A 67,040-nucleotide genomic window follows, 5' to 3' on the forward strand; every position below is an offset into this window, starting at 1 on the left:
ACTCTCTCCCCTTCCTGCCGATTTGAGCTCCGTTCTGTGCTCCCTGAGCAGTGCTACCCTGTGTAAGCAACACACTGCAAATCACAGCTCCCTTCAGCCAAGGCACGCTGTGGCAAATGGAGCAGCAGCTGGAGGGGGCTGTGCAGGCAGTTTGCTGCCTGTGAGCCAGCAGTTGAGAACTGCTACTCTAGGCTTTCCTCTGTCTTGTTAGATAGATACTATGGCTTCATGGGAAGACCCTGAGTCTGATGCGAGTAGTTCACTAGCCAGGCTCACCCAGCTCTCCCCTAGAAAGCAAAGTAACCCATACCTGTTTCAGCTCTGCCCCTCTCAGCACATCCAGATGGGAGTCACTGTCCTTACAGAACTAGAAGCTGGCTTGACAATCATGCCCTGCTTTTACATGAAGGTAAGAGGTATGAGACTGATCCTGCCTCAAACTGCACAGCTGTTTTCCTGTTTAAAGAAAACAAACAAAAAAAAACCCTTCAGTGCAACCAACAGAAAAGCTTAAAACGTGGGCAAACCAAGTTGTGCCAACACTGTTTTTAAAAAGCTAAAACTGAGCAGTAGTCTGGAGCTGTTTAATTGCAAAGGAAAAGCTCATCACAGACAAATACTGTGCTGCAAGTAACCTCTACTTCTAAGCTTAAATGTTGGGGTCTTAACCTCATTTCTATCTCCACACACTTATGCATGGGAATGAATTATGTGGAATATGGGATAAACAGTGACTATTTCCTCTTGATAAATGGGAGGGGGATGCAATTTTTTTCATCTTTCTTCCATTGTTTAGCTGAATTATTTAGGGATTGTTTTATAAGACCAAATGAAGGAGGAAGTGCAACCCAGTCATTTGGCACGTCAAATCTTTCTGCAGGAACTCCAAGCCTTCTGCACTCAAAAGCTTGTCTATTCTTTCTGCAGAAGGCCCTCCCTTCCTACTGACTGTATCTGTGTTATCAGTCCAACCATAGATGCACTGTTTACCAAGTTTCCTTCTTGAAGGAACTAATAAAGAACTTCTGCAAAAATAATTATAAATGCTGACAAAGGGCACAATCACAATACAAGAAGTATCACAACAATCACTAAACAGATAATTTTGAGGAATGTCGAGGCAACCATGGTTGGCCAAAGGAAGGCACTAAGTCTTTTAGCATAAGGTTTTTGGGAAGATTGTCTACAGCTTCAAAAACCAAAGGAATGTTTCCAAAGTTAAAATAACTAACCTGAGGAGCTCATACTATTGCAGCAACAACGTGCTTTCAATTTCAATTTAACTGCTCATTTATGAACAGGAACTGACTTAGTCCTGGTTGCCCGCCCTGCTCCAGCAAATTAAGACTAATTTTGTCACAGCTGGCAGTAAAGCTTAAAGAACAACTACAGAAATCCAGAACTCCTCTTTTTCCACCAGAGCTAGCTGAAGCAAAAACCTGATCACTTTCTCTAAGTCCCAAACCCCTCTGCAGTATCATTTAGTTCCCCCATTCTTAAATGATAGTGGTCTACGCATGTGACTAACTCTAAGAGAGCCAGAGTGCTGTGACTACACAGGAATACTAATTCAAGAAAGCAAACCTCAGAAGTTTCAGAGCAGCAGCACAAGTGTCCTGGTTCTTAAAAATAGAAACAGTACTATGTGACAGTTTTGACATCTAGAGAGAGACTAAAGCTTTCACTGCTCATCATTTCCATTAAAGATGGCATCATCTCCATGTCAGTTTTCAGTTACTCAACCATTTCTTATTTTAGCTTAAGGGTAACATGATATGTTCTTTTCTGTGAAACATAATAGAAATCAGCTATTTTTGCACTGTTTTGCCTCATAATGAGGCATACATACATTCTACCCTATTTGCACTGTGCTCCTCCATCACACTGATGTCAAATATGACATCAAGTACCAGTCACCAGCTAGGTTCGGTTAGGTTTGAATCTATTGTATTTCTGCAACCAAATATTAACCTGTCTTACAAAAGACAACCCTACTCACTAACAGGCTTTTTCTTAATGCTTTGCATGATCCTTCCAAGTCTGAAAAACATCTCTGCTGTATATGCTCCTTGAAGTCAAAGATGTCCATGAACACTTGCATATGCTCAAGAGCTCAACACCTGCTCAGATCATGAGAAGCTTATTGTTCAGTTCAACAGCAGGGAAGACTGAAGCTGGGCTCAAATGCTGCAGTGTTTGTTTCAGCTGTCAAAGCAAATGACACTAATGAACAGGAGAGCACAAAATAACCAAAGCAAAACACAGATCTTATTTAAGTTCTAAAATATTTTATCCTGCTCTCTCAGGAATTATAATGCAGACTATCTTTTAATCACAAGTTACTACTGCACTACAAGCAGTAAAGGTATTACTGAAATTAAAAGTACATTTCAATGTTCAAGAGAGGGCCAATCGCATCGACTATGTAGGATATTTTATTTCTAGCTGAAAGGTAAGAACTATATCATGAGTACTGTTGAGGAATTCCCCTTCAATATTGTGTTTTTGGAGGGGGATGGGTAGATATTGTATTAATGTGAAATGCGTTGCACAAGACTGGCAGATCCTTCTTATTTCATTCTCTAAGAAACCAAATAATGACAAAGAAAATATCTACACAGGCTTTGTGGGTTTTTTGGTGGTTACTCCAGCAGCATGACCATGAGACAACAGACTATCTCAGTTCCACTACAAGTGCTGCTCTACGAAGACATCAAATAAAGAGGGATTTATTCCTGAATGCCGTATTGTAAAGCAGAATCCAGAACTGCATTCAAAGATTGTAGTATTTGAGACCTATCTTATCCTCTCTTCTACTTTCCAGGTCCCTAGCATTGAAAAACACAAAAAACAGCTCCAAAGTAGAAAAAGGCTTAAGTCAGGATACACGACCAAGGTAGCACATCTCATGGAATTTCTACAGGGTGGCCACGCCTCAAACACTGACTGTTTTATGCTCTCAGCCATTCACAAAAGCAAGGTCTAAAAGCAGTTAGTCAGGATAGGTCAAGTCTGCAAACACTAGTGCACAGATGCACAGTGCTGTAACTAAGGACATTTTACTGAAGAGCTTCCCACAATCTTATTTTGCAAATTTTACCAGTGTAAGTGGCTTTTCTAACAGATTCTGGTGTGCCTCTTGAACGCTCCAGAACGTTCACACAGCAAGAAGTGATGTACTACAAATGAACTAGAAGACCTCTCAAAGTTATTTGGACATAAGCTTACTTTAGTGCTAAAAGATGACACAACAGTAGTGGTAGGAAGACTAAGTTTCAAAATTCCAAGCCAGTTCTTCAGTTTTAATACAGTTTTAATGAACATCAGTCCAAGAGACCACTTGATGGTATGAGGTACATTCCTTGACCACAACGGCTGTGCTTAAGGAAAAGGACAAACATATACTTAAATTAAATAGTGTAATTTAATTTAGTAGCTGCTTAATTATCATTAAGTTAAAAAAAAAAGTTATAATTAACTATTAACGTTAATGACTCAAAACCTTTCAGAAAGCATGAATCCAAAAGGAAAACATTCAGCAGGTGATCACAGACTTGTAGTTCTTCCACCAACAATGCAACCTGTGTCAGTCATTAAGGACTATTTGTTCAACGAAGAAATTGGTCTACAGTCAGTAACAGCAGTCTTGGCTCTGCTACTTCGCACGGTCTTCTAACAGATACACAATTAACTCGTAAGTGGACAACACAATGGCTGTGTTTGGTATCTGCCGGATGAGCTGGGCAAAAAGTCCTCTATAGAAGGCGAGGTAGCCTTCCTCACGTGCTACCAGCCGTGCTGTCTGAATGAACGCCTTGTACTTAGTGCCTTCTTCTCGCAGCCGTGTCCGTATGACCTCTGCAGAAAAGTAAAACAAGAGCCCATGGTTAACAAGACTTACACCTTCCCAGAAACACGCCAAGATAAAAAAAAAAAAAGTATGCAAGGCCCAGGGATGTTAAAACTTCCCTGCACCTATTGCCTGCTAGCCAGGGCTTTCAGACACAAAATCCTGCATGCTTTGTCCCTTAGACAAGAAGGAATGTTAAAGAGGGGTGCCCTTCCATGTAGAAAAAAAATGGATTATTTGCTTGGTCAAGCTGCTACAAAATGAAGATACTCACGTAGCTAATACTGCTCTATAAAACCACAATGACATTCACTCATTTCTCCAGAAACACCACTCTTCACCCACTGAGTGGTTCCCACCACTCGATTTGCATGCATGCACTCTCTTCTGAGTTTGTATTACTTCATCAGATAATCAGATGATCAGAAAACAAACCTTCACCTATTTATTCACCTATTTATTCTTCTAAATACTTAATTACTTCCAAATACCACACAGTGCTATTATTCAGTCTGCATATGAACTAAATGTTTAAAAGCTCCCAACAGCAGTTGGGACTCATATAGATGAGGCTACTAGTGAGAATGGATGCAATAGGCACTCAACTTTTTTTGGAGTGGCTTTGAAATGAGGAAATGCTAGTCTCTAACTGCGTAGCTAGGCAGGAATAATAAGAACAGTACTAAAAATCTCAGTGCATATGCACATGCCACAGGCCATTTAAACAGACAGGAATTTTACCACCATAAAAACTCATCATCAGTTTGCCTTGCATTAGAGGCAACAGCTGTTCTGCAGTCACAAATGGAAAAGTTAACATACCGTGTGGATAAGCAATACAAGAGGCACAGCCCTTGGAAACAGCAGCAGCAAACATCAGTCCAAAGAAGTTTGTGGAGCTCCTTTCAGTTCCGTTAGAAGAAGAAGAGGGCAGCTGGACTTCCTTTAAGTGCTTTTTTAAACTTTCATAAATAGCAAAGCAGATAATGGTCTCAGAAATCCCAGCATAGGAGGCAGTCAATCCTCTATAAAAACCACGGATACCTTCCATCTGGTAAACATATCTAGCACACTGCAGAGCATTCATTGGTTTTGAACCTCTGACTCTAAAAACAACAACAAAACAAAACAGAAAATATAATGAGCCCAGAATGAGAATAGAAGTTAAAACAAACAAACAAATAAAAAAGAACCCAAAAACTGATGGCTTTCAATACTTTTCAAAACTTCTATTGGTTCTCTAACAAGTTTTACTTCAAAAATATTCTAAGAAAGCTGAATGGAGAAGGACTATTATGCTGAGAATGCACACTTGGCTCTGCAAATTCATACACACATGTAATAATTCTTACAGCTCCAGCTCTAACTAGTCTGTGACAGTTCACATCAATGCTTTAAAAGACAGTAAGTATTGAAGAGACACTGCTTTATATTAAACTACTAATTCCACTTAAAGCTATCTTCAGCAGGCCAAGATACTTAAGCCTCCTACATGAGAAACAATCTTTCATTTTAATAAGGCAGCATTCTGTTCAAAGGTGACACCCTGTGAAGTGCTGGAATTGAGGCTTATAAATTATTTATAAGTGATGGTGTCTTAAAGGATCTTGCTTATTTCACATAAGACATCCTTGCAGGAAAGAATTTCCATTCTAACGAGCCACATTATTACCTGAATCCCTCATTGCTTCAATATCCACCAGTGACCACGAATCACCCAACTGGAAGATATTACTGCCTAATTCCCCCTCTGGCTTCAGGAGGTATGGTTAACTGTGATACAATGCTGAAGGAATATGAGAACATAAAACAACAGATTCTTGCTGTCTCTGGAACATTTTATGAAATTAAACAAATCCTGCTTCATTAGAATTTAAAAAACATCACTCTTTCTGTTTATAGCTACTTAACTGTGTACCAGCAACCTCAGTGTGTTGCTGTAATACATGTATCTGTATGGTCTAGGGCCAGCGCAAGGGATGTTGCCAAGTGGGACAAGGACTGTGAGCCACGTTTGGCTTCCCACGTGAGCTCCCCTGACCTTTCCATAGCCTCTATTACTGCTCTATCAGAGCACTTCAGTCACTGATGTATTTAGCCTCAACATCAACCCCTGAGGTTCAGAAGACTTTTTAAAGCGGGATCTGAGGGCAAATTAATGCTATGCCTAAATTTACTGGAATTTTACAGTGGAACCAAAACCTGAATCTAACTCAGGCTGGAGGCAGATTCCACATCCCTCTATAGAAGCTGTGAATCAGATTAAACCAACACCCAAAACCTAAACATCCAGCATGACCTGGACGGTTGCTTCAAAGATGAAAGTGAGAACTGGGGAAATAGGGCAAGATCTACCAAAGTCTAAATAGCTATCAGAAAAAATTGTCTAATTTTTCACAGTTTTCCAGAGGCTGCCTTAGCCATTTAGCAGCACCCCATTGCCTTCAGTTACTTACTTCCGTTCCAGTTGCATTCTGGTTTTCACCATCCATATGGGATTCATCAGGGAATTTGTGATAAAGGCTGAAAAAGCAAAAAGAAAAACAGAAGTATAGCAGAATTCAGGCCAGTCTACTGACATTGTTCAAGCAAGTCTGAACTACATACACTGTGCAGTGACAGTTCTAGTTACCAGCTGCAGAAGTTTCAAGCAACATACAGGGGTGTAGCTTCTATCCTGTCTCCAGCCAGAGAACTATCTTATATTAAGAAAGCTCCAGAAAGCATCAACCAATGGCCTTAAGGGCTCTTTTCTTTCTGCACTTATGTACTTCATGTTTCTAAACACTACTGTAGGCAAGACAGCTTACTTACTTGACTGGGTTTTAGAAAAAATAGATAGGGAAAACATGCATTTACTAGTCTCTTGCTTTCCCCAAGGCTCTAGGTGGTGCCATTGAGCTATCTCATTAACTGAATCCACCCATAACTATGGGGTTAGTTTGGCAAACATTTTTAATGATCACTCTGCTGACTGATATTTGAATTAGTGAAGCTGTTCTGCAGTATTCTTCCAATAAGAACAAGCTATTTTCTTATCCTGGGAGGAAAAAATACAACAAACCAAAATAATTTGGCTAAAACAGTATCAAAGGTTTGCTGATGTCTATTAACTTTTGCTTTAAACTGTTCAGAAATATTTTTATAGCATTTCAATTGGAATAAAAGTTTATCCTCACTTGTGAACAAGAATTCAGAAACATTATGAAGCATCGAACAGTAAAACAGCTCCTCTGCAAGTAAGGTAAGCTAAAAGCTAGTAAACTCCTGGGACCGAGCTCTGCGAAGTCTATCGTTGGCTTTCTCCAAAAGCTGATGTCAGAATATTTCACTATTTCACTGGAAGGGTCCCCATCCTTTACAAGTGAGCATCAGGTCATGCCACTATTCAGAGTTCTGTAGCTGTAACACTTGGCATATGGTTTTACAATATTCTTACTGAAAGTCTTCAGTTAGAAAGACATTCAAGCATGTGTTTCTATCAGTTTCATTTGCTTCAGCAATTCCTAAAACCCTTCCTCAATGCTCAACGTGGCCAAAGCACAGAAGTTTAAATAAATAACACTGCCATAACTTATTCACAAGGGTACTGTTGAGCCTATAGAAAGCACTGTGCCAGAGTATGACTGCACTGTCAATTGGTATGTTGGCACAAACCCCTGCAACAACTTTGCTACAAACTTTAGATTGCAGAGATAGGTGGTTATTCAAACAAGATGCTAACAAGAGCAAATTTACCCCTTTTTAGTAATGTTATGAAACACCAGTTTAAACTCTTCAGAGTGTGTTCCTTAACAGTCTCCAGAGCAATCCTGCCAAGTACTCCTGTCTCTTTGTGAGAGAACAAGATGTTTCCAGACTCACAGATTTTATTTATAGTCTCTGAACTTTGGCTCATTAAGAACACCTTATACATACTGTTGTTTCATAATCTCAGTTACATCTCCTGATCTCACCCTTTTATGGAGATGATTGCTGGATATATTTCCTAGAAAGTAGATCCTCTATACCAATGTTTTCTGGATCTGTAAGCTTGTACTTGTACAGATGTCACAATTATTCACAGACCACAGTCAGGAATTATCTATTAACCTGTACTGACAGACTAAAAGTCCAGTCCCTGTCTTATGGTAACTTCCATTCATTTTCTAGCTACTGAGAACGAGTCTTGTATTGGTAACAGCTTGGAATACAAACTTCAAAAAATTAAGGTGCATCTCAGAGCCTTGCAGATACCAATACAAGCATGGCAGGTATAGCTAAGTGGCCAGATGCTGGAGTATTGCTGCAGACCATATGGAAAGTGAACTGCAAACACATACCTGCAGAACCTGCAGAACAGACATGCACAATGTTGCTGTTGGGTACAAAAATGCCATTAAATCGCTCTTTGGCTTTGGAATAGCATGCAAAATAGACAGCTCTGTGGAAAAACAAACAAAAAACAGAAGAAAAGCAATATAATACACATGACATCAAGTTAGGTACATTACAGTATTACCTCCTCTAGAAAGAACAAGACTCTAAAAAGGGGCCTCTGTATGAATTTTCCATCTGCAAGAATACAAGCTTTTTTCTTCTAAGGTGCCACTATCTGACTTGACACCCACAGGGCAGAAATATCTTACTTTCATACCAAGTCTGCAATGTGAAGCAACATGGTCTTGTTAAAGCAAGTTAGACTGGATACTAATGGCAACCCTGGCATTTAATACATTTTGTACCCTTGGGACTGTAACATCCCACTCTGAGCCTATGTTTTCCCTACATTTGGTGAGAGCTATAGTTGCCTTGGAAGCATTTAACCCTGGACTGAAACTAAAAGCAGTTTTACACACTTGTATTAATACATTAAAAATATTCCCCCCTCCTAATTATTTTTTTGAGGATAGCATCATAAACAAAGTTCCACTGCTAACAGAAAGCACAGATCACAACAAGCAGCTAAGACACACACACACAAGTTTACAGAAGCCAAAAAATGACAAATCTGTCAGATTGAGGTTTCACTGTTAGAAAAAACAGTACTGACTTTCAAAGTATTCCATCCTTTTAAGAAGAGAATATGAATATTGAACTAGAAACAGGTACTAAATGCATTAGTTACTGATACGTGTAAGTGAAAGTCAGTGCTATACAAGTGTAAGGATGATTTTTAGAATTATTTGTTGACACAAAAAAGCTGTGCAGTCTGACGCTTTGCAAAGCACAGTTTATGGGTGGGACAATTTTATGCCTATTCTTCTACACTGCAAATGGGCTGCAACATTTGGGTTGATGCTTTAAATGTGTCTTTTAGCAATAGCTTAACTATTTACCTTGATGGTGCAACTCCAACCAAGTTTGGACCCAGACCTCGGAAGAGTGACCTTGGTCCTTCTTTTTCCAGAATTGACCTAAAAATAAAAGCAAACAGAGGAAAAAAAGAATAGTATTTAGGTTAAAAGTTACGCTTCTTATTCTGCCAGACAGACAGTCAAAAGAACTGTGCTAAAGAAATCAATGTTAATTGTGAACTTCCTTGTTTTCAAACTGCACAAAAGAAAATTAGCAGAATTATACACTACTGAATAAAGACCACTGTGCTATAAGACTTCAGTGCGCTACAGGTGAATGTGTGTCATATGACAGAAGGTTATAATTCCCATTTTTGAAAGCTGAAAGGAATTGAACTTGATAGTTTCACAGAGAATCCAATACTAGTTGACTGAAGAACAAAGAATACTTTTGTCAATCTCTGTATCCAAGAAATTTAAGCAGTTTAGGAGTCTGTTGCCTGAATAGAGGCACAAAAAATTTAAAACCACCAGCACTCTTTCCCCTTTCACAATTAGTCACTTTTTTTTTTTTTCCAGAGTGGAAATTGAATGCTGCACCCTTCTAAAAGCTGTTCCCCCAGGCAGTTCAGAGTAACTGTTCTGGTTTTGAGGGCACTCAAAAGAGTTCATAGCAACACTCCAAAGGATGCTACAAACTACTTTTGTACGTCACCAGATTTTATGACCAGGTGTAAAGCAGGATAACAATCAAATAATGTTTTCCTGTAGTTCTGCAATTGCTACAGCCCAAGTTTCCAAAGCCATTTTCATCCATTTTTCCCCACATCTTGGAAGGCATGTTCAGCTTCTATGATAGTCCAGCTGTCAAACTCTATGCTTGCTCAGGTGAAAAAGACTTTTACACAATTATTTGCCTTATTAACAGAAGAAATATTCAAAAGGATTGAATTAACACCCAAACACTGGTAAACAGCCAAGTATTCACCAGTGAGAGCCAGATACGGTCCAGTAATCACTGGGGCTTAGTGCAGTCTGCTGCAATAGACCTCAGCTGAAATAAAGGCTCATCACGTGAAAACCATGCAATAAAATCCAGATAACACCAGGTCCCAGGGGAAGTTCACGTGCATCTGTTTGTACTGTCCAATTCTCAGTTTGCTTTCTAGGTCATTAGCACTGTTGGGAATGTTCCCTGCGGATTCCAAAAACAAGCTCATTAGGCACAAGAAGATACATAGGAGCTCCTGAAATGTTTTGTGTTTTTTTTTTTTTTCCTGCAGTGGAGTAGAACTTTCTGTGTAAACTCCAGAGCTGAGTGTCTCCAAGGAGACAGATCCACCAGCTACTCCTTCTTTGTCATTTAACAGTCACGACTGCAGCTTCCAGCTGGGGTGACTCATGAGAATCTTAAACGGATTAGACAAAAACAGCCCGTCCTTCTGGAGTGCTTTCTATACAGCAGCAGGCTTAACCTGCCCTCCTGAGTACCTACTTTTTTTCTATTTACAGCAGTTAAGGAGCTTTCATATTCAGCATCTTTGAGTCTTCTAGAACAGTTTTATATGTAGGGCTCTAAAAGGCTGCTTCCTCAGCCATACAATTTTCCTACTAAAACAGAGGATCCAAGTCACATCCAGTTCAGCCATGTATGTATGGTCAGAATTGAGAAAGGGGTGTAAGAGTATAGGAGATCTAACTTTACTCCTCTTTCTTCATACATTTGTGTTTCATCACAAAGATCACAATCAGTAGCATTATCTGTGCTTCACAGACACTGTCAGCAAGGGAATGACAGATCGCATGATTATTTCATTCTCACTTCTTAATCCTCTGGACTAAATAGGTCAAAAACGTGGTGAGACATGCAGCTGAGCAATTCCTCAAGTAAAATGAAATCAAGATCATAGTCACCACAGAAATTCTGAGGTGAAATGAAATCAAGATTCGTCAACCAAATTTAATGAGCTTAATAAATACATTAAAAGGTTGACCTAATTTTAACCCATTTCTTCTTCCCCTAAAAGGGAGATCTTAGAGAAAGATGGGAAAAGGAAATAAATTAACAGCCTCATATGTTTAAGTTATTACTTCCTTTAGTAGCAGCTGTCTTTAGTCCAGTGCTGCAAGGTGAAAAAGTAGAAAGGGAGAGAAGAAAATCAAAGGCAATTGGCACTGAGTTCTACTTTTGGTCACGAATTGCTGTAGATTCACCTCTGAATACAAAGTGTTTGGCATGAGAAAGAAGCTCTGTTTATAACAGAAACTCAAGTCCCAGAATGACTCTAGGCATCTGTAGTTCTGCAGAGAATTTGAGTTAGCACTGTACTGTTACATAACTGTGCAGCTTCTCCTCAGGCAACCTGCCAAGTGTGTTGGCCTTACATAAATCATTCAACTTGTTTTGCTAGTCAGTATTTTCTTTGGCATTTCTATTACCTGATCTAAGCAGGACCTTCTGCATTACCCTGTGATGTGCTCAATGATCCAAATAAACTCGATGCATTGCATGATATGTGAACCATAACTTTGGGTTGTGATCAATGGCTCTGGGTCCAGGTGGAGGCTGGTGGCAAGTGCTGTCCCCCAGGGGTCTGTCTTTGGACTGGTACTTTTAAACATCTTTATCAGGTGTAGATGATGCAATTGAGTGTGCCCTCAGCAGGTTTGTGGATGACACCAGGCTGAGAGGTACAGCTGATACAGAAAGCAGGCATTCCATCTAAAGGGACCTGAACAAGCTCGAAAGGTGAATCAGTGTGATCTTAATGAGGTTCAAGGAAGCCAAGTGCAAGGTGCTGCACTTGAGTCGGGGCAATTCCACATATGCATACACACTAGGAGAACTCTCTGAGCAGCCCTGCTAAGGACTTGAGGATCCTGATAGATGAAAAACTTAACATGAGCCAGCAATGTGCACTGTGGCACAGAAGGCCAACTGTAATATGCAGCCAACTCCTGGGCTGCATCAAAAGAGGGGTGCCCAATAGGTCAAGGGAGATGGTTGTCCCTCTCTACCCTTGTGAGGCCCTACTTGAAGTACTGCGTCTGGGTCTGTGGCCCCCTGAACAAAAGAGATGTGCAAAATCTTTTGGAGCAGGTCCAGAGGAGGGCTGGAGCACCTCTGCTACAAAGACAGGCTGGGCTTGTTCAGCCTGAAGAGAGAAGGCTCCAGAGAAACCACACTGTGGCCTTCCAATACTGTATGTACAGACAGGGCTGCCTCTTATTATGTGCTGAATTCAGCACTCACTTTTTAAACTTCCTGTGGTTGGTGATTGCCCAGCTCTCTGATTTGTCCACATCTTTCAGCAAGGCCTCCCCACTCTCAATGGAGTCAACAGCTCCTCCCAATAATACAAGGGATCAGAGAATTCTGGGGGTCATCTAGTTCAAATTAGCACTCGGGTAGGATGAGTTTTGAAGATGGATCAGTGAGTGACATGCATCGCAAAACACAGAGAATCAGAAACCTCATTACAACACTGGCCCATTAAGGAGGAGGAAAGGCTACAGACTCTCACCTTTAAATGAAGCTCCAAAGAGAGAGAAATCAAAACCTTACTTCATCAACCTGTTAAATAGCATGGGCAGCAATAGTAAAAGTATCATTCCAGCTACTCAGAGAAGACTGGGAATGGCTCCAGGAAAGACAGAGTGCATAGTTCATTCAGTCCTTCAACCACTGTGCCAAGAATTGGCCTCAGCTAGAAAGGATTACCTGTTCTGTTGCTCAAAGTCTTCCTGTTATTGAAAAAAAAAGAAAAAGGAAAAAAAAGGCCTTTTTCTCCAGAATATTTTCTGATAGTTCCTGCAAGCTAAAGCATATTAAACACAAAGCTTGGAGTACACAGTGTGTATTGACTCCTAGAATATAATAACTACAAAAAACTCAAAAGTAGATTAAAAATAACACTCCCAGACACTTACCCAAATCAATGTGCTTCAGAAAGCTTCTGAGTGCTAGCAATAAAGTTCTGTGGAAGCTTAAAGGAACACTCAGGAACTTTATGTATTTTTAAAAGAATAATTTAATCTTTCTATTGCTGAATCCAAAAGCCTAACTGACATGTATCCCTGTAGTTCAAGTCTGGAGCAAAATTTGAACCAAGGAATCGAAACTCAGATCACTGGTGTCAATTAATATTGAAGGACCAGAGGAACAGTACTCACTTAAGAACGCTAAAGAGTCCAGGTGAAACAGATGTTGGCCTGACCATTCCTTCACCACTGATGGTCCCCAGCTGGACTTGCGGGTAATACACAGTCCGAAAAGCTAGTTTTGAAGATTGGAGCCTAGTCTTTATTACTTCTAAGGGACAAGTAAAGATGGCACCAACCGTTCCTCCACATCTGTAAAACACAATTTAAATAGAAGACAGTCAGTAAAATGTAGCTGCACGGATATAGCAAGTCACAAGAGCACAGAGCATATATAAGAAACTGAATAACTGACTCCAATTGCTCCACACTGTGGATAAATTAATAGGAAGCAGAACTGTTTCCACATTAGGCAAGGGAGACTGTCCCTAAGCCCTGTGGGAGGGGAGAGAAGGCTGAGAAACACTTATGATGATCCCATGTAGTGATGAGGTTGGAAGGGTGAAACACAAAAACAATATCCAACTCTACTAAAAATCCATGACTGATCATCTGCTGGAATCCTGCCTGTAAAAACTTCAAAGGCACCCATGTTTCAGAGATTGTTGTCCTAATACTGACATATCCTTGGATGGATTTTTCCTATGGGAAGAAGGAAGCTGGCAGATGAGAACAAGCAACTGGGGATTAAGAAACTGTACGCAGCAAACACAGCAATATAATCCTTCACCATTTCAATAATTATGATTACAACAGCTCTCTACTGTAAGTTAGGTTCTCTTAAAAACAATAGCTATCAATTTTTCTGGTGTGGGGAAGCTGCAAGGATGCGAGGAAGGCTGGGAACAGGGGAGGCTGCTGTTCTTCAGGCTACTAAAGATAATTAATTAGAATTCCCACGGCCTGATAACAGAAGCACAGAAATATTACACATGTACACTGATTACAGAATCATAAAATTATTAAGATTGAAAAAGACCATCCAATCCAACTGCCACCTACCACCAATACTGCTCACTGTATCAGGTCCCTGAGGGCCAAATCTACCCTTTCCTTAAACACCTCCAGGGATGGTGACCCCACCACCTGTCTGGGCAGCCTGTTCCAGCTCCTCCCCATCCTTTCTGAGACATCCAAGCTGAGAAACTGAGTGAGAAACTAGGATGTCTCTGGGCACAGAGATGGAAAGGCAGACGAGATGGCTCAGGCTGCACTCTAAGCAGCAGCCAGACATTTTCCAAAGCAACTTCTGAAAGGAAGGTTAAATTTCTCCAAGATAAGGAGAGTGTCAGTGATCTGGAGTGCATCACACCCACCTTGCCCAGCCTGCTCTATGATAACAGCTGTTGTGTTGGAAACTTAATGCTGATGAGTTACAATGGTTGATGGGCAGTATCAGTGACACACCTCTGAACTGAGCATACTCCTGGAGACTGCAGACTGCTGTGACTCAGTGAATGGAGGCCACTTCAAGGGAGATTTTCCTTAAACAGAGGGGGTCAGGGAGCCACCGTGTTACATCCACATTATTTTATATATATATAAAAGAAAAGAAAAAAATCCCACCTGGCATAAAGTCATCTTACTTAAAAGGTATCCACCTGAAAATAAACTCAGTAGATGGTAGAAACAATTCAAACTATGGTTATAGGCATTTCTTTGGAAATGTGGGCAAACCAAGTTAATAGTTTCATGTGTTAAAGTTTTTTAACTGTTGTTATCCTGCTCTTATCACTGTCTCACTCCATGTTTTTCTTGTTCTAGGGCTTTTTCAACATCTTTCTTTAACCCACGATTTCTTTCTATAACCAGAGAATACAGAAACTGCTGGTGGCTGGAAGCTTGGTTTTCAATCTGTTGCTACAAACTCACCTAGTTCACACTCCTGACATAGAACTCTATCATAAAAAATAGATTTCAAGGCATATTAGAAAATAAACAAACCTGAATCAGGGTTGAGGATTTCCAGACACACTCTTTCTATATTACCCAGGGCTGACTACTTTTTATGTAGAGTTTCACACAATGGATTCAATATTCTGTACTACACTGCACAAAAAAGAAGGTTCCAAACCCTCCCTTGTTACACCTTTCCCAGGAAGGCAGGCTAATGTTGTCAGTGAGAATCACACATCAGCTTCTTACTGAGATTGGGATGATATCTGAATGTTCCAGTCCAGTGATGGAAAACCACCAGCAGCCATTACTTCTATCACCGGTGCAAAAAAGAGCTACAGAAATCCTCAATATGAAACTAGTCCTGAATATAATTGCTGGTCATCACTATTGCCACACAATAAGAAACAGGGGAGCAAAAATTGGAAATTCCCCAAGCTGGCAAACAGGCTGAATGAAAGAGTTCTAAGGTTGTTACACCAAAACAACACACTGAGCTTCGTATCACAGAATGGCCAGGGTTGGAAGGGACCTCAAGGATCATGAATCTCCAACCCCCCTGCCACATGCAGGGCCACCAACCTCCACATTTAATGCTAGACCAGGCTGCCCAGGGCCCCATCCAACCTGGCCTTGAACACCTCCAGGGATGGACGGGGCATCCACAGCCTCTCTGGGCAGCTGTTCCAGCACCTCACCACTCTCTCTGTAAAGAATTTCCCCCTGACATCCAACCTAAATCTCCCCTCCCTCAACTTAAAACCATTTCCCCTCGTCCTGCAGTTATCAACCCTTTCAAAGAGTTGATTCCCCTCCCCTCTGTAGGCTCCCTTTAGGTACTGAAATGCTGCATTATTAATTATGCTACAACAGCCTGGGGAGCCACGTTAGAGCTTCCTGTTCTGCTGCAGAGGCTGTGCTCATCTTAATGCAGTGGCTCACAAAAAGCACACTGGGCCAAGAACACACAAGTGCACAACACCCAACTCTCATCAGCGGCCCTGGGCAAACATCTCGCGCTCTGTCACTGCTCCTCAATCATATTTGAATGTCTCTTCTCTGAAACCTGACAACTAAGAATAATTCTGAGGATGACTAAAAAGAACACTGTATCTTAGTTTTATTAAACTAACACGTTTTGATTTAGGAAGATTTAAGAGGTTTTTATTGTTTTGGTTTTTTTTTTTTTCTTTTCCAAAGGCATTTCCTACAGCTGAACAGATTGACAAGGAAATGTTTTCTTTGTTTGTACAAGTATCTAAGTATGTTATCCCTTCAAAAACCTGTGTTTAGACTTTCCTTGGAAAACAGCACAAGTCTACAACTTAACTTTCTTTGATGTTAATGTCAATTTGTGATGTAAGTAATTCTCCACGAGAGGGAGAGGAAGAAAAAACCTAATCCCACCCTTTGATATGCATGTAAAAAAATACTTGCTAGAGTAGCAAGAACTCTCTATTCATGTTTGGGAACAGAGAACTACAAAAGGATGTTAACAGAGGTACTAACGTGTATTTTCTGTATGTGAACTACTTCAATAGGAGAATCATTTTTAAGCACACGGAAAATGGTAAAGATTGGCAAAAAAAATGCAGCTGTAGATACATACCAGTTTATAAAGGCATTATCTGGTACTTGCTCAAACAGTATGTCTTCTATTAAACACCAACAACTGTTGGCCAATACTCTTGAGGCTCCTGGATTCTAAGCACTGTGCATTTCAGGTACAATTATCCAAAAGAATAAACTGATATAACCAAGCCTGGCAATCTGATTTAACAGCAATACTTCAATGAGTTTCTCCTCTAAGGTCTTGCTGCCTCCTTTTCCCTGATTAAGGGAGAGAAAACTTAACCAAATTCACATTCAGAGTGACAAATCCTGTAAGAAAGAGCTTTGCCTTCATCTCTTTCAGATCACTACGATTTGATTGTTGAATACAGTCACAAAGTTGTTTATGGAACTAGGTGTGCCACTGGGATCAAGAATGACGGTGTTCAGAGAGACCTCCCCAGGTCTCTGATTGTTCTGTGTACTGAAGGAGAGCTTGGACACAAGCCTTTTGTTCTGTCAGTACCACTCTGGAGGACGTCACTTCAGTTTATCTTTCCGTCTTTTTAGATGCTTCTCATGTCACCCACAGCCCACATTTGGGAGAAACAGGCCAGGAATGGTTCAACCTGCAAAACCTTTCATGTCCCCAGAGTTCAGACCTTTAAATCCAAGGACAAAGTGTTCTGAGAGTTCCTCTTGCAGACCCACACTGCCACTTTCCTCACTGCATATATTCAGTACATAAATGTATATAATTAACACTCAAAAAACAGTCCGAGTGAGTCCTACGAAAATAATTTAATTTCCTTAATAGCTAATTCATCTACCAACACCACACTACTGTGTTTTCTATCATCGTTTATGAACATCAGAACAAAACTTTCATAGTAACACTCCATAAATTCACAACACTGAAATTCCATTTGCCTTTTCCGACCCACCAGCTGCTCAGACTACTGTGACATCTTTGTGCCATAACATTTTTTAGCCTCTCAGGCATGTTCCCTCCTGCATCAGCTGTCTTTGCTTCATGGCTCGCTTCTGGAATTTCATCCTTTTGGTTTGATAACCCAGTTAATTTATGTAGACTTGAATATTTGAGTACTTCTGGGAATGTATATGGAATCCCTTGATATTCAACACAATGAATTAATATCTGCATCATCAGTTTTAACAGATCAGAGTGAACGTTGCCAGCACGCCGTTTAAGAAAAAAAAAGCATTATCTAAAGGAGCAATTCTCAGAATGTCAATAGGAGGCATAAACCATGCCCCAAATATAAATAAGCAGCAGACAGTTCTACTAGGGACTGTGACGTATTGGACATCTTGTTCAGATGAACAGATTTTCCTCCACATGGGAATTTGTTTCCATTAAATCCTGGCGTTGCTCTATTCCCAGAAAGATGGCTGAATAACATGCTGTGCATAAAAGAAACACTTTGTATTCCTACAGTGTTCTAAATACCTTCATCTGGGAAGGAAAAACAACAACCAGCCTCTCTCAGCTACATAAACAGCCCTAACCCTGAAAGATTCAGCTGTGAATATGAAGCCAAATACATTTGATTTGGGAAGATGGAGAATTGCCTTGATTGCAGATTTAAGCCTTAATTCTGATTAGGATGAGGTTTTTAATGAAACACCATGCAGAACTGCAGTTCCAGAGATGTGAGCGGTGTTCACCACAATTACTCCCTTGCTAAAAGCCCAACAATCTCTAAATCTGCCTTTAGTCAAAAGGCAGAGACCTGCTCAGAAACAAAACACCAGGGTATGCTATCTGTAACAAGTCACACAGCAAGCCCATAACGAGGGGTTCCCAGCCCTGCTCTGCATGCATCACACACACAAATCCCTTCAGTGTGAGACACCCAACAATGCATCAGCTTGGGCCCATTGCAAACTGCCAGAAAAACAGTATTTGTACTTCAGGCTACAAATACTTCCTCTGGATACACGATTAGCCAGGCATATATGACCACTGGAGCAGTAAAATATATCTCTGAGTTGTCATGTCCAAACACAGGAACACGTTTCATATCCTCTAGCCAAGGGCTGAGTGATTATGGAGGTACAGTGTGCTGTACATTATGAATTGCAGAAAAATTATTTACTTCCATAATAAGAAAACATTCTGTGTAAAAGCCACGCCAAGAATGTAAATCTCAAAATTTAATTTTAACTTTTCTCTTGCTGACAGCTTTCTATTTTTACAAAGTCCACCCCCAATACACCACTGACTTGCATTTGAAATAAACTCTCAGCACCCACTAGCACAACCGATGTAGATGATGCCAAGTAACTTAATTAAGAGAAGGGATTATTGCATTTGGTGCTACTGACTGGGCCCCTCTGATAGATGCAGGACTCTGTTCAGCTAAATTCAGTGGCACTATCAGCACAAAGCACTGCACTGCAGCACCAGTGCATCTGCTTTCCTTGAAGGCAAACTGAGATGAGCCATTTTCCCCATGATTTTATTTGTGACAGGGATTTTATTTTGGTTTTTTGACGTGTGCCACATGGCCTAGCATGAAACGCACAGCATAAGCAGTGAAGCAGGTTGCATGTTTGATATTCAGTATTGCATCATCAAAAGCGTAAACAACGTGAGGAGCTGCATTCCCAGAAATCACAGGGAAGTCATCCTCAAAACAATACAAGCTGTTCTTTATGGTTTTGAGATATAAAGCATTCACAGCACCTCCAACAAATAAAGCTGTCATCAGGTGTGTGTATTGCTGCCAGCACTCAGTGTTCCTCAGGCTGATGCACTGTTACTGAATTACATCAAGCAGACGAGAACCTAAACTAGATAGGGGGCTGAAAGACAGCAAATCTCATTATCAGCTTAAGGGCTATCCTGGACCATACATAGCATAACAGAAGTAAATACTTCAGGTCAAGGCTGCTTCTCTCCATTCTACAAATGTACTGTAAGTTGTGCAAGACACTAAGCTTTGTTCCATGGTAAAATATTTTTGCAGGTGAAGCTGGAGTAACTCATTCACTTAAATTTTGAGATTTACCGGTATTGTCAGCCTTACCAAATCACTTAACAATCCTTTCTTAAGTATGCTTCCAGCTCTGTTCCAGGTGGCTTAAGGAAGCTCTGCTTGGTGTTTCAGATTGCCTTTCACAGCAATAGCAGAAAGGAGTTGCAGAGTTAAGCCTCAACAGCAAACAGAAACAAAGTCACAAATGTGATTTTATTCATAAAAACAGTTCCTTTTGTTTCAGTAAAAAACCTCTTCTTGAGGTTCAGAAATAGACACCACTCAGTACCTATATAATAAATTACAGTAAGGAATTTGTTCAGTTTTTGCTCTGTCTCTAAAGATGACTTCTTAGCAAATCCCTGTAGCAAACAATATTATTACAGCTGGAAAGACAATGAAGTCACCTCTGCTGAAGCCTGAGCCAAAGTTTTCCCCAAACAAAAATAAGCAAGAACTCCACTGACTTCAGCAGGGAAGGAGGAACCCAGACTTGAAAGCAGCTTGCATTTGTTGTACAACATAAGCATCATTTTATTTGTTCCTTCTGAAACCTTTCCTGCCCTCATAGTCCTCTTCCCATCAATATCCCAAGAGCTTTTGGTCTGCTGTTATTACTGTAAATCTTAAAATGAAAAACAAGCAAGAGAGGAAGTCAATGACTCTGTTTCTATCTGTAAGTAAGCTGACTTGCGTTTTTTGTGCACACATAAGAAACTGCATTGCATTTCCTTGAGATCTGATACACTACCCCATACTCATTTTTGCAAGAAGCTATACTGTAATACTACCAGTAAATCTCAAACAAAATTATTTAAGTGAATGAACTCCTCTAGCTTCACCTGCAAAAAAGTATTTTACCATGGAACAAAGCTCAGCATCTTGCACAACTTATAATTCAGTTTGAGCTTACAACTTTCTTCTACAGGAGGGGATAATTTTATCCAAGGTCCTGGTTCTGCAGGTTTTGTATGACAGTTTGAAGCTGACGTTCAGTTTGTTGTTCCATCCAGTCAGCCCTAAGAAGTCCCCATTTCTGACTTGACTGGCAGAAGTAACAGCATTATTAAATGTGACACACAATCAGAACTGTGTTGGGATAGCAGGTGGGCACATTCACGCATACCCTTATTAGCACAGAATCACAGAATTGTAGGGGTTGGAAGGGACCTCCAGAAATCATCGAGTCCAACCCCCCTGCCAAAGCAGGTTCCCTACACCAAAAGGGCAAACACCTTAGCATTAGCTGGTGCACAAGAAGGAAAACTACATTTGCTGTCTCACTGTCCTTTCTGTAACATCACGGCCAAGCAAATGATGGTGCATTTTTCTGTGCCTTCTTAACACGTTCAGAACAAGAATCAGCTACAACAATTAACCTGGAAAGGCCTGTATGCCCTAAAAGACCATCTCTCTCCTGCATGCCACGCTTTCAGAACTGTTTTAAAAATGGATCAATCTTATTATAACTAAGAAGCCAGGATGATATTCTCTGTTGTGCTTCTATTCTTTCCGTCCGCATTCTATCAAAACCAGCTTGAACCTAATGATTCCCAGCTATAGCATAGAAAATGTTTATTAAGATCTTAAGAGAAAGCAGAGATTGTTATGAAATAACTAAGGAAGATGTTGAACATTCAGTGCTAAATTAAAACCCCAAATGAGTTTACAATTCCAATTTATTTATTGTGCAAGGAGTTACACGAGGACACCTGGAGTTCTGGAGAGGCACTGTTTCTATCCCAGCTGGCTGCATGGGCACATCCAGGTCCAGTTTCTGGCACAGGATCCAGCAGAGAATGGAAAAACAACAGGGAGAGAGTACTTACAACAATGCAACCATTTTAGCCAGCAGAAGAAAGGCCGTGTGTCTGAAAAACTTGGCTTTGGTGGCTTTCATATTTGTATTAAATGAACTTCACAGCCAACCTCCTCTCCCCATTTAGCAACAGAAGCTGCAATGTCTGCTATTAAGCAGATTAAGTCTAACAATAGATTTCATGTGGGCTTCTGAATTTTGTCAGCTGGCAAGCACTACAGCTATCCCACTGCTCAGCCAGCCTGAACCATTAAAAACAAGATTTCTGACACGGTCAGACCTACTACATCCATGCCTAATAGGTGGGTGGGTGCGATTTTCTTGCTGGACTTTCGACTTTTTATTTTTAATTTACATATTATAAGGATTTCACCGCACTTCAGCTGCAATGACCGTGATAGCTATCTCACGAGGGTGTTTTTTTGTCTATTCCATCCCAGGCTCTCGACACACCAAACTCACAACCCCTTGAAAGAGCAAAGACAAAGCAGCAGCATCCCAGCACGCCAGGTCCGCCATACAGTAACACCAAGGCCTCCTTTATCTCTTTCTGCCTTTCCTTCCCACTGAGCGGGCCCTTTTCGGGTCAGGAGCCCAGCGGGCAGAGCCCACAGGCGGCAGCTCCCACACACGGAGCAGCAGCAGCCCATCGCGGCGCGCCGCCCGCTGCCGGCACAGCAGCCCAGCCCAGCGAGATTTTGAATTAAAAGCAGCCGATACCGCCGCGGCGCCGCGCCCTCAGAGCGAGGCGGGAGTTCTTACAGCCATCCCCCTCGCGAGCAGCCCTCCACACTCACCCGCCGGCGAAGAGATGCAGCAACGTGTTCTCCTGCGGGCCGCCCGCCATACCGCTGCCGCTCGAACTCCGGCTGCCCGGCCGGCCGCTGCCAGCAGAGCCGGGTCGCGGCGCGCGCACGTGACGCCGGCGGGCGGCGCTCAACGCGTCACACGAGCGCGCGCGACGCGTCGGGCGGGAAACGCCTCCTGTCGGCGGCCGCGCGGTTCCTCACAGCGCTGTGGCGGCGACGCCCGGCTGTCGTTTATGCGAACGGCTCTTCTGGTTTTACAGTCAGTGAGAACATAGCAAACAGCTCCGCTGTTTCACTGATGCAAGCTCAGAAAAACACCGCGACTTCCACTTAACGTGTTCAAAACCTGCAGCTTCCCACAGCCTTTGGCACACCTGGATCCGATCCAGGGCTATTTGTGAGGGTGCCCTGGCGGTGACGGTTAGCAGCGCTCAGATTTCAGGGCACACGACACGAGGCTTTTTCAATTCTCCGTTCCCTGCAGTCAGTGGAAGAACTCCGGCCCGGTGCAGTGATTTATGCTCCTCTATAGGAGCCATCAATTTATGCGCTGTGGGTGAATTTCACAGCCAGGACATTTAGGAATGTCTGGCTTTTTACATTAAAGCTAAAATCCTGGGGAAAAGATTAAAATCTACAAGAAGACCCTAAGTCTGCACATTTTTCCATATACACAAATGTTCTATTATCCGTGACAACCAGCTGAACGCACAGCCTAACTGAATTGAGATCCAGACATGAACTTCACGCCTCCGGCTTGGCACAAGCCGAACTTCCAGCCCCAAAGCTGCACAATGCAGGAGTTCAAAGTCTCTGTGTGCATATTCCTTTTTGGAGGAAAAAACGGCTTAAAACCAAGAGATGGAGCGGACCTCAGTCCTCAGTGGGGGCAGTGCTTTTGGGGAGGACCCCAGTCTCCAAAAACAGTCCTTCAGGCCTTCCTGTGTCTTTGTGAGGTGACGGTGATGAACACCAAGGTGCTATAAAGAACATCTACCTCTCAGATCTTGTGTGGTGGCTAATGGGTAACGGCGTACTGAAATAGAATTAATCCAGTGGGCTGTGTAAGGGTTTGCTGAGACTAAGGAATGAACACAGCATTAAGCATCTGAAGCCAAGTCACTGCTCAAGATATCTGGCCCCCGCATAACCTGGAATCCTGAGGATCCTAAACTGCCCTACAAAGCTACTCTTTGTGATAATGTAGAACATAGACCAAGCTCCAGACAGTGACATGGATTTGCTGTCAGTATTTCAAGGAAGCCAGACCTGTCAAAGGATGAGATAAGTGAAGAGCTTTCTTTAAAGTAAAATCCCAACGGATCAGGCAAATTAATCTAAGAATAGAAAAATCTGGTAAGGAGATGATTCAGAAGAGAGCTGGCAAGCTTCGCAGGATCATCAGGAGGCAGATGACTCTATTAACATCTCTCTTTTGTTTGCAGGAAGTATTCACTTGGTTGCCACGTGATATTTGGAGGTCCACGTACTCTGAAGTGCCTTTTCCCAGCCAATAAAACCACTGAGATTACCACAGTGACAAAAGCATGCAGGTAGGCATAAGCATTAAGACAACACATCCATGGCATCTGAAAACATCAGTGCCACCACAACTGGCTCTGTGTACTTCTTTGCTAAGGCTTCCTATCAAATAGAAATGGTGCATATTCACATGCAAATAACTAAGGAGTCACATAAGCACACGTATGCACAGTGAAAGCTGGGGTGTATTTTCTTTACGTGTATCCATAAATGTCAAAGGCACAATTGTGGGAGCACTGGCCTCTCATATTCATGCACACAGAGCGCTCATACTTACATACACATGGACACAATTTGGCCAACCATTTCCCCACATGCCCAACCAAGAAAAGCTCCCCCCACATTAAAACCAGCCTTAAGCTGCAATTTTATGCTCCCAGTCCCACAGAAACAAAGCAGCCCTTCTCACAGTGTGCACGTGTGCACACACACCCATCTGTGGAGAGCTGTGATGTGGCAGGAGGTTATTTCCAAGCCACCAGCACACTTGGGAAAACAGCTCCTAGATCAAATGGGTTGGTTAAGCCGGAGCAGGTTTACAGCATGGAAACAGGAAGCCAGACCTGAGGGACAGAAGAAAATCTGTGTGACTTAGGGCGCAAAGAGGAAGGAGAGGGAAATCACTGTTTGTGAAGAACAGTGAATGGGGCATATGAGAGGTCTGGTCAGCTGTTTTACTGGCACAGAGAAGTGGGGGAATCTGATCCTGCAGAATGTGCGCGTGCGATGGGTGCCCTTTCCCTCAGCTTGTTTTCTTCTGTTGCTATTCCTGTTCCTTTCCTCTTTCCCTGCCCTTATGCTGTGTATGTTATGCAAATGTCACTTGGTAACTGGGCAGTGGGCTTGTCTGCAAGGCAAAGGGCCAAACAAGAGCAAGAGCAGCTGCCAGATAGGAGGGAAGAGCCAGAGCATTTTGCCTTGGGCAGCAGCCCACACAGGGAGGTGTGATGGAGGCGTAGCTCAAGACAGCCACTCATCAAACAGCTTCCCAGAAAACTGCCTGGACAAGGACTTCTAGCAGGGCTGCCTGTGCCCTGAGACCTGGGGAAGGAAATGTCCAGAGCTGAGCTGTTTTTAAACACATTTTGAGCTGGTTCGCTTACTGGCATGGTGGGGTTACATATGCAGAGGCACATCAGGTTGTACCTCCTGATTTTAAAGCTGTAGGGAGAGATTTCCATTTCCTTTGTTTCTGTGTGAGCTAGGCTAAGGTAGGACAGACAAAGGTCAGCAAATCTTACACTGTTTATAGCCTTTTGTCCAAAGTATGCTGTGCATCCTATGATGTCTTACAAATGTTAAGAGAATCAGCTATAGAAAATATCCATAAGGGAAGCCAGCCTCACAGCATCTCCCTGTTCACTTTCTGTGTGAGATTTATCAGCCTATAAGGACTTTTTAAAATATTCAGCTCTTGCATGCATCTAATCTGAGTTTAGCAGGTCTTTTGCTAGCTTATGTGAGCAACAATTTATGCTATTGCATGGTATTCCACTAGGTGGCAAATTATCATTATGAAATTTGCTGCTTACCCTATTTACCATTGCCAGCAGCAAAGTGGTAGAAAAGACTAATCTAATTGTGTCGTCAAGCTCAGTGAGGAGTTTGTTACACACAGTTCCAGCTAGGTGCCTTGACCTAGCAACCTGGATATGCACAAAGGTGTAAGAGAAGCTTGTTTGCCTGGAGACCACTGCCACCCAACATAACAGCTGCTTTACTGAGCACGGTTGAAGGCTCCAAACATTTCTGTCATATGTTTCTGCATCAGTTAGAAACATTCCTGGAGAACTGTTAATTCACGTTTATACCAGTGGGCCAGAGGAGGTTGTAAAAATTTCCTGGAGAAATGTATAAGCTAAATTTGCACATCATTCCTTAGCCTGAGGTGCCTGTCTGACTTCTAGACTAAATACTTGCAGCTGTGCTTTTCTCTACCTCTTGTTCCCCAGCAGAGAGCACTATAAGACCAAAATTAGAAGCAAAACCATCTTAGGGCAGTGAGATACTAGGCACACAAGATTGGTCTTTACCAGATCCTGTACATTTTCTCTGCCTGAAATTCGTTTTGCCTATATTTGACTATCAACCTCTCTGGACACTTTGAAAGTACCCTATCTTGTGGCTCCTGTTCCTGTCCATGAAACACATCTCAAAGGAGAGATGATTTCTAAAAAAGCATAGGTGGCATTAACTTTTTCTGAAGCTCAGGAAAATGAAGCCATCAACACTGCTTGAGCACCTCACTGGTTTAAGCTGCACAGCAAAAATATTACCTGCTTTTTTGCTGTCATCACCTTTACTCTCATTTTCCTTTTCCAGGTGGAATGAAGAGGTACGTTGGCTTGTATCTGCTCACCTCAAGTGTGTGGGCTGGCTTTCCTTCCTTGTCATCATTTTCCAGAATAGCTCTGAAAACAGGAGAAATATTTACTTGTTATGTGCATGTCATCCAATCTCTCTCACCATTTCACATGCTGCTGGGATATTGTTAGAAAGTCAACCTCTTCTTTGTTTCAGCAGTCTGCTGAATTTGAGGTTTTTGGCACACTAAGAGGTGTCTGCTCTTTCATCACACACAGCCCTTCACCTATGGGAGCTGAAATAAGAAGCTCTGCAGAGTGCAGGTATTCACTGTATTCACTCCAGGAGCTGCGACAACATGCAGGGAAACCAAGGAGGAAGACCGGTTCTCTGGTTATGCTATGAGTGTATCAAAGCAGCAGGAGAGTGGGCCAGATCTGGGAAAGCACTGTGTTCCAGACACTGTTTTTATAGCATGTAGAATATTTCTAGGGAATTTCAGAACGATAAATGTGCACAGAAGCACTGTGGCCTCAGCAAATCAGACACCACAGGAGCCACATCAGGGTAAGTTTCTGAAGTACTCTTTTGCCAGTACAGCACAAACCCAACCAGGAAAGGGTTGAGCTGGCTGTTCACGGGACTTGTTTTGTCTGGTGGCTTCCTACAAACCGGAGTAAGGACTCACCAACTTGTTCCACATCATTAGCAGCTGGCAGCTTCCCAACCATTACCAGCCTAGTCTGGATTCCACCCAGCAGCTTTGAGATGAAAGACACCGCAGCACCACTGCACTCACTGTTTTAGGTTCTAATCCAGCTCCCATTGAAGTCAGTTACTCTTTTTCCACTGACTGCAGCTGGAGCTGGGTCAGACATTTCTGTAACAGTTTTGTCTCAAGTCCTCGGCCTGATGAAACACTGCTAAAAAAGTCCAACACAACAGATAGATGCCTGCAATTTTGCTATTTTCTGGCATTCAGTTTAAAGCCAGCAACACAGATGAGCAAGATCACAAGGAATTATGTTTCTTCCCTGAAGATACTAAGTGTCTGAACTTAAAGCTGTCAGAGCACCTGGTGAAAGCAATCTGGAAGGGAGCAGTAAGTGAGTGTCTATCACAAGGCAGATACATATCTGAAACTCTGCTCTTTTCCAAAGTGCATCCCTGCCAGGAGCACCATCAAAGAAATACCTCTGGTGGTGATGAAGACAGTAATAGCACTCAGCTGCCCTAGGAATGGCTGAGGTCATTGCTCATAATTTGAGGGGTGCTTTGGGAGAAGCATATGTCTAAAAGAGTATCCAAGCCCAGGGCTGTAGGAGCACGCAGGACATGTATTTTTATAAACACAGTAAGGAGACATTTCACCTGGCTATTCATTCTGTCATCAAAACTATGTCAAGAGTCTTTTGAGTGATTTAAGTAGCATCCTGAAGGCCGTAAGTGTACACAAACAATTTGAATTCCTTCTACCTGTTGTATCGTGCAATTGTTGCTCTTGTGTTATGTGGGGAAAGCTAAAACACAAAGGCAGCCAGCACAAAGTGAGCAAGCAGAGACGAGGCCAGGGCACAGACTGGCTTGCCCAAAGGTCAGCTGTCCATCGTAATGTGAGTCTCCCAGTCAGCAGTGCTCAGACACTACAAACAGAGAAGCCTGGGCTGCTGCAAGTCTTGGCTGCTGTTCCTAAACATCTTGTCATTGCTAAGACAGACTTAGTTCCACTTTCAGGACCCTGAGGACAGACAGACTCGAAGCAGCTGCTACCATTTTAAATACTGTCATGCAACCACTGCAGGGCTGACCCAATACCAGAAGCGTCAGACTGTCAGCACAGGAACAAGAAGAGCATTCAAGAGAATGAGAAACTGGGTAAAATTAAAAACGACAAAAGAAAACCATTTTTTTTCCACATAACATGGAACTGGATTTAGGAGCTTGTGTAAGAGGATGCCACTGAAGCCAAGAATTTACAGTCTTTTGTTTTCTCTCTTTGGAAGAATAGGAGGTTTAATTGGCTGGAATGAGTGACTGAGGGCTGGGAGAATCCTGGATTAACTGGGTGACTGTGAAAAGATTTCCTGTGTACCACCTGGCTCTGTGCTGGATGAGAGTGCCAGCCAATGACTGCAGGAGGAACATCTCCATGTCTGCCATCAGCATAAGGAATCCCTGGGGTCTTGTAGCTATGCTTACACTGTGGGCGAGGAAAACCTGTAGCACCTCAGTAATTTTCCATTTAAAGGCCAAATGAAATTCCTAGAGGCCTGTGAGGAATACCAGGAGACCATGAGAGCCTTTTCCCAAGAACAAGCTTTACAGAAATGCAGTGGGTGAACAGAGTTCCTCCACCCATGGTGGTACAGTGCAAACTTAACCAACAGAGCCAAATAAAGGCAGAAAGAATCCTGAATTCTGGGGAAATGACATGGAGAGCAAAGGAAAAGAGGAACATCATCCCTCTCTGAGAGCCCACTTCCCTTCATCCCCACAGCCAGTTTCTCTGCAGGCAAGACTAGGCCTAATAGGAAACATATGGGAGGACAGCCTGTGATCCAGGGCTCCAGGACAAGCAGCTGAACCACTGAGGAGCTACCTGGACTTCATTCAGCAGTGAGCTCAGCAATCAAACATCTCATGAATGGGGAGTGGGCTGGGTGGGAGAATTAAAAGGTACAGGATTCTAATTCAGTGATTTCCACCCTCCCAGGGCAACGCGCCAATCTGAGAGGAACTTTCCAGCTCCAGCACAGCAAAGTGTGAGAGTCACTAACCATGCACAGCATCTTCCATGCAACATCTCTCCCTTTACCTCCCTACTCAAATTAAATTGTTTAAGGTGGGCTCACACTGAGCCGTCAAGGTGCCAGTATCCTAGTCAGCCCATTCTCAAGCCCTTGAGCTTGAGAAAGCCTTAAAGTGCTTCCATGGAGTGAATCTGCAAGCAACAGATCAACAGCAAAACCAAATGCCCTTGAACTTTCATGGAACTGAGGTTGTAGTTTGCTGGATGCAGAATTTACTGGATGCAGATTCTCCTGCCTCCCCAAGGACAGCAACTACCTTCACATAAACCCTTCATCATCCTTTTCACTCCATCTTTTTTAATGTTTCCTTCTCTTTGGATTTTATCCTTTTTGTCCAACCCAAATACAAAGCAATTGTTACCAAACCCAGCACTCTACAATAAAACTAAATACAGTTAAATATGTGACTTAAATATGAGGCCATAGCATCATGGTGATAGACTGCATCACCTACATGCTCTCTCTGGTCTCTACGAGGAATTACAGCAGACACAAGTGGGGAAATTTTCCAATATGACAGTGATCTACATATCCTTTTTTTTCCCCTGTGTTTGTGCTTCTCTGCAATTTAACTAACGAAATATTTATAAGAATGCAATAAAATATGCTTCATCTCTACAATACCTCTCACATCCCAGAATTTGCACATCATCACTTGATTGAATCTTTCCCTTAGAAATAAAAAGGTTTAAGAGGAAAAAAATAATATAAGTAAGGGTGGAATGCACAGAGGAGATGACCTCAGTTACCAAACACTCTGCTGTTTTATTAGCTAACATCAGCAAAGTGCCTAGCAAAATGGCTGCCCATCCCATCAGATTTATTACCTTCCACATATGCTTTTTTATTATCATTAGCTTAGCTTTAAATGATCCTTTCCAACCTTTCCTGTCTCTTGATTTTTGCTGTCTTCACTCCAGAATTAAGCAACAAATTTGCAAACAAGCATTTTCCAAGCCTTAACATGCAAGGTTCCTTGAGTAATACCAGGGCTCCTTTACCTCTTCCTTGGACTAATAGCCCAGGATTAGGATTAAGTTTTATAGAAATGAGAACTACGATTCAAACATATGTTTTCCTGCTTTTTTTTTATTATTCAGTGGATGAAGGTTTTCATTTAAATATGCTCTGTAATGTAACAATGTGGATACAAGAGCAATGAGCCAATACAGATCTTAGGGTATAGCAATAAATCCCACGAAGACTGGGTGTCCTATTGTTATAGCTTTATCAGCCTTGCATCTTTTCCCATAAATCTGACACTGCTGATCACCAGATCCTTCCAGAAATCCCCCTTCCAACTCCAGAATAAGTTGCAATGCCCTGAAATATGTCAGGATTTCTCCTGAGATCAAATCCAAGAAGAATATACAGGTCAATGAGTTTCCAAAGCTCAGTTTTTTTCCCTTTTTCCTGATGCTGAAGGGCTCTATTGGCGTCACTGCTGTAATGAACTACCTCAGTCACATCACCTCCATGTAGTGATATTTGCACAGGCAGCCTTGTTAATCTTCACTGACTATGGGACCCTCTGTGAGATGGGACTCTGCTCACCATCAGTGAGAGGTTGTACTGTTGTGTGTGGTGCCTGCAAGACTTTGGAGCTCTTGAATTTTAATGATGTACATCATTATTACAACTCCACACTTCTGCACAGGCATTGGAAGAGCTGGTGAGCCATCAGAGACTGAAGTGCCCACAGCACAGAGACATCACCTGGCTTCATTTCTCCTTGCCAATATGCCACAATAAATGACATGGAAGGGGTGGACTGCCATGGACCACAGGGGTTCTGTAGGCAGATTTATGCCGTGGCTGCAGACAGCCTGGATCAAGCTCTGTCCTGCATGTGGTTAAGAGAAAAGCAAGGGAAGGAGAGAGGAAATGAACACAATAGAGAACTTGAAGTAAAAGCATTTTATATCATCTCCTATAAAACAACCCATAAATCCCTGCCCTCCTGCTCCACCCCTCACATGTTTTTCATTTTACTGGCTGGCTGAAAAGCAGAGAAATATAGGGTACAAAGCACATATTCTTGGTGGGAGAGGCTCCCCCCTTTTCTACACACTTCCCATTTATACCTTGTCTCTATGCCTACAGCACAGCATTCTCTTCTGGTGAGTAATCAAAACATAGAGGAATCCAACATCTCTCTGCCATCTGCATTTCTCTAATTCCTCCCGCTTAGGGACCTCACTCCTATCAGCATCCTCGCATGCCTGTGCCCAGCAAGGGGAAAGGCCTTTGGGCAGAAGAGCTGGAACTTCCTAACCACCAGGGTAAACCCCTGGTAACTGGAGCACAGCAGCAGCAGCAAGGCCCCCAGGCATTCAGATGTGTCCTTACTGTGATGGCGTGGAAGAGCACTACAGACAGCTGCTTACAGAACTAACTGGCTTAGTCAGGGTCTTCCTTTGCTCAGTGGGCTCACAGCTCTTTGCAGACGTTCACCCCCTGGTTGATGCAACTGTCACTGAGGTTTTCTGCAGATCAATAGAACATTTACTTCTGTCCTGGAACTGACTTACTTAAGTAGCTTTTCTGAATAGTAAATCTCTAATGCCTCAACAGAACCTGACCACTCAAAGCTCTGTATATATGCTATTCATTACTTTTAGAAAAGTTTTATAAACAAAGATTCAATTCCAGCATTTTCAGCTATTCTAGTTTTGCCATTAGAAAGAAACTCTCTGAGAGATGTGCAGCTCAAGAATCCCATTTTCCATAGAGGCACAGCGCACTCTGACATGCTCAAGGAGTTGCAATGCTGTCATTGCAAGCACAATCTTTTAAGGGAAGCTTTCCTCCTTATCAACAGAAATCACAGGCAGCAATTAACTTCCAAGATCACCTAGGCTTCATTCCTCTCTTTCAACCTCCACCCCGAGCACTCCTCATTAGAAACAATGACCTACTGTAATTCCAGGACTCATCCAAACAGACAGGAGTGAAAACACCTGCCTGACTTACACAGAAACGTAGCCGTGGTTTTTTTTAAACATGTGGTACTACAAGTCCAGAACATCTTGTTCAGAGACAGACATCTGGGGTGGGTTTATCCCAGTGTCCTCTGCCTCACTGGGTGGGGAGTGACACCAGCTGATACTCATCTTCTCCAACCTGCTGGTGAGATACACCATCAGCCTTGGGCTGTGTCAGACTTCAGTTCCAGCCCTTCTGGGAGGAGAGCTGGATTTTGTTACCGTGGCAGTTTGGCATGCAGCAGACCTGGTCTTGACTTTGTATGTCTGTAGGAGCTACTCAGGCAAATACAGTTCAAAGCTGGGTGCAGGTGGAGGGAATGTATGTTAGCATCTCACTGTACAATGGATTTTGCATATTCCACTTCCCTTGGTGCTGCTGGGTGCCATTCCAGCTTTGACATGGCTATCCAAACCAAACCATCTGTCCACTGCACTGTGCTAACTGCCATCCTACCGCCCAGCTTTTGTTGGCCTAGCGAGTAACAACCTGCTGGTGTTTCCCCTCAGAACCACTTACACATTTGCTAATTTTAGACCTTGCCATAAATGGATTCTGCACATGGACCTGCTGGCAAACTGGGGAATTCTCTAGCCTCTTCTTGTAACTCACGCCCGTCATCTCCAGATGTGGTCCTTCAGCCCACACTGTTTTCTAATATGCTGGCCAAGAATCCATAATGGAAATGCTGGATGGGCTCTGTCTGCCACCACAGTTGTGATAACTTTTCTTCTGACTCTCAGGTTGCCAACGCAGTTTTAATCTCACGGTGCTGGGTACCATTTGGGTGACCAGCCCATGATATACGTGGTTCACAGCCTAAGGGGATAAATTATATAAAAGAAGGATAATTATTCCTATATTGTAGATGGGAAGAGATGTGTGGGAGGAGCTGGCAATTGGCTGATGCAGTGTCAGCCAGCATCTGATCTTAGGGTGCGTCGGCTGTTGTGAGAACACATCCATTGGCAAAATGTTACCCTGCAGCAAATGCCATTATTTGATACAGCTCATACTTCTTTGTTGTCTCTGACTGAAACCATGACAAAAGGCAAAAGAAGAGAATGAGTTAACTGGGAAGGGGCAGCAGCATAAGTGGGTTTTAAAAAGAAATTAGTCACTGTATGCAAGGCAAATGGCAGCCTGTTGATATATCCCACCCAAAGGGGACTGAAAGAAAGTGACATCATGCTGCTTGTCAAAAACAATCCGATCCCTCCCATGACTACCTAATGCTACATCTCCATCTGTCTGGAAGCAAGTCCTCATTTCACCACGGCCAGCTTTACCAAAGAGAAAGAACAGTGCTGGTAATTTTAATATTATATATTATACAATCTACCTTGGCCAAGTCATTTTCCAGTAAATCTAGGAGCAGCAAGCAAACACAAAGTCCTGTCCTGTAACATGTCTGTGATACAGAAAGGCTGGGTGCTTAGGAACAAGTTTATGCAACTCTAAACACACTGCAGAAGAACTTAATTCATCATGATAATGCTCTTGTGCCTTAAGACCTAGTCAGGGACCTGGATCCCCAGTGATGATATCTGTCTCAGATCTGCTGTTTGGCTTGCGTGTAACACCTTCAACTAACACAGTTCAGACAGGCTGGGAAAACTGCAGCAGTGGTCCCAGCAGTACCTGCTGTATCCTGTATATCTGATGAACTGTGCTAACGCTCACAATTATCACCTGGGCAGGAAAGGGCTGCAGAATATTTCTGTCTCTCTTTACCTGGAGCACAGGCACGGAAGATAAGGAAGAAAGGCAGCCATTCCCCCACAGACCGCTGCTCTTTTCTCCCTATCATTTCTCCAGCATTAAAAATCCAGGGTCAGCCTTTTGCTTCCCCTCTGAGTTAAACTTTTGCCACTGATAATACAAATGCAAGCCATGACAGAGCCATGCTTGGTAGTACCAAGGCTACTTCCATGCAGAAGGTTGTACTCTGTTCCTAGCTACCAGCATTCATTCCTACATCCCCACCCACAGCACTGAACCAACATGAGATACTTGCAACCTACCCCAGCGCTTTCCATTTCTTTTGCTGCTCATTTCAAGGATGTACTCAAAAATTAAGTGTCACTGACTAAAGTTCTGCAAAGCTCTTGGGTGCAAGGGACTCAGATTTCAGCTCAGAGACTGGAAGCGGTGGGCTCAGAGGCTCTATTGCCTCCAGAACACTTGGGAAACAGTCTGTGTGCAATGTTTTACTCATGTATGTATTTTGTGGAGCCATCCAGAGCCTGGTAAAAGCCACAGACAATACAGAGATGTGGCAGTCAGGAGCAGGTGGCTGGGTGTGATGCTGCAGAAGGCCATCTGAAAGGACCAGGGCACCATGGTGCCTCTGTCTGGGTGTATTTTGTCAAGAGCTCTGAGCACAGGTTGAGCTTCAGCCAATTTGGCTTGTACAAGTAGATTTTCACTGAGGATTTTATGGGGCTCCCTGGGACAATGGGCAGTGGCAGCCCCCTCTCCCCTGCCTCATCGCTCCAATGTTAAGTTATTTTACAATTATTATTTGAAGTCAATGTTTAGCTGTTGCCCAGGTAACAGCTCAAACATGCCTCACCTCATGGCCTCCCTGCAGCTTCGCGTGGCTGCTGGAGAGCTGGGAAGCAGACTTAGTGCCAGGCGCAGAGGAAATGAGCTCTGAAGCCTCCCCAGGACATCCCAAAATATTGGAAAGCTTGGAGGAGAAACATTCCCAGCCAGATTCCTGGGCAGGCACCTCATTCAGCACACAACGCCTGACACAAAACCCACAGCACACCCCACACCCTTCAGTTTCCCCAAACACATACAAGTCCATGAGGCGAACCCATTCCAGCTCTCAGCACTCCCCTACCTGCAGAGGCAGCCTCCATGATAAATCCTTTAAAAAATATGTGTCATTTGACATGCACCAGCCATAATCCTGCAGTACATACACTAACCTTCAGAGCTACAGCTTGAATTGAGATAGATGAACTCAAACACACAGCCTTCCGGTCCATGCAAAGGGTTAAAGAAGCTGGAATAAAAGCTGTAGGAGGTACTCAGCAATCCTTCATTGCTAGCACAGACAGCTCACTCACTGGAGCCAGAGGCATCAGGACATACTCTGCATACAGACAGCATCAAGCCTGCTGTTCCTGCTATAGCCTTCATATCAAATGTGCTCAGCTTCCAAGTCAAAATACTTCTTGCAGTGTCACGGGCTCAACGTGCTATTAGAAAAGGAACTAAAAACATCTGCATGTTTCTTTGTATACCATGAGTAAAATGAGGGTGAATGGGACTTGAAGCGATGAGGCCTTGCATGGATTTCTGTCTTAATGCATGAGGAAAGTCAAGTTACAAACAGTAGCACGCAGGAGGCTCTTAGGTGTTGTGTCCCTGGTGTTGGTGGTCACTGATGGAATAGGGGGCAGGGAACAAGAACAAAACAGGGAAACCACAGCCATTTTAGAAGTGTGAATTCTTCCATGCCCATAAATATACAGACGCTTCTTGGTTTTTGTAATCTCTGTGGCAGTAGTTGCACTGTAGCTCACATTTTAATTGCTGTCTGCAAACAGAGATGCTTCATGCCTGTGTGTGCTGTTGCAGTTCAGTTATGTGATGGCTGTGCAATTCCAGCACACCAAATAACTTTTCTTATTCTATTCCTCCTTCCCTGCACTCCACACCAGCAAGTGAGGGATCAGTCCCTCAGTAACTCAAAACATTCCTCCCTGGCATCCTACAGACGAGGCAAGGCCACAGGATAGCCACATAAGATTAAGATTTGCCACCTGGCCACACTGAGATCTGCAATTTTAAGTGTGGTAACACTTCTGTAACAGATCACATCTGATATGTGCCAGATCTCACACCTTCTGTACATCAAAAGCTCCCCTCAGCTATTTTGGAGAAAAGTTCACAGGAACCCAAGGTGAGGCCTTTTGTACTGAATGGATGGAAATCTTTCCCCACCAGAAATAATTATTGCTTGGATACTTGTTCTCAGTCAGGCACTGGCAATCCCTGGGAATTCTTCAAGTTTTGAATACTGTGAGATGATGGTGGGGTTCCAAAACACATCTTTTTTAAACTGTTACTCAATTTTTTTTTACTGTCCCCCTGCTGGGATTCTTGCTACGAGGGAATGTTCGACTCCATGAATGGGAATTATGGAAGAGCTGAGTGATATTTGCCAGTACAACAGCAACCAAATTTGCTTCAGATTTTGCTTTGTTTTTTTAAGACTAATGTCAGAGTAGTCATGCAAGCTCTGTGGGCACACGCACGGTGGGGAAAGAAAAGTACCAGTATTTGCTGCAGTTTTTCATGAAAGGAAAGATTTCTCATGCATATTTTTGTCTTTTTTTTTCTCCCTCCCAAAAGCAAGAGGAGCACTGAGTCAAGATCTCTGGAACTTTTGCAACTCAGCAACACAAAAGGAGCCAGAAAAGCTGTCAGAAAGCTCAACTGCTGGAGCTGAAGAGTAAATTAAATTTTGCACAATCTTCTCTATGCATCATGTCAGGGACAGACTCTGCTCTGATTTCCTACTGATGATAGCCAAACAACCTCATGATCTCTCATGCCTAAGCAACTCCACTGCCATGGCAGGCAGTAGCAGCAACATGGGGATCCCTCTGCTATGGCAAAGTATAAGTTGGCCTGGCATCCATGCAAGATGCCACGTAGATGCGATATGGCATTAAGTCAAGGAGCAGAAGTGCTCCCCATTATGGGTGTATGCTTGCTTTGCCTTTCTAAGGTTTGTAAAAGGTTAACTGTTTCCAACACTTCTCATGGACTTCTCAGGGACTAATTAGTTGTCCCGCTTTCTCTATTTAGAGCCACATTTGCCCACAGAGCACACAGTTAAGGTGTAGCACAGGGGCATGCAGAAAATGTTTGCCCAATGTCCTCAATACTAGCCCAATAAAGGTGCAAATATTTGTCAACAGAGGGAGAGTTCTTGATTCTTTGCAGCTTGAAAGGTGCAGTGAACAAGCTGCCAGGAAGGATGTTGAGGTAGTTGTTCCCCTCTTTGTGTAGGAAAATGAACTGGGTGACCTCTCAAAGGCTTATTCTGGGATGAGATGATTCAGCACTTTCACGCTGACACTTCCCCCTCACTGTTGCATTTATGGCTCTCAGATGTGGGATTTGGCCCACTGAGACATGCTGTGGCTTGCTGCACTACCTACTTCTTTCTCTGTCTAAATCCAGTTCAGTTTCCTGGGCTGACATCATTTCTCACAGGTCAGATGAGCAGGAGAGGGGCCATGCTATTCTGACAAATCATAGTGCTGACTGCTGATAAATAGGTTTCCCACCAGGAAGCTTCCAAGATCTGCAAGTGCTCCTGGACTGTGTTGTCTGCCCTCTCTCCCTCCAAAGACGAGATGCTGCAGGAAGCAATCTGTGCTGAGGCCTTCCTTCACATTACTGAGAAGGCAGCAGATACTGAAAAGCAGAATGCTCTGGGGAGCATAGCAGTGTGAAATCAGATTCAGCGTGGGGAGTTGGCATGTTCTTGCAACATGGGAAAATTTCCTCTTGCTGAACTTCCTCTTACTGCATATAATGGAGGATAGCCTCTCACTTTGGACCTTTGCAAAGCTGACATAAAAACTACAGCTTTAAGTAGAAGCTGTTTGTCCTCCACCTTATCTAAGTGTTTAACTGCAGAGAATTAGAGGCCCAGTTTTAAAGCTATAGAGAAAACAAGTAAGGTTAATCTCATGGGATAGAAAAATAGCTTCCTTAAAACCCTGCTGGGGAGAAGGGACATTTTGATAGTGAAAGCACCGAAGGATTCAGTTCCTTGATCTTTCTCTGACTTGCAGGTTGAGCTAACATTTGGGCAATATACTTTCCGCTTGGATAATCTGTCTTCATCTATGAGTGACAGTGACATGTCTGCACTGAGGGCAGAAGTTTGTAGGACTTGACAGATGTTTGCCCAGTGTGTGGGATTTTCAGGGGAAAGTACTGCGTTTGTGCAAGCTATTATTAAAGCCAATTATGACTGTGAAGTTTCTTTCCAGGATGGAAGGTTGAGGTGTCTCATGACATGCAAGTCACAAAAAGGACACAGTTGGATATTTATTGCCACATGAATGCAATCTTTCCCCTCTGCTTCTCTACCATCACCTGCAGAACTGGTTCTTCTCACCTAGAGGCAGTAACCTAAATCTCTTTGTAACAGAATGAAGAGAGGAAAAAGCAGTCATGCCCAGCTCTTGATGTGACACTCCTCTTCCTGAAGGGCAAAACCTGAGGAGGACTTGACATGGGGACTTCATTCATCTTGTTGCCATTGATTGATCCTGTCACTTTGTCTGGCTTGCTCAGGCAGCCTGTCTCACAGGTCTCCATGTCCTGAGAGGCTTGAGACATGACAGAGCCACACTACACAACGTGCCTGAAAGCTACTGTCTGATGAAATGTATAAGGGGTTCAACCTCTATCTGATTCCTGCATCAAAGCCAAAGTGGAATTAAAATCACCTTGTGAACTTGCTCAAAGGGTGCAGGTTCCACAGGAAGTCAAGAGAGCTTGCTGAAAACTCAGACTCATGGGCAAATAGCTACACATTGTGCTTCCATCCCATTTAAGCCCAAGAGCTTAAAGAGGTTCATAGATATTAACCTTCCATTCAATCCATTTTTATCCATTATTAGGCTAAAATTCTGGAACGAATCACTCTGACATTCTTCTCTCTTCTCAACTAGATCTTTACTCAACATTACCCAGGGCAGTGTCACTTAAACCTCACTTGACTGGATCTATGTGACATAAAATTGAATTAATTGTAAGGAGCTCCTAAGACTGTATGTCCAGTGATGCCTCACTCCCTCCCAGCCTGAGCAGCCTACAGCTTCACTGTACTTATGTTCTCATTCTCTCATATTCAAGATGTGATACAGATGCTGACTTCTGCTACTGCCGTGAATTAATCAGATCTTAGACTTGTGAAAGAGCTGCAGCTACTCAGTCCATTGGACAGAGTCAAACTGTCAGTAGAGTATCCTTGTCAATATTACCTACTGAACATGGACATTTTTGCTGTTGTGATTGAATGGACATTTGCCTAAATCTCAAGCAATGGCTGAGCCATTTACTACCTCCTCACCCATTTGTCTCTTGTAGAAACAGGATTTATTCTTTGGGAAAAACCTACTGCAGCTCGAAATTATTAGCAAGTTGTGGTTGGTCTGTGTCTTGCTAAAGCAAAAGTACGGGATTTGACAGTGATCTTAATGATTATATCCAATTCTCAAAAGTCCCCACTCTCACCATTTGGGCAGCTTCGTACCTCCAGTCAGCTGTGACCTCTGCCCCTGGGGCTGTGGTACCCTACATTCAGCACCCTGATGTATAAATAACTCCACTTCTCATCGTGTTTGAATGCTGTTTATACCCCACTGCCTGTCACGTCATGTGCCAAGGTTATAAATAAACTACTGTGTCTAGACTGTATCTAAACTTGGCAGTGGGTACCCAAGTTCATGAGAGGAGCATTTTCATCTGCTAGCACAAAGGAGGTGCCCCAGTGTGTTTGATCAGGGGTCCAGAGTGGACTTGGCAGAAGAACTCTCTCCTCCTGCCATGCCAGAGCAGCACTAGCGCCGCTTTCTGAAGGGGCCTTGGAAACCCTCCCCCTGCTCCAAAGCTACTGGGCACTCAGCCCAAAGGAAATACCTGATCTTATCCTTTCCTGATGTGCTTCAATGCACCATTGAGTGCAAGAGGCCCGAAACATCACAGACTCACCTTCACTAGCATGGACAGATCCAAGCTGAGGTTGTGCTGGGGCTGGCAAGGCGGGCTGAGGCATGGGTCAGGGAAATGCTGAAAGATCAAGCTGGAAAGGAAGAATAAACAGGCATTAGCTTCCTGTTAAAGCCAAACCAATACAGCTGTAGCATTAACCTCTGCTACTGAAGACAGGGTTACAAGTAAAATCAGTGCTTTCCCCATGCAGCACGCGAGTGGTGGCATGTATTCCGGCTAAAGGACAGTGAACCCTTACATCCAAATTGCCTATACCTGTGCAAGGGAGGCTGCATGAACTCCTTCCCTCTGCTGGGTTTTCTGTGGAGGCCAAGAGTACTCTTGGCATATTGTGGGGCTGTTATGTGATGGATGAATGAGAGAAGAGAGAATCACACATCACATCAGGGCACTGGCTGTAAATATACTGTGTGCCAACACTGGCCAGACCCATGTGAAAGCTCACTGGCCCATAACCTCAGGAAGCAGCAAGCTAAAGCCTGGTTGACTCCATAGGCCGGCTCAGCGCCGTACAGTGTAACTCCTATCTAACCTCAAAAGGCCACTGCACTCCCTGAAAGAGCAGGGAATAAAGACAGAGTTTTGCCACTTGAATGTGAGCATGAAACACCTCAGTGTGGTTCCATCTTTTGAGGTTAGATAGACAGACAAACAAGCAGAAACATTTCTTCTAGTTATATTCAATTACTGGAGAAAGAAAGAGAAGGAAAGATAAGCAGAAAAAAAAGATGGGAGATTTTTTTAGTTGGTTATTACACAGCAGTTGCTTAAAATGAATACATCAATGAATAAACAGATCAGTCATTTCAACTATTTTTGCTTTAAGGATGCCCTAAAAATTTCCCAGCAGATGTACTGTCTCCTGACAAGTGTAAGTAATCCTCCTGTTATCTTTTCTTCTGAGCTCATTTGACAGGTGCCTCAGAAATAAATAACGGATTTATGGATTTCAGGTTAAAAAATGCTGGTGAAGACCTTAAATTCATCAGCTTGGATAATATTTTGCATACTGTCTAAAACTGAAATCCCATCTTACAGCCCCAGATCATATTACATCTGTATCTATTAAGCCAGATATATTTGGGAATATCCCACCACCCTAAATCAGCAACTGCTTCTGAGTTTATACAAAACTATCATCAGGTAGGAGGGAGAATGAATTCACTGTATTCAAATGTGCCCATTTTCCATCACTGTGAAACTCTAGGCAGTTCCAAACATCTGAGAGTCCTAGTCAAGCTACAACCCATCTGTACTTCTACACATGAAGGTCAGAAGGTACTTTATCTAATACAACCATCTGTATGGCACAGATCATTGCTTTTCTGACTTCCAGCGTAAAATCAAAGCATTGAGACTCTGCAGGCATGAAAAATAGGAAAGAGAGAAACATGTGAGAGAGACAGAGACAAAGGGAAACAATAAAGAAGGAGATCAATTATTCACGTTACCTTCTCTTCTTCCTCCCCTTCCCCTTTTCTATCCTTTTCAAGCAGCTGCAGGGCACTACTTGGTTTGTGTTGGACTAAGAGGATGCTGCCAGGTCAGCAGGATATATTGTCCATTGAGACACAAGGAGCATTATTTAGTCTAGAGACTCTCAAAGGAAATATCCATTTGCACGTGAAAAATCTCTGGAATTCCATTTGCTCTCGTCAGTGTTCCCATATCTCTGCAACCTCCAAATGCAATTACTGCTTTCTCCATCCTCTGTTGGCTCTGGGTTTCAGCAATGGTTTTTCCCTGCCCCAGCCATGTTAAGTAGAAGGCTGAAATACATTTCTCTATTTCTGTAACTTCTGAAACCTTTTTCCTGCTTCTTTTTGAATTAACTTTTGAGTTCTTTAGCTGTGGTCCAGTCCTGCTCCATTTTCATTTCCTCCACTACAAGAATAGTTTTAAATTTTCTAAGAAACCGAAGTGGCCTGCAATACCATACCAGCAGAGTGTCCAGGTATTATTACTTGTAGTGCCTATGTGAGGTGAGCCAGTGCACCATTCCTAGGTGTATGTAGAGAACAAAGGTATTTGTCTAAGGCCAGATATAACATCTGTGAAAGTGAAAGGAACTGAATCCAGGTCTCTTCAGAAACAGAGAAAAAAACAGTCAAGGAAGGAGCAAATTGGGTGAAAGATTCCAACAAGCAAGGCATATTTGCTCAGTGAAATATTTCTTGGTGTCAGCTAGCAAAAAAAGCAAATGTACCATTTTGCCTTTATTTTTTGAGGATGAAAAGGACTAAAAAAAAGGACTGAATGGGCTAAGGAAGGCTAAAGGAACTAAAAGAACTAAAAAGGACTAAAAAAAGAATTGTTCAAAATACCAGATTTCCAAACTGTCACCCTTCAAAAATTGCACGCTCCTATTTCACCCTCTCTCCTGCCCATCACACCCACAGTGACCTGCTGGATGGCTGAGCATAATTCCCTATTCTGCCAAGGAAATGAACACGTCTTGCAGTGATCTTTGCCTACCCTGTTTTTAACTGGCAGAGTGAAGCTCAGTGGCCTCTAGAAATACAAGGCAATAGGGCTGCCCAGATAGCCAATGAAAAGTCATGCTATGTCATGTTCTTTCATGTATTTTTTTTCCTCTTACGGCAGTAAGGAGGGCTGGGTAGCTATGGGTAGCTATGTATACTGCAGCTCATCTGTAGAGGCTGCAAAGTTGAGGGAACCAGGCAGTCTTGATAGAAAGATGATTTCTCTCTGGACCAACTTGTAGCTTTGACTCTTCACAGTTCAAAGAAGAAGGGCACTCTGAAAGCCAGAAGGCAGACAGTTAAAGAACATAAAGGATATGATGGCAAAGCTGTAGCAGCCTCCTTCCAGCTGTCTATTACACAAATTTTCCAGCCAGTTGGCTGTGGTCTTTCCCTTTCTCCATTACTTGGGCATCCCAAGTTTTCCCTGGAAACCCCGAGTAATGGACACCTGCTTCTATGTTGGTTCCACTCTGCCATCAGTACCAGATGAACAGCTCAGTATAAAGAGACCCGGGAAGTCTGGGAGCATGTCAAACACATTTTCTCTGTCCAGCAAACTGGGCAAGTTGATAAACAAATAGAGACGAGGACACCTGAGCTCTTTAATGAATGCAAGCCACATCTATATAAACACAATTCAAGGCTTTAAAGATGATGAGACTGATAGAAGTATCCAGCTTCTTTGCATGGGGGGACAGAAAGGTGGCAGTCCTAGCAGCTGCAGAATACCATGATGCCAGGTTCAGATAATTTCAGGGAGGTCTGCACTGAACTATACAGGCTCCACTTGGCTGTCTTTGCAACTGTGCTCAGATTTCCCTACCTCCCTCCCAATATCAGTGACAAAGACAGATCTCTATAGGCTGTAAAATGTTCTTTCACCATCTACTGTAATGGTAAACCCTTACCTGGAAAGTAATGAGTCTTCCCTCCAGGGCCATCCCTTAATGGCATCAGCTCATGTGAAGGACATGCCTAAAGGAGTAGTCAAGGCTTGCCCAAGAGCATCACACCAGAACTTGTTTGTGCCCATACATGCTTTCCTTCTATCCCTTCCCAAAGCACTCACACTTCCCCACACTCACGGCTGGAGATTTGCATCATTGTATTCCCTGTCTCGTTATTAAGATTTATCTTTTAATGAGCCCACTGAGATCACTGTAGTGACGCACTTGCCCAGTGATGTCATCACCCACTCCACAGCTTCCAAGGCATTTTTGAGTCATTCTCTTGCCACACAGGCAGAGCTGTTTGGCTTAATAACAAAAACACACCTTCCCCTCCCAGAACAGCAGATGCTCAAGGGCTGGGAGTGAGCAGGCTCACACGGACTGAGCTGGTACTGGGAATGATGGAGCCTGGTGGAACTGCAGCCATCTCTTACCCGCTCTGGAACAGCAAAACTTGACCAAGTCCTTTCCTTCAATTCCTTGCTGTACATTAAACTGTCGTTCCACAATCTTACTCTACTGATTAGGTCAAGTGCTATTCCTATCTGAACAGAAGCTACATTTTGCAGAAAGACAACATTTCCTCATACTCTGTCACTACCTAAGTTTGGCAAAAGTGAGCAGTACTCTCCCAGTTTCTGGCTTGGCTGGTACCAAAGCCTCATTGATGTTGTCTTCTCCTTACTACTGGGCCCCAGCCTGCGTCCTGGTTCTTCCATGCTGCCTTCTCCTCACTGCCTTCTCCTCCTAATTGCTCCTAGGTCTGGACAAATTCTAACAGAGACCAATGAAGCACAAAAGCACTTATTAGTTTGAACAATGCTCCACGCCCAACACTGAAAGTGTATTTTGCCAGGAGGGAAGAGCTGCCTTAGAGAGACTACTAGAGAGATGTCTTTATTTCTCTCCTGTTCCTTCTAGCCCATTTGTTTGTATATATTTTTTTCCTGACAGCTGTGCTGTTTTTCTCCTTCCAGCATGGCTTCTTTTCTCCCATTCTCTCTTTACTTGTTTTTCAAACTGTGTGACAAATGAAGGGGGGCTGGAAGTCAATCAAGAGCATGTGTCTGCATCCCTAGCTTCAACAGTCATCCTGACCCCTGAGCAAGAGGATCACTCTGGATCCTATGACTGTTTAGATGAAATAATGCCTGTCAACCAGAGCAGCTCCCTAAAGTAAGCTACAGATGGTCAAAGCAGCTGTGTGACAATGGAGAACTGGATGGCACTGTGGCTGATCAGTGCAACTCAGTTCCTCTGCTAAGACTCCAGCTGATAGAATCACATCATCCATGAGGTAGCGATGGACCAAACCCAGCCTCTGTTCCTCTGGGTGGAAATAGCCCCAGCATTTTGTGTTGCAAAGCTGCCAACCAGATTTTGGCTGACCCAGAATCTTTGCCTATTCTCAGAACCAACCAACTAACCAAAGGACGTGCAGTTTTTCCACTCATTTTCACTAATGTAAAAATGCAAGTTTCTTAATGTATCCATTTAATTAATAGTGGAGCACAGAAATGGAAAGGACAAAGCAAAAAAAAAATCTTCAGATTCAAAATACAGCAACTTCAGAACTATGCTGGGAGTTATGATTTTTAGTGCATTTCACACCATGCTTCCCAGATAGCAGATTTCTCACCTCTGCATGCTACAGTCCTGACAGCTGGGCTGGGAAAGGCTCTTGGTTAACTGCTGCCATCATTAGATTTATTACACACAAAGATTAATGGCTGTGGCCAGAACCCCCTTTTGTCTCCTACAGTCTTTCAAGGAATTTAACATTAATGCTTTGTACAATTCTCATTTTCAGTGCTAGAGGTTATCTAATTCCACAGACAGACAGATAGTAAATTGCACTGTAAAGCAAGGTCACCTTTCAACATCATAGACAATCTACCTACTTAGCCAGCCCTTGTGAACTCCAAGCCACATGTAGTCCTGACATACAACAGAGCAGCAATGTCCTAGTGAGACATTTGCTGGCTACCTTCTCACCTTACGCTCTACTCCTATCGTAATTAAGGACTGCTTGCATTTAATTCCTTTCATTTGCTCCATATGTGGGTAGCACAGGGTTCCTTTTTGTGATTCTGAGTATAGGTATTTGGCTGAACCATGGCCTCACTCACAAATGAGAATTGAGTTCTTGGTGATTCACTTATTCTTGTTGCAAGAACATCACTTCTGGTTTGGTTTCCCCCCTACTTGGTGCGCAGACACTGTCCATGGCCTTGTGATAAGGATATTATTGTTGAGAAGTTATAAATAGCTGTCAGACAGGGGTCACTAAGTCTGTGCTACAGCAAACATTATCCTATCAGGAAATGGCATTTCCCACTCTTTGTCTGTCTCACTCTCTCCTTCCTTCCTAGAGGTGTCTGCACCACAGGGTATTAACACCTCTCTTTCCAAGTTTTCTTCCTTTCCAGTTCCATTCTCTTTCTTTATTTCAGTGTGACAGGGCGAGAGACACACAGACACTCTATAGCAACAACACTGCCCATCAGGATTCTCTCCTGACACGGTGGTTTGGAAAGCACATTCTAACATAAAATTGAGAGGTGCCTAACTAGTGCTGCTCTTGTGACAGTAATTAAAGCAGTGATGTGCTCATTAAAGAGTGTCCTGTCAAGTTACAGTAGAGATAAATGAGTAAGGACTGGGAAGTCACAACACTAAGCTGCTCAAGACAAACTGAGGAACAGATATGCCAGAAGCACCAGTGAACCCACTGAGGAAAGGGCAGTGCTGCACGTCAAGTAGTCCTTTTCTCACAGCCTATGGGAACCTTGACGAGGAAGCCAAAATTGATAGCAGACTGTTTTTAGGTAGTAGAAAAAAAGCTGGGAGGGTAACAGTGCTGGTTCCAAGGATGTAGCTGGAATTACAGAGAAATTAGTATTACACAATTGTCTTTTATGGAGACCCAGGTGCAGGTGAAAGGGAGGACAATGTGCTGTCTTCCCCTGAAGTCTCTGTTCTAGCTATTCTCAGAAGTTACTGAGCAGAAGACTTGATTACAAGAGTTCTTAATATAGCATGTTATATGATCGCAGGGCTATTCTGCTTTTAAATTTTGACTCACTCATTTGTACCCTTCTAGTGGTAAAGGCCTTGTCTTTGTGGAAACTCTTCCTACCAGAAGTTGAACTGACTCAAGGGAACATTTATTTTGGGAGACTGTTGTTTAGAAAGAAAACAGAAAAATCAAGCTGAGCACTTTTCACGTTTATTCATGACTTGAGTAAACTGCTTCCTGTGCAGACAGAGTAACACAAAAACTAGGCAACATCCAAACCCAGAAGCACCGTGTCCCTGTGAAAAAAGCTCTGGGCAGGAATTCAAGAGACTGTGGCTCTGTTCCTAACTCTATACTGTCCTTTTCACTGCTGTTCAATGAGTCAATTCATTGATCTGTGCCTCAGTTTCCTTCTGTAACAGGCATCCTTGGGAGTCTACTCGTCAACACTGTTCAGATTAGCCTGATTCAGCCTCAGCATGATCTCTGTTCCTAATGCACTTGATAGACTTTGTTTTTTTCTAAAGGATCCTGTATTTCAAACGCTTCTCCTGAGAATAAAAGGCAAAAATATATACAAATACGTAAACGAACCACAAGTTCACCAGTCAGGAAGTAAAAACAAATTAAAACATTTCAGACAAAGAGATTTATTTGGCTAGGTGACATCCTGCCCAGGCAAATTCCTAATTGCCCAAAAAGCATCTTGTGAACAGAGCTGTTATTGTGTCCATGAGGCTGTGTTTGATTTGAGGAGCATGGGAAGATGGAAATGGCACAGAAACGAACTCTTTTAGCTGGGGAGGAGAAGAAAGGGTATGTAAAGATGACCTTCACAGGGCCATGTCAGGAGTCAGCCCTCCCTCAATGATGGCTTCATGAAGGCACGGCAGAGGCTGGGCTGACCCTATGTCTGTCTCTTCTGGCACCTCAAGATATGCAGTTTCAGATTCTGTCTGCTGCTTGATCCTACTGAACAGCCGTGAAAGACAACAGAGAGAAAAAAGAAAACAACTTAAAACTAAATCTCTTTAAAGGAAGTTAAAGACCAGATGTTCCTTGCTTCCTGTCTGCTGCTGCCACAGTTGCCATAGCCTGTGGTTGTGGTTAGTCTATAGCTTATATGTGAGAGACTAAAATCATGTTTATTGGAAACTCCCCCAGCTCTGTGGCTGATCATCTGCAGCAACACTTGACAGCAGATGGCCGGGACAAACCCAAGGTTTATCTCAAATTAAGGTTTGGTTTCTGCTAGGCTCATATTTTTTGAGGATGCTGCCATTGAGAAAGGTGTTTCTCCTTCAAGATCTCAGATACATAAGCCTGGCACTATAAAAAATGTTTTAGAAGAACTATGGAAGAGAAAATGTTTTTTCTTTTTCTGCATGAGGAAAGTAAAGCAGTTGCTGTATTGCATTTGAGGTTGATATTACAATGCCTTCTATATGCACTGTGTAATTAGCTGTGCATAAAAGTCTTCTGCAAGAGCAGGGATAAATGGGCATGTGTGGACATAATTGGAAATAAATGAGATCAGATACACACCCTCATGCATGTAGGAAACCAGAGTAGCTCTGTAACAGGCAGTAATAAGGTTATTCTACACTTTATGCAAAAGCAAAGGTTGACTCTGTGATCAACATTAACCATTTTAAGCAGGAAATTCAAAGAGAAGGGTCTGCTAGAGTTACAGTTAATTCCGTTAGCTACTTTCTGCCTGTGAAATTACAGAAATTCCTCCTTGACATCAATGGAGTTTGGATTGGAAACTGTCTTTTGGATGGATTCCTTTAAAAACTACTATTTAAGTACAGCAAGGAGAAGAATAAAATCCAGTCTACTTCCAACAAGTAAAGAGGATGGAACAAAGAGAGCTGTAGAAAAATTCCGCTTGTTAAGCATCATCCACCGCTCTTCCTAATCCTACTAAGGAAGTGTTGACTAAGCGAGGCCAACAAAGTGTGTTAATGTAGGATCTGCACAACGCTTTTGTTCTCGTTATACAAACTATTATGGCCAGGCTTACCAGGTGACGATTTGCCTCCTGAAATGAGCAGGAAACTCTCAAAGTAATTATTAAATGATTTTTAAAGCAGCTCCATGGAGGCTATGTGGGCTCAGAGCATCTGTCTGGGTCTGGTGGCAGGGGTACAACGAGAGCCCAGCACTCTGGAGAGCCCATTTCTGGTCCGAGTAGTCCCTCCCCAGATAGCACAGAGAAGATTTACATGCCAGACTTGCAGGGCGCTATGAAATCAGAAGACAACAGTGCAGGCCTCTATCTGCATCTGCAGTAATTAACGAGCACATTCTTCCCTGACAGTAAGTTACGGAAAACTCTCCCACGCAATCCAGGAAGTGCCAGGAATGAACACCAGCCCTATTTGCTAGTATCAGTTGTGGGTGCCAACACTGCATAATAGCTGCAGATAAAATGTGGCTGGCAGCTGTACCAGCTGGCCAGCCACATGCTCTCTGCTAGAGAACACTAGTACAGAAGATGCTAATGGCAAGCCTCACATTGGCTCTTCACTCTGAGGAACTGGGAGGATTTAAAGACATCACGTAACAGAAAGGTGCCTTTAGGTCTCTGCCTTTGTGGGTGGCCAATGGATTTCACACAGAAGTGATATCCTCACACAGAAATGAAATATTCCTGGCAGTAGAGAAACTGAAATCACTCCCACTCCTTCCACAGCAGGCTTGTTTCTGTCTTGCTTTACTGCACACAAATGTTTTTACACTCTTATGATGCAGGCAAATGCAAAAACTGCATCTCAGTGAAAGAAAATGTAAGTGCATCAGCTTTGGTACAGTGCACAGCAATGAGGAAGCATTTCTTCAAACAGCTTGGAAGCTTCCTATTGGTGCCATGCCCTGGGTTAGGGAGCACTCAAAAAAACTAGCAGGATATACAGTGTCAGACATAGCATGTTGGCATATGTCTAGAGAACACCACTGTACTAGATCATGTTTCTTCACATTGCTTCCCTTGAACTGCCTACACATGAACCAAACACAAAAAATAAATGCAACTGAGTCTACTGCTGAAAAGACATTATAAGTAGAAAGACAAGCTGTGCCACGTGTATTTTAGCCACTGCTGAAAGATAGACAATATGAGGTGGGACAGCATGTATACAAACTGCTAATGACTGCTCATAGGTCTCCTGAGAGCAGAGCATAGCTAGAAATCCAGAACAGCACAGAGAGGCCAGATGAGTCCCCCATGGATCTGAACATGAAGTACAACACAAACAATTTCTTTAAAATATTAACAAGGCCCTGATAAACCAGGTTAGTTCTGACCCAGTAAGTAGAAAAATGTATTTTATTTATTTTTTACTTGAGACATACAGAGGACGGCAGTAATGGTCTTAGTGAAAATATGGGCAATGCCTGGGGCTACAAGGCACCGCAGAATATCACAGCAGTACTTCCCTGTGCAGATTAGGGCCTTGGGGACCTTGCAGCTATTCTTTCTCTCCTTTGCACAGGGCACCATCTCTCTCTCCCTGCCTTTTATTTAATCGTGGTGTAATCCTGATTAGTTACAGCCCATTTCTTGCATCTTCACAAAGCCATGTGGGCTGCACCATTCGCACAGTGCTGTCTGCCTCAGCTCTCTGAAGCAGAGCCAGGACACGACTAAAGCAGTGACCTGTCTGGCCCCTACTCTGGCAGGAAGCCCTCCTGCTCCCAGCAGAGCGCTCTGAGGTGGCTGCAGGTAGATGTCATCCTCCCCACGCGCAGTGCAAAAAGGAGGGAGGCAGAGTAGGAGAGCAGAGGGGGGACCTGCGTAGGGAGGAGGAGGATAAAGTGGGAAAGAGGCAAGGAAGAACAAAAGCGAGGGGGCAGGGCAGCAAGAAAAGTGACTCCAGCTGTTAGTATAAATCACATCACAAATGAGCATGAATCACTTCAAAGATGTAGGGATGAACCAGTCCAAGGAGCTGGATCAACTCCACTTGTGGTATCCATTCATCTATGTCAGCAGACAGACATTCCAATGCAGTTGGATTTGACTGCATCTTATGCCCTCTCATACTTTGGAGCAGGTGAGCATAAGAGATTGCTGAAGTCAGTGCCATCCATTACACTAACTTCTTCCAGTGCTTAAAATTAGAGACATGGGTAAGAAGTAAGCATGTAGTAAGTAGCCTCTTTTGCTCTTTTCTCCCTGATGATCAGGAGCCATGCAAAAGGAATGTAACAGGGACCTTGGCTCACAAAAGACGTTTCTCCTATACAAAACATCACAAGGATGTTTGTTGCTAGTTGCAGATACACATGGTATTTGTTGTACTTAATCAGACGTGAAGCAAACCCTTGCAACCACGGCTGCTTGTCCCTTTGGAACCACACTGTGCTTCAGAGCAACATCTACACCTAAGTGCAGAGACTGAGCCTGACCTAAAAAAGAACAAGGGATTCCCATAGCACAGACCTCCAATCACCTGAATAATTTGTAGTTCTAAGAATGGTTTATAGTACAAACTCTAGATTATCTCCAATTAGAGACTCTTCAAGAAGGGAGGATGTGCTAAGAAAAGGGTGGTGGATGCCCATTCACTATGAATTTAGCCAGCTATGTTTCTACGTGCTAGATGAGATCCTACAAATGTACCAGTTGTGCACTCGACATTTCCAAGTGTCGTCTCTGCTCCTGGAAGCATCTCTTCTACCTAAATCTAGAACACCAGCTGTTAAAGGGCTCCTAAGACAACACATCACTGAGGTTCCTGCACATCCAGCTTGCTTCCAGCAATGTGACACGCACCTCTTGCTGGGGCCGTATGTTGTTTACACCAGTCTGTCTGTGTGACTCTGAGAAAATGATTTACTAATTAAACATGACATTTTCAACCTATGAAGTCTGCTTAAGCAGCATGAACTACTTTGCTTTCAAGTGGTTTTGGCTGTAATTTGCAATAATAAGGGGGATTTCTCATGCTCGTCCTTCTCTTCCTAAGCAAAGCTATTTTTTCTGTCTCTGATCTTTAGCCTGGGTGGCATTTGGCCACCAGCTATGTGCAGGTATCATATGCACATCTGACAGTCCTGCCCTGGCAGAAATCAGGGAGCAGCTCTGCTCCACATAGAACTTTGCTGATTGTCCCCATCACTCAGCTTCCTTTCCTGGTGATTTATTCATACCCAAAAAGAGCCAGTTGTACTTCTATCATCACCAGGAAGGAACTAACATCTTATACCAGTGTGAAGAAGAGCAGAGTTGTATTCAAAATATCCCTAAGTAGTGCTTTGGGTTGTAGTCTCTAACATGTTGAATCACATATCCTCATGGTCACAAATAAAACAGGCAAATTCTTTGGAATCTGTTTCTTTTGGAAGCTTCCCACTCTGGTTGACTTGCGACTTGACTTGTTTCACACTTAGTAAACAGATTGTGCAGGGAAAAAAGCTCCTAATGGATATTTCCTCCAGCAGTAGAAAATTAACTTGTCAAATTCCGTACCACCAGCAAGCTCCAATGAGCCAAGGAGCCCCTGAACTTAAGAGGTATCATCACTTTTCACTGCAGTCCAGGAATCATCCAGGCAGAGCTGAAAACCCTGACATTCAGGACATTTACAAATGAAAATATTTTCCCTGGTCCAAAACCATCTAAAGAGTGAAGGCAAGAGCTCAGCCTACAGGGTTCTCACCTTCATATTCTTTGTGTGTAGGACTGAAACGGGCATCTCTGGTATTTATGCTGAGAGAGATCGATGTGTTGTAGCCTGGCCTCAAGTTTACTGATGATGGGACATAGTTGTTGTTACAATCAGCCGTCACCACCATCAGTCAAGTCCTCCCTAACCCCATCTAGACACATATATTGTGAATAACACCCCCACTACGAATTAAAGCTTGGTGCTAGCCTTGGCAGAACAGAAACAAGCACTCAGAGGATTCCGATAACAATCTGTGCAAATCCCAGCCTGGGCTGGATAAGACTGAGCTGAGCCAGATGGTTTCATCTCAGAACAGACTTTCTTTCTGTAAGCAGCCTGTTTCCACTTACAACAAGGCACGGATCATGCAGAGTTTCCCCTTCTAAAGAGTAGGAAGGAGATAAGCTGATTTCTGTTTTCTTCCTGCTCCAGGATTCATAAAGACATAATAAATGCCGCATTGGGACTGTTTTTCTAATACGTCTCTTTCTTTGACAGTGGTCAGTAACATACTTAAGGAAATAATACAAAGTAGATTACACGCGTGCTGTGATCCTTCTCCTGATTTACTCCCTTGCTCAATAGATGAGTTAGAAATGGCCAAGTTTCAGGTGTGTGACACAGCAACTACCACCCTGCCACTATTTCAACTGCCCACTAACCTTGACTTGTGAAGCCCAACACATAAGCTGGATCAGAGTCAGATTCCCACTGAACTGCTTTCAAGCTTTACATCTGGCTCACCTTGGGACCTTCTGTGTCTGTTTTCCCAGCTGCAAAATGGGGCTGATAATTCTTTGCCCACTCTTTACTGCGTGCAAGAGATCTTTGGATGGAAGATATGATATGTGCAAAAGATTGGGAGCATGCATTTCTAGCTTAGGCTTCGGTGAGCAACCCTAAGTCCCTGTAGCTTCATGGTAGGCAGTGTGCTTAGCACCCTTGAAAATTAACTTATTAAGTGTGTTACACCACAGATTATGTATCTTACAGGATACAGCAATACAACAGACTTAAAAGTCAACTGATGTGTGGGAGCTAACCTGAAAATCAAATCAGTTCTCTCTATATAACAAGCAGCAAGCAATTCCTCGTCTACAAGAGCTTTCAGATCTGCTCTTTGTAAATGTATCTCTGTATTAGCAGAGGATCTAATTGAAGCCTTGTTTCTTGTGATCTACATCTCATGGTTGGGATCTTTTCAAGTGTAAAAAGCTGCAGCTCCTTTGTTGGAAGTAAAATTTAATTCCAGAGTTTCTGGTGAGAACTGAACCACTCCTTCCCAGCAGAGATTTCCACAACAAGGAGTTTTGTCCTTGATCAGGTGCCATTTCAATCAAACTTGCAAGAACTTAAAGACTTAAAAACTTTTTGTTAGACTCATCTGCGATGGGCTAACAGCTGCTTGGTAAGTCAGATGGTCAAAGGGCCTAAATCCAGGTTAAGTTAAATGAAGTGGTAAAAGTAATGAAAATTACTCTCTGCAGTCAACACCATTCATCACTGCAGTGCTGGGTCACACATGTCTTTGGAGGGGCACCCACACTTCATATCTGATATTATCAGCTCTTCATCCATAACCGTGATTTGTGTTCTGCATCTGCATCTCTAATTGTCTGGAGACAGCACTCATCTCAGTATCTCATCTTTAATCATGAATCCACCTCCTAGCCCATGCCTCCAGCTCTCTGCTCCCTCCTGTCCTGACTAATTATTTCAGTCTTGTGCAGAAGCGTGGGTGAAAGCTGACCCAACAGGTCAAAATTCCACAGAGAGGAAGTTACACTGCAATTGCATTTCCTCTGTCGGGACTTTTCTCCTCTATGTTTTGCAGAATAGTGAAGAAGCTGGGAATTATCTGTCATGAAGCCTTGTGAATATAGGGTAAGGGCAGGGAAGGTTCTTACTCAAAAGCCTCTGAAATCTTTCAATATGTGGTTTGGATTACAACCCAAAGCCTTCTAAAGCCCATGGAAACAGTCACAGTTCTTTCAGTTTTCTTTGGATTGAACCTCAGGTGAGCTGAAAAGCTTGAGCAGGTGATATTTCCAAAGCCAGGGGGAACGATTCAGTAGTGCCTGACATTGAATGGCTCTACCAGAACTGGTGCTAAATGCAAAGATAATCTGTCAATACGTAGTTCTGGCCTAACAAACAGAAGACAGGAGAGCAAGGGCAGCATAAGGAGAGTGGTGTGAAACAAACTACACAGAAGGCTGTTGTGGTGCTTTGATGAAGATCTAACTACTCTCTCTGAAAGCTCCTTACTAACAAAATGAAATGCTCATGTAGTTCTGTGGTAGGTCTGTCCAGCACTGACTGATAGGGGGATAGTGGAGACGGGTGGGAAGATGTTTCTCTAATCACAACTTGCAAAGCCACCAGACTGAGTGAGAGGAAAAACTGCAGTCAAACAGTAAGGGGTAAGAAATGAATGAATTTGAGCAGGTTAAAGCACCAGGAAGGAAATCAACCAGGTCAAGGTAGAATTCAGATGCCGTGTACCCAAAATGTTTTTGCTTCTTTACACCTCAGTTTCCCCAGCTGTGGAATAGACAGCCCTTCCCTCCTACACAGGGACATTATGAGGCTCAACTGATTAATGTTTGCCAAGCTGTTTAGAAATCCTCTGACGGACGTTACTGCACAGCATGAGCACAGAGTTGTTCTGTTGTGTTTTTGGTTTTGGTTTTTTTTTTTTTTTGAAACACTGAAGAAATGAGCAAATGAAAGAATAACCAACATAGTTTACTGTCTCTTTAGAAATTCCTGGTGAAATTCTAGCCAGCAAGGGAAAAGGGCTTGCAAGGGAGATGAGAAGGAGATTGAAGCCAAGTCCAGTGGGAGAGTTCTGACACAAAGAGAATGAAAGCATCCGTCCTCTCTCCTCTCTCACACTTGTTTGGTGAAGAAAAAAAGAAGAAAGGAAAAAAGAAAGCAAAGGTGGAAAGCTAAAAGAGAGAGCGTGAGTGAATGAGAGGAGGGAGGGAGCAGCAATTCCAACGCGGCTGGAATAACTCTGCTCACTGTAACCTGTCCAACAACAGCCCTGGCGGATCATAAAACAGCCTCTCACATCCATGTGGTTTTTGCTGCTAGGAGACAAGGTACAAAACACACAACCTCACACCGGGCACTGTAAAACCTTATATCCCCCTCAGAGCCAGAGTTCATCTGAAGAATTTGCATCATCTAATTAGAAACAAGCCAAGTTTTACAAAAAATAAAATAAAATACAAAAAAATATAGGAGATAGAAACCCCTTTCCCTTCTTTGTGCCTTTTTGCAATTTCAGTTACCATAAAATTTGAAAACTACCTTTCTGGCCTCTTCCCAGGAGAATTTCTACGCAGAGGCCATGCTGGCAGGTCTCAGCCACAAAGAACAGCTGAAAGCTCCAGTCACTTCCTTGCTCAGTCAGGTGTACCCAGCTCTCCTGCCTGCGTGGTGGGAACTGCTGACAGCCAACTCCGGGAAGCACAGCAACTGGGAAACAGCTCTCATTTTGGCTCCTGGTAGCATTCCCAGGGTTGTTTCTCTGTACAGACAGCACGACCAGGCTTTTTTTCTCTTTTATTTTCATTCTTTTTATATTTTACTGTAAAGCAGGATGAAGCATGCTGTGACACCCTTCCTTGTAACAAGGACCCTAATAACCATACAACTTACCTGAAAAACTCCAGTGCAATTAATTTCCCATATGTGTGAAGGCACGACCTCCACCACTCCCAATTTACAAGGCAGTTCTATTTCCACATCCTTCTGCCCATCCATCCAGGCCCTCTTCACCAGGTGCTCCAAGCACCACAGCCATTTTGTGACTGCCCAAGAGAACCAAGACTTGGCAAGTGTCAGGTGATGGCGGCCCTCAGCTTCCAGAACCCACCACTGCTGTCAGCCATGAAGTCTGAGCACAGGGAGGAGGCCAATGATTCAGTCACCCTGTGTCAGGCACTTCAGCCAGCAGGGATCATGGGGACATCCCTCCTGCCTTCAGCATAGGCCAGGCAGCCATCAGAATGCTGCTCAGTGTGGCAGTGGTTACTGTGCTGTAGGACTCATGAAATGGAGTGCTACTACAGCCTTAATCCAACAGCCTGGGCTAGCAGCCAGCACAGCGAGGTCTGTGTGATAGCAGCTCAACGTGCTGAAATCCCACAGCAGCAATGGGCCAGTGTTGTATGTTCTATGGCATCCAGAGGGCACATCCACACTGTGAGGCAAGAGGCAGACATGTGGATGCCATGATGGTAGACACAGCATTGGGACCCTTCTCAGAACTCACAGAGCCACCACACTTGTGAACAGCAGAGCCTTGCCCTTATTTTGCTCCTTTGCCTCTTACCCACGCTTTTTTTCTTCGGCTGGGATTTCAGGCTGTGGGTAGGGGATGTGCTGTAACTGTGGGCTCAGATAATATTTTAATTACAATGACTGTGAGCTACATTCATTCCTAGTGGGTGTATCACAGCTATGGCTTCCGGAGAAAGCAGCCAGTGGAACTGCAACAGGTCCCTGACAGGGAGGGCCGTATCCTCTACAGCCTGTACACTCAAGCGGATGCAGCTGTATCCTCCCAACCAGGTTTGCACTTGCACTTTCCTTCTCCAGAGCCCAAACAAGTGCTGCACCTCTCCTTGCAGCACCAGCAACAACTGATCTCCCAAGTGTGCGTGCCCTGCAGAAAGTGCTCAGCAGGAACTAAATGTCTGTCCTCATTTGGCAACTTATCTGCCAAAAGCCTTGGGTTGTCTGCAAGAAGAGGCAGCTGGAGCACAATTTAAGAGAGAACTGATTATAACCTGACCTCTGCAAGCAGTGTCCACCCTCAGCCTTTCAACATCCTGAGAGGCACTGGGAAGAAACTAGCCTAGAGTTGCTAATGTCAGAGGAATCTGATGGACACTGTGTGTGTCACTGCTTTGAGTGAGAGGAAAGGGTCATCTCAGGGAGGGAGGACAGACAGAAAACAAGGACCTCGAAGATCACTTGCTCAGAGGATGATAGGGGAAAGAGGTCAGTTCCTGACCAGCAGCTCAAAACAAATCCATTGTTCTGAGTGAGACTGTATCGTCCCTCTTTCACCAGGTGTTACCTGGAAAATCCATCTGCGTGTTCCCCCTCCTTTCCCTATTCCTCCGCCCTGGCTGCTTGGGGAATGGGGAAATTCCTGAGACAGCTGTAATGGCACCAGCTTCCTGGCCAGTCTCGCCTCACCTTCCTAGAGGAAAAAAAGCAGATCTCATCTGATGCCCGGAGGAGGAAGCACCCGGCAGCCATGAGACAGACCATCTTTTTGGCAGAAACATCACATCCCATGGTAGGACACATTTCATTACTTATAAGTTCTTCCCTGGCCTACAGAAATCTGTGTTGTGGGTTCATCATCCAGATGCTGCCTTGTAGTGCTGTGTATCAGTCTAGAAACAGCACCATCCCATAGAAATAGTGTTCTCTTCCTCATCTCCATACTATTTCCACTACTTGCCAACACCTTCTGGAAAGGCTAAGAGGGCCAGGCAATTTCCTACAAAAAGGGAAAAAACACCCTGGCCTCCAGACCTTTCACTGTCGTTGGGAAAAGAATTCCAGGTCTTTTCCCTGCTCCAGCTCCAGCAAACTCAGTGAAAAAATCCCTTCTGATTCTTGTCACATATATTCTTAGACTCATCCTTTGGACAGTTCCAATTTGGAACAAAGCTCTAGATCTAGATTTTGAATCCTAATGAGCAAAATTATGCCAAATAACAGTTTTCTGTCATGTCTGTCAGTGCCCTCACATCACAGCACCACTTCCCTTAGCAGTGCCACGACAGGCTCCATGGGTACACGTGGAGTATATAGGCCTTTCCATAGAACTATTATTTAAAAACTACTTGAGATCATAACCCCAAAGAAAGAACCCTGCACAGGCCAATGGCTCATGCACAGAGCTAACATTATGCTCCCCAGAACTTTGTCCTGGGGAAGCAATGCAGAGGAGAAGAGATTCTCTTGTCATGGTTGATTGATGGTTGCCTTGGTGCACATCCAGCTCGGAATACCCCGTGCCTGTGGAGAACTTTGGGAATGAAATGCTGAGGAAATTGTAGATCCTCCCGAAGAGTCAGCTAAAAACTGAGTGCAGGTTTTGTAAACATGGTGTGTGCACTGTGAAAAAGCAGCCTTTCTCTGCTGGGTTTTGGCATTGTGGCTCGCACTGCTGGCCAGGAAGGTTGGTCAGCAGCAGGAATTTGGGGATTTCTTAAAAACGGCAGTATTGGAAAAAATGTTGAAATGTTGACATTTCCCACAAAATGAGAGTTCTGAATTTCTTTTTGGCCAGGAACCATTAGGCTGTATCACTTTGCTTCTTTTGTAATAATATCTGTGTTGAATACAATTGTGTGGGAATGATTCTTCAAATGTAAACAGAAGAGAACATAAATGTTTTAACCTTGGTTTTTTTTGCCCTGTAGTACATAACTGCTTATTTATTTGTCAAAAGAAAGCAACCCCCTGAAAGCTTCTTAAGCTTTCTGGTCCTCTTGGTGTGTTTTTTTTCCTGCCTATACTCTCTCTTAGGAGCACTGCCTTTTAAACTGGTGGCAGTAACAGCCAGTTCAGGTGTTCTTTACAGACAAAACCTATGTCAGTGTTTAAATTGGAGGATGTACTAAAATCTGAAAAAAGTGTGTTCCTGTGCTGAGGCCAAAGAAAGGCAAAGGCTGAGGCTGCTAATCCAGCTCTGCCACTGACAGCATAAGGCTGTTCCTAATTACAATAGTCCTTAAAACAAGTCCTTGTCTTCCTGATATCTAGGTCCTGTTGTATACCAATTATCTCCTGTTTATGTGAGTGCACAAGCCCTTCACTGTAGCCTTGCTCATCTGTTTTCTATAAAGAACAACTGCTATTTCAGATCAGAAGGGCATGTGTGTTGTGCACAAGTATCTTCTCTACTTCAGAGCATGGCAGTTTCCAGCGGATGCCACTCCAGCTCCTCTCCTGAGTCCCTCAGTCCTGTCTTCCAGAGTCAAGCAATAAATTCCGTCCCTTCTACACAACTTAGCAAAGGCCATATGAGTCATCACTGGGAGTGAGGACAGTGATGGATGCTTTATAATGGTTTCTGCTCAACTATTCCTATTGTAAGAAACCTGGTGGAAAGATCTGTTCAGGTCCCTGGTAAGGCACACTGCTCGGGGTCCTGACAGCCTCTATCATGCCTTCTTCTGTGAAAATCTGAACAGACCTTGCTTAGGGCTCTAGGGCTCTAGTTCTTTCAATTCATGTTAACTTTTTCCATGAAGCTTTTGGATAGAAGGAGATGCTACTGATAGGTAGGAAGTGATTGTTTTCTTTGTGTTGTAGTAGAAAATTCAGATGTGTTGGGGCATCAAGTGAGCAGTTGTTTTCAGTGTGTGTATAATACCAACTTGCACAGTGTGCTTATCTGGAAAATGAGGGGTTATTTTAAACAACTAAAGCTAATAAGTCTGTTGACAATGATAAGAAAGGTATATAAATATGTAGATTTCTCAGCTAATCATACTTCTTCTGTGACAGCTTCAGTTTCCTTCCCTTGCATCTATACCCCCTGCACATGAAGTATAGGTAACTGCGTGTTGCACAGAGCCCAGCTCAGGGAGGTGCTGCAGATTGCACTGAAACACGACCAAAAAAAAAAAACCAAAAAAAAACAACAATGGGGTTTCAGTTGTGTTTTTAATTCTCTTACTCATACAAACAGAAGTTAAGCTCTCTTGTTTGGGCAGATGGAAGGGGAATCAATATGGGGTGCCTCTCTGACAGCGACTTCAGATCGTGGCAGGGGATTAGGCTCATCTCTGCTGCTGAGCTGGTGGGTGTGTATGGCAGCTGCTGCAGAGGCCTTCCTGAGGCATGGCAGTGTCTGGGATGTTGAGGAGAAATGCATGCAGGTGGGCAGAATCCTTCCAGGCTAAGAGAGTGGTTCAGAGCCAATACCTTCTGCAAGGAAGCTTGGGTGGTCACTGATGAGCCGGGTGTGGAATCTCTAGAAAGCAGAGCCCAATAAAAAGAAGGTAAGAACATTAATGGGCTGATTTAGACACCACTTCTCACACAGCCTTGTTCATATCTCCCTAGTTTGAAACAAAGAGCATAAATCAACTCTGTTGCCAAGCAGCTAGAAATACAATTTCTTAATGTTGAACAGCTGAGAGTGAACATGTACGTGTGTTTGTAAAAGATATGTCACATACGTATGTGCTTCTTTTGCCAGGAATCTGAATTTGCCATATGAAACTTACAGTATTGCATCTTGAATTTCCTATAATCAGGACATGTATAATCCTAGTTTCTTTTTCCTTATTCCGTTTTAATTGCCATCATTTTTTTTTTAACATGCAGGCAGCACTTCAGTGGGAGCTGTTACTGCAGATGACTGTTCTGTGATAATATTTATGTAGCATGTTCTCCTACAGCTTAGCTCTTGCCAGCTCTACATCTTTGTTCCAGGCAGCCCTCCCGTTGACTGTTAGCACTGAACTCTCACATCAGATGCCCGGATAACATGTTTTTTTAGGAAGCTGGCTGTGAGCTGTTTGTAGCAGCACAAGAGTCATCACCCTGCCTGCTCCCTCTGGGAGGCATTCACCAAGGCTTCCTAGCAGGCTCACAAAAAGTAGGACGCATGGGGACAGCTCTGAATGTTTGTGTCTTCCTAAAAATAGAAACCACACAGTTAGGAGGAAAAAAAACAGAATTTTCTTCTGCAACAAAGATGCTTACAACAGTGGCATATGGCAGCAAGCACAGTGCAGGCCAACAAGCCATCAGACAATTTTGCTAGTACATCTCCAGTCTTTATGTCCTATATTTTTCCTCCTGCCTTCCTTTCTCATGCATTTTGGTACCAAAAAGGTAGGTCAAGCACCTGAAAGCTGTCTCAGAGTGTGCGTGCCCCCATCCATCTGTGCCCCCATCCATCTGTGACAGGCTGTGCATGCCCTGCAGAGAAGCCATTGGCAGGTCCAAGGAGAATGTGAAAGTATGCTATTATCAGCTGCGGCAGCACTCCAGGAACAAATGATCTATTTCTTCAGCCCCTGGTGCACTTCAGCATCAGCTCAGCCATTAGAAGCAGATATGTGCATGCTTAGGTAAATGAGCATCCACTCTTTGTTAAGTAGCATCAGAAAGGGGAATCTAACAAGACAACTATTGAGATCAGAGATCATCTCTGCAAAGGCAGAGCAGTCCTTGGTCCAACTCATCTCTCTGTCACAGACTTGGAGATTTTGTTTAGATTAGTCATATAATTTGTTCTCTTCCAAAATTTTCCCACTTCCTAAAAAACAGATCTTACTAACAATCTTGTGAGACTGGATGCTAAATCTGGAAAATAATTATTTACTGACTGCAACTTGCTTTGAAAGACCTTACAAAAGAAACTTCTGGCAATTAATTCTGCTCAGTAGAATGAATAGAGGACTGCAGGTGCACAGAAAAAGCTGGCAAAAAGAGAGAAATGCACTATTTCCCTTGATAATCTGAGCTGTATGTCCACATTTTATAAAGGTTGCTGATTTTCACAATTAATAAATGCACAATGTTCGTTCTTGTATCCTCTCAAAGCTTGAGGGTGGTGAGTTCTGGAGCGTGCCGCACAGCAGCTCTGCACTGCTGTGATGAGGAACAGAAGCTGTATGAAACCCTCCTTTCAGCAGGACAAGCCAGCTGAAGATGCATATAGAAGAAGCCATGGAAGGCATAAAAACATCTCCAGTGCTCTCTGTGAAACTTGGGAGCTGTGCTGTGTAAGTGTGAGCTTTATCTCCTGGTTCCTTATCTGAAAACTATTTACATACAGTGAAACAAAGCGCTTCTGAGATGCCGAGCATCTCATGGCATGGCCCCAGCTAGATCTGATCTCCTCCAAGAGATGGCAGAGGGCTGTGTCTGCCTTCACACAGCCAGCCTCTCCTGCCACTCCGTGTCTGCAAGTTAGTTTGTCAAGAGAAGGAAGAAAAAAAACCCAAAGCCCCAAGACTGTTTTTATTTATGACCATGCCTGTGGGCTGCTCTTTGTCTAGACAGCTGGTATTAGTATCTGAAGTTATCCTGGAATTTGAAATACCATTTATTTAGAGGGGAAATAAAAGCCATGAGATTAAACAGTTCGTAAAAGTAATCTGGGAACTGACACGAGGCCCAAAGAGACCAAAGGTAACAAGATCTAGAGCAGGCATCTTCATTTCTCTTGGCCATGGAGATGTTTTCTCTCAAAACAAAACAAAACAACTTCCCTCTCTCAGATACATCCCCCTCCAAAAAAGCCCAAACCATAACAAAACAAAAGAAACCCAACAGTTTGGCTTTAGGAAAACATCTTTTGCTTTCTCCCCATCTTTCTTTGGCTGCTTTCAATATGCCTCCAAACAATGAATCTTCCAAACAAAGTGGTCACCCAACTGAAAAGAGGGATTGAAAGAGCAGCCCTTACTCATCTAAGAGAATCCTGGGAAATGGGAGCTGCTATCTTTTTGTGCAGAGAGACTCTGGTTGTCACAATTGCAGCAAAACATAACATTGCCATCTCTGACAATGTGTTCATTTCTGCTTGGAGCAAAATAATCAAAGCAAGCTAGCAGGAGTTCTGTCTCTCTCCTTTTGCCTTCACGGAGGCTCTGCCAGGTAAGATCAGTGCCTTCTGCACTTGGAGTGGCTCATCTGACCACCTCATCTGTGCATGGCCTTCACACCACTCTCATTTTCACTGCCGTCTGGCAGGCTTAGAAGGTTTCCAGACGTGGAGCTAAGCAGGAAAAGAGCAAAACAAAGTTCTGGGCTCCATCTGCTCCCTTCCCTTGAATGAGCCATGTCCCATCACCCATGAGAGTGTGTAAAAAGAGTTTGTTTGAGTCAGCCTACAGTTTTACACAGCAGCTGCTGAACTTTGAAGACAAAGTACAGTAAGGTACGAGACCATTTTACAGAGAACCAGTGGCTCCTTGTTGAAACAGAAAGCTCAGATTAATTTAAGTGAGACATTAGACTCTGTGCATAACAGCTTGGCTAGAGAAATGCTACAGTGCTCAAACCACACAAGCACTGTTGAATCAATAAGACTGCAGCTGCAGGAAAGCACAGCAGTACCAGGCTGCTCATGGGCTGTTGGTGCAGTGCTGGCAGAAGCAAGAGGAGGACTGGCAGAAGTTCAGAGTTGTCTGAAGGTATTTTGGCTCAGAGGTCTGAGGGGAGAAGCAGCCTTGGGTTCTATGATCCTCAAGTTCAGAACAAGTGCTGTGACCTTGTATTTTGCTTCACTACTGTCTAATGTAGGTTTTCCTCATGCATCCATTCTAGTATGAATGCAGAGTATGGAGCATACTTAATAAAACTACCAATTATAATTGGTAGCCTCATTTTTAAATACAATCCTAGGAAATCTGCAAGCAGTAAAGATGGGAACAAAAAGTCAATGTTGAATTAGGATCGGTGCTGAAATCATTACAAAGCAAGAACCTCACTGTATGTAGGTATCAGGTTCTTGAAAAATCAGCCCCTTCAGATACATGGCACAGCCTACAAGGAAAGATGGTTGCAGAGTGCACCTGGAGCACACACTTGAATTCCAGTTGTGATACAGAGCTCACATACAGCCTTGTGCAAATTATCTCGATTCTCTGAGTTATAAAATTGATCTATTAAACATATTAGTCACAAAACTCACCTTATTGACAGGCAGGGACTTCCTTTTAAAGCACAAAGAACAACCAGCACAAGAGCCTGCGTGTATGACAACACAACCGCCTGCTCCCTTTATCTGAGTGCTCTCTGCCATCTTTGAAGCCTGAGTCACATTACTGAGAATGCCTCTGCCACTTTCTGGGGAAGGGTTGAGTTTTGGCTACTGTTACAATTTTCTAAACCATGGTCCTGATCCAAGATGGCCAAACTTGTCATAGTATGGAAATGCTAATGAGATCAGAGTCTGAAGAGGCAAATTCCAAAGCGCGGAGAGAAAAGGATGTTTTCTTTTCCGCTGGACAAAACACAACTTTTCTGGCATGCACAAGTAGGACAGTCTGTCCACTCTGGCAATACCCTGCATGCCTGGACGTACACAAGCGTGTTTTTACATGCAACTCGGTTTGATTACACAATCTGCCTCCAAGAGAATTTGGCAAGAAAGATATCTGAGAAGGTTTAGAAATGGAGAGCAGCCTGCAGCATCTCTCACTCTATTTCTAGCCCCATTTGGAACAGCTGACCATTGGGAAAACAACCAAAGAAAAACACCATAAGTGTTGATCAGGTTCCCAGCCTGCCATTTCACAAATGCCACAAGGTCACAGGCCTATTTTCACTTGCCAGCTTATACCTACTGACCTTCTTCAAATAGCTGGGCCCACGTGCACCAAAACAGCCCTCAGGCCAAATCCCTTCCTCTTCTTCATTTTCCCAGGGGCAATCCTGAGCCTTTGCCAAATGCATCTGTTATGAGATTAGTAAGTCTTTTTCTGACCAAGAATCTCTTTGCATCTCGTGTTTTTCTGAAGCTAAACCTGCTTTTCCAGTGTTTGCCCCTTCTAGAAAGCACAGTTTAACACCCATCTCAGGAGACAGTATTTAATGATGGCACCTGATTCTTCTAGTCTCAAAGTTAAACTTTCTGTGAAATGCTCTGTAACTTGTTTAGCTTGCAGTGATCCTACCTGTACGACCGTAATATGCTTTATTTGCATTACTCTTTGTTGAGAATCATAACTGCTTGTGTTTGTTGAACTTGTTGTATTTGAGATCAGTGTTACTGCCAGGCAGCCTTGAAGAGCAAAACAGGTTTATTTTAGTGAAGGTCAGGGTTAAAGTCTTGATTACGATGTCTGAAAAATAGCTAACAAACACAGGCATAAAAACAAGAAAACACAAGTGCCTTGTGCTAAATGCTAGGGATCTACTGTGGCATTGCTTACACGTAGATCTCCATACCGACCTGAAGACTGTCCTAACTTCAGGATCTTCTCAGAATGGCTTCCTATCCAGAAATGTCTGCCTCCAATTTAAACCCCAAGATTATTTGCATTTTTAAAGACTATTTTGTAATTCAAATTAGAGCATCAGAGTGTGTATGAAAAGTCACCTGCTTTCTAATGATGGTGATCTTATCACTTTTGGAACAGACACTTGGCATCTCTCAGAACAATTAAGAACAATTGAAAACCTCTGTATTTGTCTGAGAAGTATGCCTCGTAAGGACTCAAGAGTGCTCATTCTTCTAGCTTTTCCTTTACTAAATCAATTTGAAACTTCATTTTTAGCATTCCATAAATCTCATTTTCAGCGCTGTAATTTCTTATTTGCTGCACCGTTTCAGTCGTCTTTTCATGTAACAGCATTTCACAGAGCCTTTGTCATGCAGAAATATATCTTCCTGTTTTGAGGCTGCAGTGGGTCAGAGTATCATTAGCAAACACCACAGCCAATAATTTCTGAAATCCTGAAATTTGTGCACTGTGTACACCAGGTAAGAATGAAGAATGTCAAAATCTCAGCCGTAACGATCAGATTTCCCCACTTGTCTACTGAAGTCAGTCTTCCCCTGGGTTCCTTTATAGCTCATTAAACCAAACAAAAAGGGGCTTATACAGAAAGAAAAAGTTTGACATGATCAACTAGCTTTGCTGGTAATGTGTGCAATCCACCCAGATGTCTAGACAGTTTGAAAAATACAGATGGCATTCAGAGGTTACAGCTGTTACTCCTCAAGTCTCCCTCTTGTAGGACCTCAAATTAAGTAGGAACAGACCCTATCAAAGTTAGGTGGTCCAATTCCAAAGGAAACATCTCGTGTGTGGCAGGAAATTAAGTTATTGATTCAGTAGGCAGCACTTCACCTTTCAGATCAATGAACCACCTGGTCAGTCTACAAGGAAGTCCTGCACTCCCAAGGCGCCTGCTTTGGGAAAAGGCAGAGAACAAATTGGTCAGAGCTTCAAGTGTGGGAAACCTGCAGTATTTTTTTGTAAGAGGAAAAAGAAAAGCAACACCTGCATCCTGGCCTGATGCCATCTTAGGCAGGTGTTCCTCGCCTGCTCTGCTTACTTGCCCTGTGTAGTAGGAAGTTGCAGGGTATGTTTTCTTATGCAGGCTTCAGACAGTACTATTAGATCCTTCTAAATAATAGTTAGTGGCTCTGCAAGAGGTAATGAGGTGAAACGTGGATAGATGCCCATAAGAATAGGTATTTTGGAACTCCCAGGACAACCATGAAGGTTATCCAGAAGTAGCATCTCTTTCTTGGCCTGTGCCCCCCGTTGCCATCATACCACTAGGCCTCCCTGGGACACGAGCTGCTGACTGTGGAGCAATCATACAAGATGTGAAAACACAGCACAAGGCACCCGAGAAGCCCCCTGATTCCTATGAGATGCAAGTCTGAGCAAAGTGGAAAACCACAGATTAAATCCATTCTGTGCCTTAAGATACTGTACTTGTGTAGGTGAGGCTTTGGAGGAACGTGTGAGTGGAACAGGGGCACAGACATCTGCAGTCACATCGCATTGCTGCCAGCCAAGTGACTTTACACAAACCGTAACTGGCTGGGATGCTGCTGGAACTGGGTGAGCACAGGGAAATGGGGAGGCATCCCTGCTGGGCTGGGACATCCCCTGCTTGACTCAAACGTATCAGAGTTCTGAAAAAATACTGAGGTATTTGATCTGCTTCGTTGTGTTTGCGAATCTGTCGCCTACTTCACTTACAGAGGGAGAGAAGAGTTTTGTCGCTCAGCTAAGTTACAGTAGCCCAAAAGGCAGCCCAAGCCATGAAGAAAGTGCAGCTGGTCAGCGTTGCACAGCATGGTCTGAATACAAATAGGGTCGTTTGTGTAGGCACGGCTCTTTTGAAGAGACTGCAAACCACCTTAACTTTTATACACTGCGGCAACATGTGAGCAAAGGAATGTGGCTGGTCTGTGCTAGTCCCAGAAAAGGTCCCAGATGAGGCCAGCAGATTGGGCAGCAGACGTGCAATACGGAGCCTATGAATAAAACACACAGACTTGTACCTTCCCTGTGCTACGTGTGTATGTGAGCAGTGCGACGGGCAGGAAACCGGCACCGAGATGCCACAGGAACAGAATGCACAAGGGCAGCATGAGCACCCGATGGGAAGAGCAACACTGAGCAGTAAGCAAGCTGTAAAACACAAGTCAGACAA

The 67,040-nt window shown here is 43.3% G+C and overlaps 1 protein-coding gene and 1 long non-coding RNA gene across 2 annotated transcripts; one reads left to right on the forward strand and one right to left on the reverse strand.

Moving 5' to 3' along the window:
* Nucleotides 1-3,194: 3,194 nt before the first annotated feature.
* Nucleotides 3,195-22,425, reverse strand: SLC25A33 (solute carrier family 25 member 33). Its single transcript, XM_031613365.2, has 7 exons — nucleotides 22,293-22,425; nucleotides 13,300-13,479; nucleotides 9,169-9,246; nucleotides 8,173-8,273; nucleotides 6,307-6,373; nucleotides 4,673-4,956; nucleotides 3,195-3,858 (listed from the first exon to the last, which is right to left on the reverse strand). The coding sequence occupies exons 1-7, from the start codon at nucleotides 22,340-22,342 to the stop codon at nucleotides 3,656-3,658; spliced, it is 963 nt and encodes a 320-aa protein (XP_031469225.1). The 5' UTR covers nucleotides 22,343-22,425; the 3' UTR covers nucleotides 3,195-3,655.
* Nucleotides 22,426-22,479: 54 nt separating this feature from the next.
* On the forward strand, nucleotides 22,480-30,057 carry LOC149915261 (uncharacterized). The gene is made up of 3 exons (XR_016459373.1): nucleotides 22,480-23,660; nucleotides 23,750-23,857; nucleotides 26,169-30,057. It is a non-coding gene; the product is annotated as an uncharacterized LOC149915261 (long non-coding RNA).
* The last annotated feature ends 36,983 nt before the right edge of the window (nucleotides 30,058-67,040 follow it).

This window comes from Phasianus colchicus, chromosome 22 (assembly GCF_987193195.1).
Source record: "Phasianus colchicus chromosome 22, bPhaCol1.hap1.1, whole genome shotgun sequence".
In the NCBI taxonomy this organism is placed as follows: Eukaryota; Metazoa; Chordata; class Aves; order Galliformes; family Phasianidae; genus Phasianus; species Phasianus colchicus.

Coding starts and splice junctions, on each gene's coding strand:
- SLC25A33 (XM_031613365.2), bottom strand. CDS start 22,342: ATGGCGGGCGGCCCGCAGGAGAACACGTTGCTGCATCTCTTCGCCGGC. Junction 13,480..22,292: donor CTGCATCTCTTCGCCGGCGG/GTGAGTGTGGAG, acceptor TGTGTTTTACAG/ATGTGGAGGAACGGTTGGTG. Junction 3,859..4,672: donor TTGTATTGCTTATCCACACG/GTATGTTAACTT, acceptor ACTTTTCTGCAG/AGGTCATACGGACACGGCTG.